The sequence below is a fragment of the Scyliorhinus torazame genome, chromosome 29, assembly GCF_047496885.1.
Source record: "Scyliorhinus torazame isolate Kashiwa2021f chromosome 29, sScyTor2.1, whole genome shotgun sequence".
NCBI lineage: Eukaryota > Metazoa > Chordata > Chondrichthyes > Carcharhiniformes > Scyliorhinidae > Scyliorhinus > Scyliorhinus torazame.
In genome coordinates this window covers 24,849,695-24,921,783 of record NC_092735.1, presented here as the reverse complement: position 1 = coordinate 24,921,783, position 72,089 = coordinate 24,849,695, and the positions used below count along the sequence as shown (strand labels likewise).

General features: G+C 50.7%; 1 long non-coding RNA gene across 1 annotated transcript; it reads right to left on the bottom strand.

Moving 5' to 3' along the window:
* Nucleotides 1-50,024: 50,024 nt before the first annotated feature.
* On the bottom strand, nt 50,025-58,152 carry LOC140403944 (uncharacterized). Its single transcript, XR_011938438.1, has 3 exons — nt 58,086-58,152; nt 55,989-56,113; nt 50,025-53,175 (listed from the first exon to the last, which is right to left on the bottom strand). It is a non-coding gene; the product is annotated as an uncharacterized lncRNA (long non-coding RNA).
* Nucleotides 58,153-72,089: the final 13,937 nt, after the last annotated feature.

The following is a 72,089-nucleotide window of genomic DNA, read 5'->3' as shown; positions in this document are numbered from 1 at the left end:
AATCCCCCTGTATCTGGTAGTGATAATAATCCCCCTGCATCTGTGAGTGACAATAATCCCCCTGTATCTGGGAGTGATGATAAACTCCCTGTATCTGGGAGTGACGATAATCCCCCTGTATCTGGGGGTGACGATAATCCCCCTGTATCTGTGGTGATTGATAATCCCCCTGTATCTGGGAGTGATTGATATTCCCCCCGTATCTGGGAGTGACGATAATCCCCCTGTATCTGGGAGTGACGATAATCCCCCTGTATCTGGGAGTGATAATAACCCCCCTGTATCTGGGAGTGACGATAATCCGCCTGTATCTGGGAGTGCCGATAATCCCCCTGTATCTGGGAGTGACGATAATCCGCCTGCATCTGGGAGTGACGATAATCCCCCTGTATCTGGCAGTGATAATAATCCCCCTGTATCTGGGAGTGACGATAATCCGCCTGTATCTGGGAGGGACGATAATCCCCCTGTATCTGGGAGTGACGATAATCCGCCTGCATCTGTGAGTGACGATAATCCCCCTGTATCTGGGAGGGATGATCATCCCCCTGTATCTGGGAGTGACGATAATCCTCCTGCATCTGGGAGTGATGATAATCCCCCTGTATCTGGTAGTGATAATAATCCCCCTGTATCTGGGAGTGACGATAATCCGCCTGCATCTTGGTGTGGCGATAATCCCCCTGTATCTGGTAGTGATAATAATCCCCCTGTATCTGGTAGTGATAATAATCCCCCTGCATCTGTGAGTGACAATAATCCCCCTGCATCTTGGAGTGACGATAATCCCCGTGTATCTGGTAGTGATAATAATCCCCCTGTTTCTGGTAGTGATAATAATCCCCCTGCATCTGTGAGTGACAATAATCCCCCTGTATCTGGGAGTGACGATAATCCCCCTGTACCTGGGAGTGATTGATATTCCCCCTGTATCTGGGAGTGACGATAATCCCCCTGTATCTGGGAGTGACGATAATCCCCCTGTATCTGGGAGTGATAATAATCCCCCGGTATCTGGGAGTGACGATAATCCGCCTGTATCTGGGAGTGCCTATAGTCCCCCTGTATCTGGGAGTGACGATAATCCGCCTGCATCTGGGAGTGACGATAATCCCCCTGTATCTGGTAGTGATAATAATCCCCCTGTATCTGGGAGTGACGATAATCCGCCTGTATCTGGGAGGGACGATAGTCCCCCTGTATCTGGGAGTGACAATAATCCGCCTGCATCTGGGAGTGACGATAATCCCCCTTTATCTGGTAGTGATAATAATCCCCTGTATCTGGGAGTGACGATAATCCGCCTGTATCTGGGAGTGACGATAATCCCCCTGTATCTTGTAGTGATAATAATCCCCCTGTATCTGATAGTGATAATAATCCCCCTGCACCTGTGAGTGATGATAATCCCCCTGTATCTGGGAGTGACGATAATCCCCCTGTATCTGGGAGTGACGATAATCCCCCTGTATCTGTGGTGATTGATTATCCCCCTGTATCTGGGAGTGATTGATATTCCCCCTGTATCTGGGAGTGACGATAATCCCCCTGTATCTGGGAGTGACGATAATCCCCCTGTATCTGGGAGTGATAATAATCCCCCTCTATCTGGGAGTGACGATAATCCGCCTGTATATGGGAGTGACGATAATCCCCCTGTATCTGGGAGTGACGATAATCCGCCTGCATCTGGGAGTGACGATAATCCCCCTGTATCTGGTAGTGATAATAATCCCCCTGTATCTGGGAGTGACGATAATCCGCCTGTATCTGGGAGGGCACGATAATCCCCCTGTGTCTGGGAGTGACGATAATCCGCCTGAATCTGTGAGTGACGATAATCCCCCTGTTTCTGGGAGTGACGATAATCCCCCGTTTCTGGGAGTGACGATAATCCGCCTGTATCTGATAGTGATAACAATCCCCCTGCATCTGTGAGTGATGATAATCCCCCTGTATCTGGAAGTGACGATAATACCCCTGTATCTGGGAGTGACGATAATCCCCCTGTATCTGTGGTGATTGATTATCCCCCTGTATCTGGGAGTGATTGATATTCCCCCTGTATCTGGGAGTGACGATAATCCCCCTGTATCTGGGAGTGACGATAATCCCCCTGTATCTGGGAGTGATAATAATCGCCCTCTATCAGGGAGTGACGATAATCCGCCTGTATATGGGAGTGACGATAATCCGCCTGCATCTGTGAGTGATGCTAATCCCCCTGTATCTGCTAGTGATAATAATCCCCCTGTATCTGGGAGTGACGATAATCTGCCTGCATCTGGGAGTGACGATAATCCCCCTGTATCGTGTAGTGATAATAATCCCCCTGTATCTGGTAGTGATAATAATCCCCCTGCATCTGTGAGTGACAATAATCCCCCTGTATCTGGGAGTGATGATAAACTCCCTGTATCTGGGAGTGACGATAATCCCCCTGTATCTGGGGGTGACGATAATCCCCCTGTATCTGTGGTGATTGATAATCCCCCTGTATCTGGGAGTGATTGATATTCCCCCCGTATCTGGGAGTGACGATAATCCCCCTGTATCTGGGAGTGACGATAATCCCCCTGTATCTGGGAGTGATAATAACCCCCCTGTATCTGGGAGTGACGATAATCCGCCTGTATCTGGGAGTGCCGATAATCCCCCTGTATCTGGGAGTGACGATAATCCGCCTGCATCTGGGAGTGACGATAATCCCCCTGTATCTGGCAGTGATAATAATCCCCCTGTATCTGGGAGTGACGATAATCCGCCTGTATCTGGGAGGGACGATAATCCCCCTGTATCTGGGAGTGACGATAATCCGCCTGCATCTGTGAGTGACGATAATCCCCCTGTATCTGGGAGGGATGATCATCCCCCTGTATCTGGGAGTGACGATAATCCGCCTGCATCTGGGAGTGATGATAATCCCCCTGTATCTGGTAGTGATAATAATCCCCCTGTATCTGGGAGTGACGATAATCCGCCTGCATCTTGGTGTGGCGATAATCCCCCTGTATCTGGTAGTGATAATAATCCCCCTGTATCTGGTAGTGATAATAATCCCCCTGCATCTGTGAGTGACAATAATCCCCCTGCATCTTGGAGTGACGATAATCCCCGTGTATCTGGTAGTGATAATAATCCCCCTGTTTCTGGTAGTGATAATAATCCCCCTGCATCTGTGAGTGACAATAATCCCCCTGTATCTGGGAGTGACGATAATCCCCCTGTGCCTGGGAGTGATTGATATTCCCCCTGTATCTGGGAGTGACGATAATCCCCCTGTATCTGGGAGTGACGATAATCCCCCTGTATCTGGGAGTGATAATAATCCCCCGGTATCTGGGAGTGACGATAATCCGCCTGTATCTGGGAGTGCCTATAGTCCCCCTGTATCTGGGAGTGACGATAATCCGCCTGCATCTGGGAGTGACGATAATCCCCCTGTATCTGGTAGTGATAATAATCCCCCTGTATCTGGGAGTGACGATAATCCGCCTGTATCTGGGAGGGACGATAGTCCCCCTGTATCTGGGAGTGACAATAATCCGCCTGCATCTGGGAGTGACGATAATCCCCCTTTATCTGGTAGTGATAATAATCCCCTGTATCTGGGAGTGACGATAATCCGCCTGTATCTGGGAGTGACGATAATCCCCCTGTATCTTGTAGTGATAATAATCCCCCTGTATCTGATAGTGATAATAATCCCCCTGCACCTGTGAGTGATGATAATCCCCCTGTATCTGGGAGTGACGATAATCCCCCTGTATCTGGGAGTGACGATAATCCCCCTGTATCTGTGGTGATTGATTATCCCCCTGTATCTGGGAGTGATTGATATTCCCCCTGTATCTGGGAGTGACGATAATCCCCCTGTATCTGGGAGTGACGATAATCCCCCTGTATCTGGGAGTGATAATAATCCCCCTCTATCTGGGAGTGACGATAATCCGCCTGTATATGGGAGTGACGATAATCCCCCTGTATCTGGGAGTGACGATAATCCGCCTGCATCTGGGAGTGACGATAATCCCCCTGTATCTGGTAGTGATAATAATCCCCCTGTATCTGGGAGTGACGATAATCCGCCTGTATCTGGGAGGGCACGATAATCCCCCTGTGTCTGGGAGTGACGATAATCCGCCTGAATCTGTGAGTGACGATAATCCCCCTGTTTCTGGGAGTGACGATAATCCCCCGTTTCTGGGAGTGACGATAATCCGCCTGTATCTGATAGTGATAATAATCCCCCTGCATCTGTGAGTGATGATAATCCCCCTGTATCTGGAAGTGACGATAATACCCCTGTATCTGGGAGTGACGATAATCCCCCTGTATCTGTGGTGATTGATTATCCCCCTGTATCTGGGAGTGATTGATATTCCCCCTGTATCTGGGAGTGACGATAATCCCCCTGTATCTGGGAGTGACGATAATCCCCCTGTATCTGGGAGTGATAATAATCGCCCTCTATCAGGGAGTGACGATAATCCGCCTGTATATGGGAGTGACGATAATCCCCCTGTATCTGGGAGTGACGATAATCCACCTGCATCTGGGAGTGATGATAATCCCCCTGTATCTGGTAGTGATAATAATCCCCCTGTATCTGGGAGTGACGATAATCCGCCCGTATCTGGGAGGGCACGATAATCCCCCTGTGTCTGGGAGTGACGATAATCCGCCTGAATCTGTGAGTGACGATAATCCCCCTGTATCTGGGAGTGACGATAATCCCCCATATCTGGGAGTGACGATAATCCACCTGCATCTGGGAGTGACGATAATCCCCCTGTATCTGGTAGTGATAATAATCCCCCTGTATCTGGGAGTGACGATAATCCGCCTGCATCTGGGAGTGACGATAATCCCCCTGTATCTGGTAGTGATAATAATCCCCCTGTATCTGGTAGTGATAATAATCCCCCTGCATCTGTGAGTGACAATAATCCCCCTGTATCTGGGAGTGACGATAATCCCCCTGTATCTGTGGTGATTGATTATCCCCCTGTATCTGGGAGTGATTGATATTCCCCCTGTATCTGGGAGTGACGATAATCCCCCTGTATCTGGGAGTGACGATAATCCCCCTGTATCTGGGAGTGACGATAATCCGCTTGCATCTGTGAGTGACGATAATCCCCCTGTATCTGGTAGTGATAATAATCCCCCTGTATCTGGGAGTGACGCTAATCCCCCTGTATCTGGGAGTGACAATAATCCCCTGTATCTGGGAGTGACGATACTCCCCCTGTATCAGGGAGTGACGATAATCCCCCAGTATCTGGGAGTGACGATAATCCCTCTGTATCTGCGAGTGATGATAATCCCCCTGTATCTTGGAGTGATTGATAATCCCTCTGTACCTGGGAGTGACTATAATCCACCTGTATCTTTTGTGGTGATGTGCATCAATGTAAATGCACGTATGCTAGCTAGACACTAGAGGGAGCACCAGAAACATCACACACACACACTCAACCAGTAGATCAGTTAGAAAGGACTCGACCAATGGACATTCACGATAAACACAGAGGTGACACCACCACAGGAGGGTATTGCACCAACCCATATATAAAGGATACCACACGCATGATCTGCCTCTTTTCAATGGAGATAGTCAGTGAGTACAGACACAGGGTTGATTCAATATCACTCCCACCACGTGGATTGCAGCAACTGGTTAGTCAGCCTGGGTAGCTATAGTAGGATTAGCAGTAGTGTCCAATACGAGTAATAGAAGTGTAAATAGTTTAATAAACGTGTTGAAGTTATCTCCACGTCTGAACCTTCCTTTGTCAAGTGCACCACAAGGAAGCTGCTTATCTTACACCTACAACATAACAAATCATCTGGGAGTGATTGATAATCCCCCTGTATCTGGGAGTGACGATAGTCCCCCTGTATCTGGGAGTGACGATAATCCCCCTGTATCTGGGAGTGATTGATAATCCCCCTGTATCTGCTAGTGACAATAATCCCCCTGTATCTGGGAGTGATGATAATCCCCCTGTATCTGGGAGCGACGATAATCCCCCTGTATCTGAGAGTGACGATAATCCCGCTGTATCTGGGAGTGATTGTTAATCCCCATGTATCTCGCAGTGACGACAATTTCCCTGTATCTGGGAGCGACGATAATCCCCCTGTATCTAAGAATGACGATAATCCCGCTGTATCTGGGAGTGACGATAAACCCCCTGTATCTGGGAGTGACGATAACACCCGTACCTGAGAGTGATGATAATCCCCCTGTATCTGGGAGTGATTGATAATCCCCCTATATCTGGGTGCGACGATAATCCCCCGTATCTGGGAGTGACGATAATCCCCCTGTATCTGGGAGTGATTGATAATCCCCGTGTATCTGGGAGCGACGATAATCCCCCTGTATCTGGGAGTGACGATAATTCACCTGTATCTGGGAGTGACGAAAGTCTCCCTGTATCTGGGAGTGGTTGATAATCCCCCTGTATCTGGGAGTGATTGATAATCCCCATGTATGTGCGAGTGACGATAATCGCCCTGTACATGGGAGTGATTGTTAATCCCCTGTATCTGCGAGTGATTAATAATCCCCCTGTATCTGGGAGTAACGATAATTCCCCTGTATCTGGGAGTGACGAAAGTCTCCCTGTATCTGGGAGTGGTTGATAATCCCCCTCTATCTGGGAGTGACGATAATCCCCGTGTATCTGGGAGCGACGATAATCCCCCTGTATCTGGGAGTGATTAATAATCCCCGTGTATCTGGGAGTGACGAAAATCCCCGTGTTTCTGGGAGCGACGATAATCCCCCTGTATCTGGGAGTGACAAAAGTCTCCCTGTATCTGGGAGTGATTGATAATCCCCCTGCATCTGTGAGTGACGATAATGGCCCTGTACCTGGGAGTGATTCTTCTGGAAGTGACGATAATCCCCCTGTATCTGTGATTGACGATAATCCCCCTGTCTCTGGGAGTGAAGGTAATCCCCCTGTATCTGGGAGCGACGATTATCCCCCTGTATCTGGGAGTGACGATAATTCCCCTGTATCTGGGAGTGACGAAAGTCTCCCTGTATCTGGGAGTGGTTGATAATCCCCCTGTATCTGGGAGTGATTGATAATCCCCCTGTATGTGCGAGTGACGATAATCGCCCTGTACCTGGGAGTGATTGTTAATCACCTGTATCTGGGAGTGATTGATAATCCCCCTGTATCTGGGAGTGACGATAATTCCCCTGTATCTGGGAGTGACGAAAGTCTCCCTGTATCTGGGAGTGATTGATAATCCCCCTGTATCTGGGAGTGACGATAATCCCCTGTATCTGTGAGTGACGATAATCCCGCTGTATCTGGGAGTGACGATAATCCCCCTCTATCTGGGAGTGACGATAATCCCCCTGTATCTGGGAGTGACGATAATCCCGCTGTATCTGGGAGTGACGATAATCCCCCTCTATCTGGGAGTGATTATAATCCCCCTGTATCTGGGAGTGACGATAATCCCCCTGTATCTGGGAGTGACAATAATCCCCCTGTATCTGGGAGTGACGATAATCCCCCTGTATCTGCAGGTGACGATAATCCCCCTTTGTCTGGGAGCGACGATAATCCGCCTGTATCTGGGAGTGACGATAATCCCGCTGTATCTGGGAGTGACGATAATCCCGCTCTATCTGGGAGTGACGATAATCCCCCTGTATCTGGGAGTGACGATAATCCCGCCGTATCTGGGAGTGACGATAATCCGCCTGCATCTGGGAGTGACGCTAATCCTCCTGTATCTGGTAGTGATAATAATCCCCCTGTATCTGGGAGTGACGATAATCCGCCTGCATCTGGGAGTGACGATAATCCCCCTGTATCTTGTAGTGATAATAATCCCCCTGTATCTGGTAGTGATAATAATCCTCCTGCATCTGTGAGTGACAATAATCCCCCTGTATCTGGGAGTGATGATAATCCCCCTGTATCTGGGAGTGACGATAATCCCCCTGTATCTGGGAGTGACGATAATCCCCCTGTATCTGTGGTGATTGATAATCCCCCTGTATCTGGGAGTGATTGATATTCCACCTGTATCTGGGAGTGACGATAATCCCCCTGTATCTGGGAGTGACGATAATCCCCCTGTATCTGGGAGTGACGATAATCCGCCTGTATCTGGGAGTGCCGATAATCCCCCTGTATCTGGGAGTGACGATAATCCGCCTGCATCTGGGAGTGATGATAATTCCCCTGTATCTGGTAGTGATAATAATCCCCCTGTATCTGGGAGTGACGATAATCCGCCTGTACCTGGGAGGGACTATAATCCCCCTGTATCTGGGAGTGACGATACTCCCCCTGTATCAGGGAGTGACGATAATCCCCCAGTATCTGGGAGTGACGATAATCCCTCTGTATCTGCGAGTGATGATAATCCCCCTGTATCTTGGAGTGATTGATAATCCCTCTGTACCTGGGAGTGACTATAATCCACCTGTATCTTTTGTGGTGATGTGCATCAATGTAAATGCACGTATGCTAGCTAGACACTAGAGGGAGCACCAGAAACATCACACACACACACTCAACCAGTAGATCAGTTAGAAAGGACTCGACCAATGGACATTCACGATAAACACAGAGGTGACACCACCACAGGAGGGTATTGCACCAACCCATATATAAAGGATACCACACGCATGATCTGCCTCTTTTCAATGGAGATAGTCAGTGAGTACAGACACAGGGTTGATTCAATATCACTCCCACCACGTGGATTGCAGCAACTGGTTAGTCAGCCTGGGTAGCTATAGTAGGATTAGCAGTAGTGTCCAATACGAGTAATAGAAGTGTAAATAGTTTAATAAACGTGTTGAAGTTATCTCCACGTCTGAACCTTCCTTTGTCAAGTGCACCACAAGGAAGCTGCTTATCTTACACCTACAACATAACAAATCATCTGGGAGTGATTGATAATCCCCCTGTATCTGGGAGTGACGATAGTCCCCCTGTATCTGGGAGTGACGATAATCCCCCTGTATCTGGGAGTGATTGATAATCCCCCTGTATCTGCTAGTGACAATAATCCCCCTGTATCTGGGAGTGATGATAATCCCCCTGTATCTGGGAGCGACGATAATCCCCCTGTATCTGAGAGTGACGATAATCCCGCTGTATCTGGGAGTGATTGTTAATCCCCATGTATCTCGCAGTGACGACAATTTCCCTGTATCTGGGAGCGACGATAATCCCCCTGTATCTAAGAATGACGATAATCCCGCTGTATCTGGGAGTGACGATAAACCCCCTGTATCTGGGAGTGACGATAACACCCGTACCTGAGAGTGATGATAATCCCCCTGTATCTGGGAGTGATTGATAATCCCCCTATATCTGGGTGCGACGATAATCCCCCGTATCTGGGAGTGACGATAATCCCCCTGTATCTGGGAGTGATTGATAATCCCCGTGTATCTGGGAGCGACGATAATCCCCCTGTATCTGGGAGTGACGATAATTCACCTGTATCTGGGAGTGACGAAAGTCTCCCTGTATCTGGGAGTGGTTGATAATCCCCCTGTATCTGGGAGTGATTGATAATCCCCATGTATGTGCGAGTGACGATAATCGCCCTGTACATGGGAGTGATTGTTAATCCCCTGTATCTGCGAGTGATTAATAATCCCCCTGTATCTGGGAGTAACGATAATTCCCCTGTATCTGGGAGTGACGAAAGTCTCCCTGTATCTGGGAGTGGTTGATAATCCCCCTCTATCTGGGAGTGACGATAATCCCCGTGTATCTGGGAGCGACGATAATCCCCCTGTATCTGGGAGTGATTAATAATCCCCGTGTATCTGGGAGTGACGAAAATCCCCGTGTTTCTGGGAGCGACGATAATCCCCCTGTATCTGGGAGTGACAAAAGTCTCCCTGTATCTGGGAGTGATTGATAATCCCCCTGCATCTGTGAGTGACGATAATGGCCCTGTACCTGGGAGTGATTCTTCTGGAAGTGACGATAATCCCCCTGTATCTGTGATTGACGATAATCCCCCTGTCTCTGGGAGTGAAGGTAATCCCCCTGTATCTGGGAGCGACGATTATCCCCCTGTATCTGGGAGTGACGATAATTCCCCTGTATCTGGGAGTGACGAAAGTCTCCCTGTATCTGGGAGTGGTTGATAATCCCCCTGTATCTGGGAGTGATTGATAATCCCCCTGTATGTGCGAGTGACGATAATCGCCCTGTACCTGGGAGTGATTGTTAATCACCTGTATCTGGGAGTGATTGATAATCCCCCTGTATCTGGGAGTGACGATAATTCCCCTGTATCTGGGAGTGACGAAAGTCTCCCTGTATCTGGGAGTGATTGATAATCCCCCTGTATCTGGGAGTGACGATAATCCCCCTGTATCTGTGAGTGACGATAATCCCGCTGTATCTGGGAGTGACGATAATCCCCCTCTATCTGGGAGTGACGATAATCCCCCTGTATCTGGGAGTGACGATAATCCCGCTGTATCTGGGAGTGACGATAATCCCCCTCTATCTGGGAGTGATTATAATCCCCCTGTATCTGGGAGTGACGATAATCCCCCTGTATCTGGGAGTGACAATAATCCCCCTGTATCTGGGAGTGACGATAATCCCCCTGTATCTGCAGGTGACGATAATCCCCCTTTGTCTGGGAGCGACGATAATCCGCCTGTATCTGGGAGTGACGATAATCCCGCTGTATCTGGGAGTGACGATAATCCCGCTCTATCTGGGAGTGACGATAATCCCCCTGTATCTGGGAGTGACGATAATCCCGCCGTATCTGGGAGTGACGATAATCCGCCTGCATCTGGGAGTGACGCTAATCCTCCTGTATCTGGTAGTGATAATAATCCCCCTGTATCTGGGAGTGACGATAATCCGCCTGCATCTGGGAGTGACGATAATCCCCCTGTATCTTGTAGTGATAATAATCCCCCTGTATCTGGTAGTGATAATAATCCTCCTGCATCTGTGAGTGACAATAATCCCCCTGTATCTGGGAGTGATGATAATCCCCCTGTATCTGGGAGTGACGATAATCCCCCTGTATCTGGGAGTGACGATAATCCCCCTGTATCTGTGGTGATTGATAATCCCCCTGTATCTGGGAGTGATTGATATTCCACCTGTATCTGGGAGTGACGATAATCCCCCTGTATCTGGGAGTGACGATAATCCCCCTGTATCTGGGAGTGACGATAATCCGCCTGTATCTGGGAGTGCCGATAATCCCCCTGTATCTGGGAGTGACGATAATCCGCCTGCATCTGGGAGTGATGATAATTCCCCTGTATCTGGTAGTGATAATAATCCCCCTGTATCTGGGAGTGACGATAATCCGCCTGTACCTGGGAGGGACTATAATCCCCCTGTATCTGGGAGTGACGATAATCCACCTGCATCTGTGAGTGACGATAATCCCCCTGTATCTGGGAGGGACGATAATCCCCCTGTATCTGGGAGTGACGATAATCCGCCTGCATCTGGGAGTGCCGATAATCCCCCTGTATCTGGTAGTGATAATAATCCCCCTGTATCTGGGAGTGACGATAATCCGCCTGCATCTGGGAGTGACGATAATCCCCCTGTATCTGGTAGTGATAATAATCCCCCTGTATCTGGTAGTGATAATAATCCCCCTGCATCTGTGAGTGACAATATTCCCCCTGTATCTGGGAGTGATGATAATCCCCCTGTATCTGGGAGTGACGATAATCCCCCAGTATCTGGGAGTGACGATAATCCCCCTGTACCTGTGGTGATTGATAATCCACCTGTATCTGGGAGTGACGATAATCCCCCTGTATCTGGGAGTGACGATAATCCGCCTGCATATGTGAGTGACGATAATCCCCCTGTATCTGGTAGTGATAATAATCCCCCTGTATCTGGGAGTGACGCTAATCCCCCTGTATCTGGGAGTGACAATAATCCCCTGTATCTGGGAGTGATGATAATCCCCCTGTATCAGGGAGTGACGATAATCCCCCTGTATCTGGGAGTGACGATAATCCCCCTGTATCTCGGAGTGATTGATAATCCCCCTGTATCTGCTAGTGACAATAATCCCCCTGTATCTGGGAGTGATGATAATCCCCCTGTATCTGGGAGCGACGATAATCCCCCTGTATCTGAGAGTGACGATAATCACGCTGTATCTGGGAGTGATTGATAATTCCCCTGTATCTGGCAGTGACGACAATTCCCCTGTATCTGGGAGCGACGATAAGCCCCCGTATCTGAGAGTGACGATAATCCCCCTGTATCTGGGAGTGACGATCATCCGCCTGTATCTGGGAGTGACGATAATCCCCCTGTATCTGGGAGAGACGATAATCCGCCTGCATCTGGGAGTGACGATAATCCCCCTGTATCTGGGAGTGACGATAATCCCCCTGTATCTGGGAGTGACGATAATCCGCCTGCATCTGTGAGTGACGATAATCCCCCTGTATCTGGGAGGGACGATAATCCCCCTGTATCAGGGAGTGACGATAATCCGCCTGCATCTGTGAGTGACGCTAATCCCCCTGTATCTGCTAGTGATAATAATCCCCCTGTATCTGGGAGTGACGATAATCCGCCTGCATCTGGGAGTGACGATAATCCCCCTGTATCGTGTAGTGATAATAATCCCCCTGTATCTGCGAGTGATAATAATCCCCCTGCATCTGTGAGTGACAATAATCCCCCTGTATCTGGGAGTGAAGATAATCCCCCTGTATCTGGGAGTGACGATAATCCCGCTGTATCTGGGAGTGACGATAATCCCCCTCTATCTGGGAGTGACGATAATCCCCCTGTATCTGGGAGTGACGATAATCCCGCTGTATCTGGGAGTGACGATAATCCCCCTCTATCTGGGAGTGATTATAATCCCCCTGTATCTGGGAGTGACGATAATCCCCCTGTATCTGGGAGTGACAATAATCCCCCTGTATCTGGGAGTGACGATAATCCCCCTGTATCTGCAGGTGACGATAATCCCCCTGTATCTGGGAGTGACGATAATCCGCCTGTATCTGGGAGTGACGATAATACCGCTGTATCTGGGAGTGATGATAATCCCGCTCTATCTGGGAGTGACGATAATCCCCCTGTATCTGGGAGTGACGATAATCCCGCCGTATCTGGGAGTGACGATAATCCGCCTGCATCTGGGAGTGACGCTAATCCTCCTGTATCTGGTAGTGATAATAATCCCCCTGTATCTGGGAGTGACGATAATCCGCCTGCATCTGGGAGTGACGATAATCCCCCTGTATCTTGTAGTGATAATAATCCCCCTGTATCTGGTAGTGATAATAATCCTCCTGCATCTGTGAGTGACAATAATCCCCCTGTATCTGGGAGTGAAGATAATCCCCCTGTATCTGGGAGTGACGATAATCTCCCTGTATCTGGGAGTGACGATAATCCCCCTGTATCTGTGGTGATTGGTAATCCCCCTGTATCTGGGAGTGATTGATATTCCACCTGTATCTGGGAGTGACGATAATCCCCCTGTATCTGGGAGTGACGATAATCCCCCTGTATCTGGGAGTGATAATAATCCCCCTGTATCTGGGAGTGACGATAATCCGCCTGTATCTGGGAGTGCCGATAATCCCCCTGTATCTGGGAGTGACGATAATCCCCCTGCATCTGGGAGTGACGATAATCCCCCTGTATCTGGTAGTGATAATAATCCCCCTGTATCTGGGAGTGACGATAATCCGCCTGTACCTGGGAGGGACTATAATCCCCCTGTATCTGGGAGTGACGATAATCCACCTGCATCTGTGAGTGACGATAATCCCCCTGTATCTGGGAGGGACGATAATCCCCCTGTATCTGGGAGTGACGATAATCCGCCTGCATCTGGGAGTGACGATAATCCCCCTGTATCTAGTAGTGATAATAATCCCCCTGTATCTGGGAGTGACGATAATCCACCTGCATCTGGGAGTGACGATAATCCCCCTGTATCTGGTAGTGATAATAATCCCCCTGTATCTGGTAGTGATAATAATCCACCTGCATCTGTGAGTGACAATATTCCGCCTGTATCTGGGAGTGATGATAATCCCCCTGTATCTGGGAGTGACGATAATCCCCCTGTATCTGGGAGTGACGATAATCCCCCTGTACCTGTGGTGATTGATAATCCCCCTGTATCTGGGAGTGACGATAATCCCCCTGTATCTGGGAGTGACGATAATCCGCCTGCATCTGTGAGTGACGATAATCCCCCTGTATCTGGTAGTGATAATAATCCCCCTGTATCTGGGAGTGACGCTAATCCCCCTGTATCTGGGAGTGACAATAATCCCCTGTATCTGGGAGTGACGATAATCCCCCTGTATCAGGGAGTGACGATAATCCCCCTGTATCTGGGAGTGACGATAATCCCCCTGTATCTCGGAGTGATTGATAATCCCCCTGCATCTGCTAGTGACAATAATCCCCCTGTATCTGGGAGTGATGATAATCCCCCTGTATCTGGGAGCGACGATAATCCCCCTGTATCTGAGAGTGACGATAATCCCGGTGTATCTGGGAGTGATTGATAATTCCCCTGTATCTGGCAGTGAAGACAATTCCCCTGTATCTGGGAGCGACGATAATCCCCCGTATCTGAGAGTGACGATAATCCCCCTGTATCTGGGAGTGACGATAATCCGCCTGTATCTGGGAGTGACGATAATCCCCCTGTATCTGGGAGTGACGATAATCCGCCTGCATCTGGGAGTGACGATAATCCCCCTGTATCTGGGAGTGACGATCATCCCCCTGTATCTGGGAGTGACGATAATCCGCCTGCATCTGTGAGTGACGATAATCCCCCTGTATCTGGGAGGGACGATAATCCCCCTGTATCAGGGAGTGACGATAATCCGCCTGCATCTGTGAGTGACGCTAATCCCCCTGTATCTGCTAGTGATAATAATCCCCGTGTATCTGGGAGTGACGATAATCCGCCTGTATCTTGTAGTGATAATAATCCCCCTGTATCTGGTAGTGATAATAATCCTCCTGCATCTGTGAGTGACAATAATCCCCCTGTATCTGGGAGTGATGATAATCCCCCTGTATCTGGGAGTGACGATAATCCCCCTGTATCTGGGAGTGACGATAATCCCCCTGTATCTGTGGTGATTGATAATCCCCCTGTATCTGGGAGTGATTGTTATTCCACCTGTATCTGGGAGTGACGATAATCCCCCTGTATCTGGGAGTGACGATAATCCCCCTGTATCTGGGAGTGATAATAATCCCCCTGTATCTGGGAGTGACGATAATCCGCCTGTATCTGGGAGTGCCGATAATCCCCCTGTATCTGGGAGTGACGATAATCCGCCTGCATCTGGGAGTGACGATAATCCCCCTGTATCTGGTAGTGATAATAATCCCCCTGTATCTGGGAGTGACGATAATCCGCCTGTACCTGGGAGGGACTATAATCCCCCTGTATCTGGGAGTGACGATAATCCCCCTGTATCTGGGAGTGACGATAATCCCCCTGTATCTGGGAGTGACGATAATCCCCCTGTACCTGTGGTGATTGATAATCCCCCTGTATCTGGGAGTGACGATAATCCCCCTGTATCTGGGAGTGACGATAATCCGCCTGCATCTGTGAGTGACGATAATCCCCCTGTATCTGGTAGTGATAATAATCCCACTGTATCTGGGAGTGACGCTAATCCCCCTGTATCTGGGAGTGACAATAATCCCCTGTATCTGGGAGTGACGATAATCCCCCTGTATCAGGGAGTGACGATAATCCCCCTGTATCTGGGAGTGACGATAATCCCCCTGTATCTTGGAGTGATTGATAATCCCCCTGTATCTGCTAGTGACAATAATCCCCCTGTATCTGGGAGTGATGATAATCCCCCTGTATCTGGGAGCGACGATAATCCCCCTGTATCTGAGAGTGACGATAATCCCGGTGTATCTGGGAGTGATTGATAATTCCCCTGTATCTGGCAGTGAAGACAATTCCCCTGTATCTGGGAGCGACGATAATCCCCCGTATCTGAGAGTGACGATAATCCCCCTGTATCTGGGAGTGACGATAATCCGCCTGTATCTGGGAGTGACGATAATCCCCCTGTATCTGGGAGTGACGATAATCCGCCTGCATCTGGGAGTGACGATAATCCCCCTGTATCTGGGAGTGACGATAATCCCCCTGTATCTGGGAGTGACGATAATCCGCCTGCATCTGTGAGTGACGATAATCCCCCTGTATCTGGGAGGGACGATAATCCCCCTGTATCAGGGAGTGACGATAACCCGCCTGCATCTGTGAGTGACGCTAATCCCCCTGTATCTGCTAGTGATAATAATCCCCCTGTATCTGGGAGTGACGATAATCCGCCTGTATCTTGCAGTGATAATAATCCCCCTGTATCTGGTAGTGATAATAATCCTCCTGCATCTGTGAGTGACAATAATCCCCCTGTATCTGGGAGTGATGATAATCCCCCTGTATCTGGGAGTGACGATAATCCCCCTGTATCTGGGAGTGACGATAATCCCCCTGTATCTGTGGTGATTGATAATCCCCCTGTATCTGGGAGTGATTGATATTCCACCTGTATCTGGGAGTGACGATAATCCCCCTGTATCTGGGAGTTACGATAATCCCCCTGTATCTGGGAGTGATAATAATCCCCCTGTATCTGGGAGTGACGATAATCCGCCTGTATCTGGGAGTGCCGATAATCCCCCTGTATCTGGGAGTGACGATAATCCGCCTGCATCTGGGAGTGACGATAATCCCCCTGTATTGGTAGTGATAATAATCCCCCTGTATCTGGGAGTGACGATAATCCGCCTGTACCTGGGAGGGACTATAATCCCCCTGTATCTGGGAGTGACGATAATCCCCCTGTATCTGGGAGTGACGATAATCCCCCTGTATCTGGGAGTGACGATAATCCCCCTGTACCTGTGGTGATTGATAATCCCCCTGTATCTGGGAGTGACGATAATCCCCCTGTATCTGGGAGTGACGATAATCCGCCTGCATCTGTGAGTGATGATAATCCCCCTGTATCTGGTAGTGATAATAATCCCCCTGTGTCTGGGAGTGACGCTAATCCCCCTGCATCTGGGAGTGACAATAATCCCCTGTATCTGGGAGTGACGATAATCCCCCTGTATCAGGGAGTGACGATAATCCCCCTGTATCTGGGAGTGACGATAATCCCCCTGTATCTCGGAGTGATTGATAATCCCCCTGTATCTGCTAGTGACAATAATCCCCCTGTATCTGGGAGTGATGATAACCCCCTGTATCTGGGAGCGACGATAATCCCCCTGTATCTGAGAGTGACGATAATCCCGGTGTATCTGGGAGTGATTGATAATTCCCCTGTATCTGGCAGTGAAGACAATTCCCCTGTATCTGGGAGCGACGATAATCCCCCGTATCTGAGAGTGACGATAATCCCCCTGTATCTGGGAGTGACGATAATCCGCCTGTATCTGGGAGTGACGATAATCCCCCTGTATCTGGGAGTGACGATAATCCGCCTGCATCTGTGAGTGACGATAATCCCCCTGTATCTGGGAGGGACGATAATCCCCCTGTATCAGGGAGTGACGATAATCCGCCTGCATCTGTGAGTGACGCTAATCCCCCTGTATCTGCTAGTGATAATAATCCCCCTGTATCTGGGAGTGACGATAATCCGCCTGCATCTGGGAGTGACGATAATCCCCCTGTATCGTGTAGTGATAATAATCCCCCTGTATCTGCTAGTGATAATAATCCCCCTGCATCTGTGAGTGACAATAATCCCCCTGTATCTGGGAGTGATGATAAACTCCCTGTATCTGGGAGTGACGATAATCCCCCTGTATCTGGGAGTGACGATAATCCCCCTGTGTCTGTGGTGATTGATAATCCCCCTGTATCTGGGAGTGATTGATATTCCCCCTGTATCTGGGAGTGACGATAATCCCCCTGTATCTGGGAGTGACGATAATCCCCTGCATCTGGGAGTGATAATAACCCCCCTGTATCTGGGAGTGACGATAATCCGCCTGTATCTGGGAGTGCCGATAATCCCCCTGTATCTGGGAGTGACGATAATCCGCCTGCATCTGGGAGTGACGATAATCCCCCTGTATCTGGTAGTGATAATAATCCCCCTGTATCTGGGAGTGACGATAATCCGCCTGTACCTGGGAGGGACTATAATCCCCCTGTATCTGGGAGTGACGATAATCCCCCTGTATCTGGGAGTGACGATAATCCCCCTGTATCTGGGAGTGACGATAATCCCCCTGTACCTGTGGTGATTGATAATCCCCCTGTATCTGGGAGTGACGATAATCCCCCTGTATCTGGGAGTGACGATAATCCGCCTGCATCTGTGAGTGACGATAATCCCCCTGTATCTGGTAGTGATAATAATCCCACTGTATCTGGGAGTGACGCTAATCCCCCTGTATCTGGGAGTGACAATAATCCCCTGTATCTGGGAGTGACGATAATCCCCCTGTATCAGGGAGTGACGATAATCCCCCTGTATCTGGGAGTGACGATAATCCCCCTGTATCTTGGAGTGATTGATAATCCCCCTGTATCTGCTAGTGACAATAATCCCCCTGTATCTGGGAGTGATGATAATCCCCCTGTATCTGGGAGCGACGATAATCCCCCTGTATCTGAGAGTGACGATAATCCCGGTGTATCTGGGAGTGATTGATAATTCCCCTGTATCTGGCAGTGAAGACAATTCCCCTGTATCTGGGAGCGACGATAATCCCCCGTATCTGAGAGTGACGATAATCCCCCTGTATCTGGGAGTGACGATAATCCGCCTGTATCTGGGAGTGACGATAATCCCCCTGTATCTGGGAGTGACGATAATCCGCCTGCATCTGGGAGTGACGATAATCCCCCTGTATCTGGGAGTGACGATAATCCCCCTGTATCTGGGAGTGACGATAATCCGCCTGCATCTGTGAGTGACGATAATCCCCCTGTATCTGGGAGGGACGATAATCCCCCTGTATCAGGGAGTGACGATAATCCGCCTGCATCTGTGAGTGACGCTAATCCCCCTGTATCTGCTAGTGATAATAATCCCCCTGTATCTGGGAGTGACGATAATCCGCCTGTATCTTGCAGTGATAATAATCCCCCTGTATCTGGTAGTGATAATAATCCTCCTGCATCTGTGAGTGACAATAATCCCCCTGTATCTGGGAGTGATGATAATCCCCCTGTATCTGGGAGTGACGATAATCCCCCTGTATCTGGGAGTGACGATAATCCCCCTGTATCTGTGGTGATTGATAATCCCCCTGTATCTGGGAGTGATTGATATTCCACCTGTATCTGGGAGTGACGATAATCCCCCTGTATCTGGGAGTTACGATAATCCCCCTGTATCTGGGAGTGATAATAATCCCCCTGTATCTGGGAGTGACGATAATCCGCCTGTATCTGGGAGTGCCGATAATCCCCCTGTATCTGGGAGTGACGATAATCCGCCTGCATCTGGGAGTGACGATAATCCCCCTGTATCTGGTAGTGATAATAATCCCCCTGTATCTGGGAGTGACGATAATCCGCCTGTACCTGGGAGGGACTATAATCCCCCTGTATCTGGGAGTGACGATAATCCCCCTGTATCTGGGAGTGACGATAATCCCCCTGTATCTGGGAGTGACGATAATCCCCCTGTACCTGTGGTGATTGATAATCCCCCTGTATCTGGGAGTGACGATAATCCCCCTGTATCTGGGAGTGACGATAATCCGCCTGCATCTGTGAGTGACGATAATCCCCCTGTATCTGGTAGTGATAATAATCCCCCTGTGTCTGGGAGTGACGCTAATCCCCCTGTATCTGGGAGTGACAATAATCCCCTGTATCTGGGAGTGACGATAATCCCCCTGTATCAGGGAGTGACGATAATCCCCCTGTATCTGGGAGTGACGATAATCCCCCTGTATCTCGGAGTGATTGATAATCCCCCTGTATCTGCTAGTGACAATAATCCCCCTGTATCTGGGAGTGATGATAATCCCCCTGTATCTGGGAGCGACGATAATCCCCCTGTATCTGAGAGTGACGATAATCCCGGTGTATCTGGGAGTGATTGATAATTCCCCTGTATCTGGCAGTGAAGACAATTCCCCTGTATCTGGGAGCGACGATAATCCCCCGTATCTGAGAGTGACGATAATCCCCCTGTATCTGGGAGTGACGATAATCCGCCTGTATCTGGGAGTGACGATAATCCCCCTGTATCTGGGAGTGACGATAATCCGCCTGCATCTGGGTGTGACGATAATCCCCCTGTATCTGGGAGTGATGATAATCCCCCTGTATCTGGGAGTGACGATAATCCGCCTGCATCTGTGAGTGACGATAATCCCCCTGTATCTGGGAGGGACGATAATCCCCCTGTATCAGGGAGTGACGATAATCCGCCTGCATCTGTGAGTGACGCTAATCCCCCTGTATCTGCTAGTGATAATAATCCCCCTGTATCTGGGAGTGACGATAATCCGCCTGCATCTGGGAGTGACGATAATCCCCCTGTATCGTGTAGTGATAATAATCCCCCTGTATCTGCTAGTGATAATAATCCCCCTGCATCTGTGAGTGACAATAATCCCCCTGTATCTGGGAGTGATGATAAACTCCCTGTATCTGGGAGTGACGATAATCCCCCTGTATCTGGGAGTGACGATAATCCCCCTGTGTCTGTGGTGATTGATAATCCCCCTGTATCTGGGAGTGATTGATATTCCCCCTGTATCTGGGAGTGACGATAATCCCCCTGTATCTGGGAGTGACGATAATCCCCTGCATCTGGGAGTGATAATAACGCCCCTGTATCTGGGAGTGCCGATAATCCGCCTGTATCTGGGAGTGCCGATAATCCCCCTGTATCTGGGAGTAACGATAATCCGCCTGCATCTGGGAGTGACGATAATCCCCCTGTATCTGGCAGTGTTAATAATCCCCCTGTATCTGGGAGTGACGATAATCCGCCTGTATCTGGGAGGGACGATAATCCCCCTGTATCTGGGAGTGACGATAATCCGCCTGCATCTGTGAGTGACGATAATCCCCCTGTATCTGGGAGGGACGATAATCCCCCTGTATCTGGGAGTGACGATAATCCGCCTGCATCTTGGTGTGGCGATAATCCCCCTGTATCTGGTAGTGATAATAATCCCCCTGTATCTGGTAGTGATAATAAATCCCCTGCAACTGTGAGTGACAATAATCCCCCTGCATCTTGGAGTGACGATAATCCCCCTGTATCTGGTAGTGATAATAATCCCCCTGTATCTGGTAGTGATAATAATCCCCCTGCATCTGTGAGTGACAATTATCCCCCTGTATCTGGGAGTGACGATAATCCCCCTGTATCTGGGAGTGATTGATATTCCCCCTGTATCTGGGAGTGACGATAATCCCCCTGTATCTGGGAGTGACGATAATCCCTCTGTATCTGGGAGTGATAATAATCCCCCGGTACCTGGGAGTGACGATAATCCGCCTGTATCTGGGAGTGCCTATAGTCCCCCTGTATCTGGGAGTGACGATAATCCGCCTGCATCTGGGAGTGACGATAATCCCCCTGTATCTGGTAGTGATAATAATCCCCCTGTATCTGGGAGTGACGATAATCCGCCTGTATCTGGGAGGGACGATAATCCCCCTGTATCTGGGAGTGACGATAATCCGCCTGCATCTGGGAGGGCACAATAATCCCCCTGTATCTGGGAGGGACGATAATCCCCCTGTATCTGGGAGTGACGATAATCCGCCTGCATCTGCGAGTGACGATAATCCCCCTGTATCTCGTAGTGATAATAATCCCCCTGTATCTGGGAGTGACGATAATCCGCCTGCATCTTGGAGTGACGATAATCCCCCTGTATCTGGTAGTGATAATAATCCCCCTGTATCTGGGAGTGACGATAATCCCCCTGTATCTGTGGTGATTGATAATCCCCCTGTATCTGGGAATGATTGATATTCCACCTGTATCTGGGAGTGACGATAATCCCCCTGTATCTGGGAGTGACGATAATCCCCCTGTATCTGGGAGTGATAATAATCCCCCTGTATCTGGGAGTGACGATAATCCGCCTGTATCTGGGAGTGCCGATAATCCCCCTGTATCTGGGAGTGACGATAATCCGCCTGCATCTGGGAGTGACGATAATCCCCCTGTATCTGGTAGTGATAATAATCCCCCTGTATCTGCGAGTGACGATAATCCGCCTGTACCTGGGAGGGACTATAATCCCCCTGTATCTGGGAGTGACGATAATCCACCTGCATCTGTGAGTGACGATAATCCCCCTGTATCTGGGAGGGACGATAATCCCCCTGTATCTGGGAGCGACGATAATCCGCCTGCATCTGGGAGTGACGATAATCCCCCTGTATCTGGTAGTGATAATAATCCCCCTGTATCTGGGAGTGACGATAATCCGCCTGCAGCTGGGAGTGACGATAATCTCCCTGTATCTGGTAGTGATAATAATCCCCCTGTATCTGGTAGTGATAATAATCCCCCTGCATCTGTGAGTGACAATATTCCCCCTGTATCTGGGAGTGATGATAATCCCCCTGTATCTGGGAGTGACGATAATCCCCCTGTATCTGGGAGTGACGATAATCCCCCTGTACCTGTGGTGATTGATAATCCCCCTGTATCTGTGTGTGACGATAATCCCCCTGTATCTGGTAGTGATAATAATCCCCCTGTATCTGCGAGTGACGATAATCCGCCTGTACCTGGGAGGGACTATAATCCCCCTGTATCTGGGAGTGACGATAATCCCCCTGTATCTGCTAGTGACAATAATCCCCCTGTATCTGGGAGTGATGATAATCCCCCTGTATCTGGGAGCGACGATAATCCCCCTGTATCTGAGAGTGATGATAATCCCGCTGTATCTGGGAGTGATTGATAATTCCCCTGTATCTGGCAGTGACGACAATTCCCCTGTATCTGGGAGCGACGATAATCCCCCGTATCTGAGAGTGACGATAATCCCCCTGTATCTGGGAGTGACGATAATCCGCCTGTATCTGGGAGTGACGATAATCCCCCTGTATCTGGGAGTGACGATAATCCGCCTGCATCTGGGAGTGACGATAATCCCCCTGTATCTGGGAGTGGCGATAATCCCCCTGTATCTGGGAGTGACGATAATCCGCCTGCATCTGTGAGTGACGATAATCCCCCTGTATCTGGGAGGGACGATAATCCCCCTGTATCAGGGAGTGACGATAATCCGCCTGCATCTGTGAGTGACGCTAATCCCCCTGTATCTGCTAGTGATAATAATCCCCCTGTATCTGGGAGTGACGATAATCCGCCTGCATCTGGGAGGGACGATAATCCCCCTGTATCGTGTAGTGATAATAATCCCCCTGTATCTGGTAGTGATAATAATCCCCCTGCATCTGTGAGTGACAATAATCCCCCTGTATCTGGGAGTGATGATAAACTCCCTGTATCTGGGAGTGATTGATATTCCCCCTGTATCTGGGAGTGACGATAATCCCCCTGTATCTGGGAGTGACGATAATCCCCTGTATCTGGGAGTGATAATAACCCCCCTGTATCTGGGAGTGACGATAATCCGCCTGTATCTGGGAGTGCCGATAATCCCCCTGTATCTGGGAGTGACGATAATCCGCCTGCATCTGGGAGTGACGATAATCCCCCTGTATCTGGCAGTGATAATAATACCCCTGTATCTGGGAGTGACGATAATCCGCCTGTATCTGGGAGGGACGATAGTCCCCCTGTATCTGGGAGTGACGATAATCCGCCTGCATCTGTGAGTGACGATAATCCCCCTGTATCTGGGAGGGACGATAATCCCCCTGTATCTGGGAGTGACGATAATCCGCCTGCATCTGGGAGTGATGATAATCCCCCTGTATCTGGTAGTGATAATAATCCCCCTGTATCTGGGAGTGACGATAATCCGCCTGCATCTTGGTGTGGCGATAATCCCCCTGTATCTGGTAGTGATAATAATCCCCCTGTATCTGGTAGTGATAATAATCCCCCTGCATCTGTGAGTGACAATAATCCCCCTGCATCTTGGAGTGACGATAATCCCCGTGTATCTGGTAGTGATAATAATCCCCCTGTATCTGGTAGTGATAATAATCCCCCTGCGTCTGTGAGTGACAATTATCCCCCTGTATCTGGGAGTGACGATAATCCCCCTGTATCTGGGAGTGATTGATATTCCCCCTGTATCTGGGAGTGACGATAATCCCCCTGTATCTAGGAGTGACGATAATCCCCCTGTATCTGGGAGTGACGATAATCCGCCTGTATCTGGGAGTGATTGATATTCCCCCTGTATCTGGGAGTGATAATAATCCCCCGGTATCTGGGAATGACGATAATCCGCCTGTATCTGGGAGTGCCTATAGTCCCCCTGTATCTGGGAGTGACGATAATCCGCCTGCATCTGGGAGCGACGATAATCCCCCTGTATCTGGTAGTGATAATAATCCCCCTGTATCTGGGAGTGACGATAATCCGCCTGTATCTGGGAGGGACGATAATCCCCCTGTATCTGGGAGTGGCGATAATCCGCCTGCATCTGGGAGGGACGATAATCCCCCTGTATCTGGGAGTGACGATAATCCCCCTGTATCTGGGAGTGATTGATATTCCCCCTGTATCTGGGAGTGATAATAATCCCCCGGTATCTGGGAGTGACGATAATCCGCCTGTATCTGGGAGTGACGATAATCCGCCTGCATCTGGGAGCGACGATAATCCCCCTGTATCTGGGAGTGGCGATAATCCCCCTGTATCTGGGAGGGACGATAATCCCCCTGTATCTGGGAGTGACGATAATCCCCCTGCATCTGGGAGCGACGATAATCTCCCTGTATCTGGTAGTGATGATAATCCCCCTGTATCTGGGAGTGGCGATAATCCGCCTGCATCTGGGAGGGACGATAATCCCCCTGTATCTGGGAGTGGCGATAATCCCCCTGTATCTGGGAGGGACGATAATCCCCCTGTATCTGGGAGTGACGATAATCCGCCTGCATCTGCGAGTGACGATAATCCCCCTGTATCTGGTAGTGATAATAATCCCCCTGTATCTGGGAGTGACAATAATCCGCCTGCATCTTGGAGTGACGATAATCCCCCTGTATCTGGTAGTGATAATAATCCCCCTGTATCTGGGAGTGACGATAATCCCCCTGTATCTGGTCGTGATAATAATCCCCCTGTATCTGGGAGTGACGATAATCCCACTGTATCTGGGAGTGATGATAATCCCCCTGTATCTGGGAGTGACGATAATTCCCCTGTATCTGGGAGTGACGATAATCCCCCTGTATCTGTGGTGATTGATAATCCCCTTGTATCTGGGAGTGATGATAATCCCCCTGTATCTGGGAGTGACGATAATCCGCCTGCATCTGTGAGTGACGATAATCCCCCTGTATCTGGTAGTGATAATAATCCCCCTGTATCTGAGAGTGGCGCTAATCCCCCTGTATCTGGGAGTGACAATAATCCCCTGTATCTTGGAGTGACGATAATCCCCCTGTATCAGGGAGTGACGATAATCCCCCTGTATCAGGGAGTGACGATAATCCCTCTGTATCTGCGAGTGATGATAATCCCCCTGTATCTCGGAGTGATTGATAATCCGTCTGTATCTGGGAGTGACTATAATCCTCCTGTATCTTTTGTGGTGATGTGCATCAATGTAAATGCACGTATGCTAGCTAGACACTAGAGGGAGCACCAGAAACATCACACACACACACTCAACCAGTAGATCAGTCAGAAAGGACTCGACCAATGGACATTCACGATAAACACAGAGGTGACACCACCACAGGAGGGCATTGCACCAACCCATATATAAAGGACACCACACGCATGATCTGCCTCTTTCCAGTGGAGATAGTCAGTGAGTACAGACACAGGGTTGATTCAATATCACTCCCACCACGTGGATTGCAGCAACTGGTTAGTCAGCCTGGGTAGCTATAGTAGGATTAGCAGTAGTGTCGAATACGAGTAATAGAAGTGTAAATAGTTCAATAAACGTGTTGAAGTTATCTCCACGTCTGAACCTTCCTTTGTCAAGTGCACCACAAGGAAGCTGCTTATGTTACACCTACAACATAACAAATCATCTGGGAGTGATTGATAATCCCCCTGTATCTGGGAGTGACGATAATCCCCCTGTATCTGGGAGTGATTGATAATCCCCCTGTATCTGGGAGCGACGATGATCCCCCTGTATCTGAGAGTGACGATAATCCGGCTGTATCTGGGAGTGATTGATAATCCCCCTGTATCTGGCAGTGACGACAATTCCCCTGTATCTGGGAGTGACGATAAACCCCCTGTATCTGAGAGTGACGATAATCCCGCTGTATCTGGGAGTGACGATAAACCCCCTGTATCTGGGAGTGACGATAATACCCGTACCTGAGAGTGATGATAATCCCCCTGTATCTGGGAGTGATTGATAATCCCCCTGTATCTGGGAGTGACGATAATCCCCCTGTATCTGGGAGCGACGATAATCCCCCTGTATCTGTGCGTGATTGATAACCCCCTGTATCTGGGAGTGACGATAATCCCCCTGTATCTGGGAGTGACGATAATCCCCCTGTATCTGGGAGTGACGATAATCCCCCTGTATCTGGGAGTGACGATAATCCCCCTGTACCTGGGAGTGACGATAATCCTCCTGTATCTGGGAGTGATTGATAATCCCCCTGTACCTGGGATTGACGATAATCCTCCTGTATCTGGGGGCGATTGATAATCCTCCTGTATCTGGGAGTGAGGATAATCCCCTGTATCTGGGAGTAATTGATAATCCCTGTATCTGGGAGTGACGATAATCCGCCTGTATCTGGGAGGGACGATAATTCCCCTGTACCTGGGAGTGACGATAATCCGCCTGCATTTGTGAGTGACGATAATCCCCCTGTATCTGGGAGGGACGATAATCCCCCTGCATCTGGGAGTGACGATAGTCCCCCTGTATCTGGTAGTGATAATAATCCCCCTGTATCTGGGAGTGACGATAATCCGCCTGCATCTTGGAGTGACGATAATCCCCCTATATCTGGTAGTGATAATAATCCCCCTGTATCTGGTAGTGATAATAATCCCCCTGCATCTGTGAGTGACAATAATCCCCCTGTATCTGGGAGTGATGATAATTCCCCTGTATCTGTGAGTGATAATAATCCCCCTGTATCTGGGAGTGACGCTAATCCCCCTGTATCTGGGAGTGACAATAATCCCCTGTATCTGGGAGTGACGATAATCCCCCTGTATCAGGGAGTGACGATAATCCCCCTGTATCAGGGAGTGACGATAACCCCTCTGCATCTGCGAGTGATGATAATCCTCCTGTATCTGGGAGTGATTGATAATCCCCCTGTACCTGGGAGTGACGATAATCCTCCTGTATCTGGGGGCGATTGATAATCCTCCTGTATCTGGGAGTGAGGATAATCCCCTGTATCTGGGAGTAATTGATAATCCCTGTTTCTGGGAGTGACAATAATCCCCCTGTATCTGGGAGTGATTGATAATCCCCCTGTATCTAGGAGTGACGATAATCCCCCTGTATCTGGGAGTGACGAAAATCCCCGTGTATCTGGGAGCGACGATAATCCCCCTGTATCTGGGAGTGTCGATAATCCCCTCTATCTGGGAGTGACTATAATCCCGCTGTATCTGGGAGTGACGATAACCCCCCTGTATCTGGGAGTGACGATAATCCCTCTGTATCTGGGAGTGACGAAAGTCGCCCTGTATCTGGGAGTGGTTGATAATCCCCCTCTATCTGGGATTGATTGATAATCCCCCTGTATCTGGGAGTGACGATAATCCCCTTGTATCTGGGAGTGATGATTATCCCCCTGTATCTGGGAGTGACGATAATACCCCTGTATCTGGGAGTGACGAAAATCCCCGTGTATCTTGGAGCGACGCTAATCCCCCTGTATCTGGGAGTGACGATAATTCCCCTGTATCTGGGAGTGACGAAAGTCTCCCTGTATCTGGGAGTGGTTGATAATCCCCCTGTATCTGGGAGTGATTGATAATCCCCCTGTATGTGCGAGTGACGATAATCGCCCTGTACCTGGGAGTGATTGTTAATCCCCTGTATCTGGGAGTGATTGATAATCCCCCTGTATCTGGGGGTGATGAAAATCCCCGTGTATCTGGGAGCGACGATAATCCCCCTGTATCTGGGTGTGACGATAATTTGTCCGTATCTGGGAGTGACGAAAGTCTCCCTGTATCTGGGAATGGTTGATAATCCCCCTGTATCTGGGAGTGATTGATAATCCCCCGTGTATCTGGGAGCGACGATAATCCCCCTGTACCTGGGATTGACGATAATCCTCCTGTATCTGGGGGCGATTGATAATCCTCCTGTATCTGGGAGTGAGGATAATCCCCTGTATCTGGGAGTAATTGATAATCCCTGTATCTGGGAGTGACGATAATCCGCCTGTATCTGGGAGGGACGATAATTCCCCTGTACCTGGGAGTGACGATAATCCGCCTGCATTTGTGAGTGACGATAATCCCCCTGTATCTGGGAGGGACGATAATCCCCCTGCATCTGGGAGTGACGATAGTCCCCCTGTATCTGGTAGTGATAATAATCCCCCTGTATCTGGGAGTGACGATAATCCGCCTGCATCTTGGAGTGACGATAATCCCCCTATATCTGGTAGTGATAATAATCCCCCTGTATCTGGTAGTGATAATAATCCCCCTGCATCTGTGAGTGACAATAATCCCCCTGTATCTGGGAGTGATGATAATTCCCCTGTATCTGTGAGTGATAATAATCCCCCTGTATCTGGGAGTGACGCTAATCCCCCTGTATCTGGGAGTGACAATAATCCCCTGTATCTGGGAGTGACGATAATCCCCCTGTATCAGGGAGTGACGATAATCCCCCTGTATCAGGGAGTGACGATAACCCCTCTGCATCTGCGAGTGATGATAATCCTCCTGTATCTGGGAGTGATTGATAATCCCCCTGTACCTGGGAGTGACGATAATCCTCCTGTATCTGGGGGCGATTGATAATCCTCCTGTATCTGGGAGTGAGGATAATCCCCTGTATCTGGGAGTAATTGATAATCCCTGTTTCTGGGAGTGACAATAATCCCCCTGTATCTGGGAGTGATTGATAATCCCCCTGTATCTAGGAGTGACGATAATCCCCCTGTATCTGGGAGTGACGAAAATCCCCGTGTATCTGGGAGCGACGATAATCCCCCTGTATCTGGGAGTGTCGATAATCCCCTCTATCTGGGAGTGACTATAATCCCGCTGTATCTGGGAGTGACGATAACCCCCCTGTATCTGGGAGTGACGATAATCCCTCTGTATCTGGGAGTGACGAAAGTCGCCCTGTATCTGGGAGTGGTTGATAATCCCCCTCTATCTGGGATTGATTGATAATCCCCCTGTATCTGGGAGTGACGATAATCCCCTTGTATCTGGGAGTGATGATTATCCCCCTGTATCTGGGAGTGACGATAATACCCCTGTATCTGGGAGTGACGAAAATCCCCGTGTATCTTGGAGCGACGCTAATCCCCCTGTATCTGGGAGTGACGATAATTCCCCTGTATCTGGGAGTGACGAAAGTCTCCCTGTATCTGGGAGTGGTTGATAATCCCCCTGTATCTGGGAGTGATTGATAATCCCCCTGTATGTGCGAGTGACGATAATCGCCCTGTACCTGGGAGTGATTGTTAATCCCCTGTATCTGGGAGTGATTGATAATCCCCCTGTATCTGGGGGTGATGAAAATCCCCGTGTATCTGGGAGCGACGATAATCCCCCTGTATCTGGGTGTGACGATAATTTGTCCGTATCTGGGAGTGACGAAAGTCTCCCTGTATCTGGGAATGGTTGATAATCCCCCTGTATCTGGGAGTGATTGATAATCCCCCGTGTATCTGGGAGCGACGATAATCCCCCTGTATCTGTGGTGATTGATAATCCCCCTGTATCTGGGAGTGATTGATAACCCCTGTGTATCTGCGAGTGACGATAATCCCCCTGTATCTTCGAGTGACGATAATCCCCCTGTATCTGCGAGTGATTGATATTCCCCCTGTATTTAGAAGTGACAATAATCCCCCTGTATTTGCGACTGCGGACAATCCCCTGTATCTGCGAGTGATGTAAGGTAAGTCGGACACAAGAATTATAGACACCATTAAACTCTCTCCAGATTTAGGAAATACTTGACTGTCCCACGTGATTGGCACCCCATCCGCAACCTTCAACGTCCACCCACTCCATCACCGCCGCACAGTGGCAGCCGTGTGTACCATTTTCAAGATGCATTGCAGTAATTCACCAAGGCCCCTTTTGCAGCACCTTCCACACCCGCTCCCTCTACCAACATAAGGAGAAGGTCAGCAGACACATGGGAACCCTACCTGGGAGTTCCACTCCAGGCCGCACGCCACCCGCACTTGGAACCAATTGTCGGAAGTCTCACAACGGCAGGTTAAACTGCTCCTTCCGCAGCCGCACTCCGACAGCTTGTGATTTCAAATAAACCTGTTGGAGTTTAACCTGATGTTGTGAGACTTCCTTCTGTCCCCACCCCTGTCCAGCGCCGGCATCTCCGCATCATGGAAATATATCGGCCATTCAAGGAAAATGGGGAAATAAGAATACCGGTCCGGACTGTTTGTCCCTCCTGGTCTTCAAGTCGCTGGGTCAAAATCCTGTCCCAAGAGCACTGTTGGTGAAACTACATCAGATGGACTGCCGCAGTTCAGGAAGGTGGCTCACCACCACCTTCTCAAGGGGCAATAAGGGATGGGCAATAATCACTGACAAAGCTTGTGACATCCTGTGAAAGATTCTTTTTTTAAAAAGGTTTGATTAGTTCCTTGAATGTGTGAACAATAATCATCCCGAGTCAAACCACACTATCGTGTCTGATTGGGCCTAGCGATCGGCAGCAGATGCCCCATGGAATTCTTTCAATCACTGCCCATCTGCTCGCTTAAATTAGATTAAGGGAAGGCGGGCTGTCCGGGAGCATCCAGCGAGGCTCCTTGCATGAGGCCTGGTATTGACTGGGGCCTGATCGGAATTGGAGGGGCAGTAACTCTACTCCCGCCACTGTGTACACATTCAGCCGAGGCCCCATGGAACAATTCCAAATGTGCACATGCATTTTAATGAGCGGACTGGGAGAATGCAGTGGTTCCTTCCTTTGTGCCTGACATTGTGAGTGCCATAGAATCCTGTCCGTACACCTCAGAGGGTGGCTGAGGTCTCGAATTTACATTTAAAACCTTTATATCTCCCCCACTCTCTCTCTCTCTCTCTCGCTCGCATTGAGATTGCCTCCGTCCTCCACACCCAGCATCTCAGGTAACAGCTGCGGCGATTCCCCTCCCCCGGCGATCCGACTTGTCCGGAGGGAGACAGGAAGATCCGCTTGTACTTCGCAGCCTCGATTGCTAGCCGGTTAGGTACTTCTGAAGTGTAGTAACACAGGGAACGTGGCAATCAAAGACATCAAGCCTCAAGCTCAAAACCTAGGCCGACATTCCAACGCCATATCAAATGAGTGCTGCCCCTTCCCTAAACCGAGGCCCGTCTGCCCTCTGAGGTATACGGACAGGATTCTCTGGCACTACACTTTGAAAAGGTGTGGGCATCCTGGCCGCTAAGTATTCCTCAGTTGGCATCACTAAAACATTATCGCATTGCCGTTTGTGGAATCTTGCTGTGTCCAGATTGACTGCCACGTTTCCGACGTTACAACGGCGGCTACACTGCGAAGCAAAGTCCTGAGGTTGGGGAAAGCACTCTGTCAATGGCGGCCTTCTTCTAATTGTCCAGACTATAATCCAATTGGCAATATTAATATTGAACAGTCGGCCTGCACGGTGGCGCAGTGGGTTAGCATCGAACCTGGGACCCTGACGCTGTGAAGTAACAGTGCTAACCACTGTGCTACCGTGCTGCCCTTCTCAAGGGAAATTCGGGATGGGCAACAAATGGTGGCCTAGCCGACAAGGCCCACAATCTCTGAATTAATAAAATCGGGGACGTGTCAGAGGGGAGCCGAGACCTCAGAGGGTTATGGGGGTCAGAGGAAGTTACAGAGATCAGTGCACATGCGATGGGTGAATGGCGTCCTTCTGCACTGTAGGAATTCTATGGCGTTAAGAGAAGGTGGGTAGGGCGAGGCCTTGAAAGGAGATTTGAAAACAAGGATCAGTTTTAAAACTTTTTTTTTAATAGATATAGAGTACACAATTCATTTTTTCCCAATTAAGGGTCAATTTAGCGTGGCCAATCCACCTAGCCTGCGCATCTTTGGGTTGTGGGGGCGAAACCCACGCAGACACGGGGAGAATGTGCAAACTCCACACGGACAGTGATCCAGAGCCGGGATCGAACCTGGGACCTCGGCGCCGTGAGGCTGCAGGGAGAGTTTTAAAACTTGAGGTGTTTGCCAGGCAAATTAGTGAGGACAGCGGGTAGCGGGTGAACATGACCGGGGTGCGAGTCAGTGTCCGGAAGCATGAGTGCCCGGTCGGGCTGGAGTCTGTCCTCAGAAGCAAAGCAGAGGATGAATATTGGAGGGAATCATGTTTTTTTTGCGCGTAGCAGAAAGGGAGGGAAAATGCGCGAGAGGCTTCGGAAGTTACCTAGTCATCTGTGCAACAAAGAGCGAATGCTAACACGCAGCGCTGAACATCTTATGGTGTCTAGAGGAATGACAGTGGAAATGTTTGAAGGGAGGAGAACGTGGCACTTTGTTGTTTCAATCCCTTCTGCTTGAGCAGAGCCCATTCTGTGACCCCATTGTCACTAATGCGTGCTTGGCCACTCGAAGGAATCCGTGCGAAATAGATACAGCTCCAAAATCATTATTGCTGAACCGTGTGCCTTTGTCCTGAGGGAGTTTGCCCTGCTGTATAAATTGTCTCCGTCTCCCTTTCTTTATCTCGGCTCCAAGGGCAGGCTTTCAAGTGATTGATGGACACTTTCCTGAGGGACAGGTCTGTCTCGGTGGGGGGAGCGGCCATGGTGCTGTTTGGCAGACAGATTGCTTTGGAGTATTCTGGTCACCTGGAAATGTGCGTGAGGTGGCGCCAATGTGCGTTGTGCGGTGCTGTCCCTCTTCCCCCTTTTTTGGGGATGTTGGCCCCCAGAAGGAAAAAGGCGTTTAAAATGTTCAAAACCCATTAAAGAGGTCGGTAATGCCGCCACCAGTAACACTGGAGTTATATTTTATGGTTATACAGGACAATCTTACTGGCACTCTTCATAGAATTCCTTCAGAGCAGAAGGAGGCCATTCGGCCCATCGCTTCTGCGCCGACCCTCTGAAAGAGCACCCTGTCTAGGCCCACTCCCCCGCCCTATCCCCGTAACCTAACCTGTACGTCCCTGGACACTAAGGGGCAATTTTAATCGTGGCCAATCCACCTAACCTGCACATCTTTGGACTGCCGGAGGAAACCCACACAGACTCGGGAGACATGGTGCAAACTCCGCACAGACAGTCACCCGAGGCCGGAATCGAACCCGGGTCCCAGGCGCGGTGAGGTAGCAGTGCTAACCACTGTGCTACCCACGTTCTTCCAGGTTTTACTGGTTCATGTTTATTTGCAACAGGGGTTGGGGTTAAACGTGGAAAAGCAAGTGATTCCCCATCCATTTCTTTCTCACACTCTTTCCTGTTCCTGTTCTTTTCCTGCTTTTCTTTTCACCCTCTCTTGCTTTCGCTGCCTCCCTCCCTCTCTCCCATATCCACTCATTCTCAATTTTCTGTTCCCTCGTTCGTTTTCTCTCCCTCCCTTTTGCTTCCTGTTTTTTCCTGTCACACTCATTCTCCCTTCTTTTTGCACCGCGTTTTCCTCTCTGTCCGTTTCCTCGCTCCTTCCTCGTGTCTCTTCGTTCTGTATATATTTTGCTTATCTTTGCTCTGGCTCTCAAACTTTCCCTCTCTTTTTCTCATTCTCTCTCTCTGAGATTTGCTTTCTCCCTCTCTCTCTTGCTCTCTCACTCTGTCCTCCTGAGCCCTTGGGGGGGGGGGGTGCCATGTCTGATTGATCACCATCTCAAGTGGAACACTCCTGAATCTCCTTGCTTTTCTTTCGGGATATCTGGAAAAGACAGGCTGGGAGTTGCTTTGTGATCGGGCCTTTCCGACTGACCGAGTTGGTCAAAGAGACATGAAAAAACACAAAGAAGATGCGGGAGGTGAGGCAGCATCTGGACCAACCACACGCACAAGGTAGACTGCCTCGTGTCAAAGAGCATCGCTCCAATGGAACACGCTCCGTCAGGACTTTCAGTTGATAGAGGAAACTAAACGAAGGGTAGTTCAGAAAGGGAATCAAAGGTTTACTAATTGTCATCCAGGGAAGGTATCTAATAATAATAATCTTTATTGTCACAAGTAGGCTTCAATGAAGCTACTGTGAAAAGCCCCTAGTCGCCACATTCCGGCACCTGTTCGGTGTGGTGTTGGGTGTTCTAACACACAGAAGAGCCAACACAGTTGCATATGGTACAACACTTGTTTATTTAAACTCACTATTTACAACTTGGTCTTTGCACTCTGCACGTGGGGGGCTCCCTGCTTGTGGTGTTTCAACAGCTCTTTCATGCTTCCTTCTCCCCAGACCTACTGACCTCCAGGTGTCGTGCTCGTGCTTTTTATGTGGTTGGTGTTCTTGTCTGTGATTGGTTGTGGTGTTGTGTACTCTGATTTGCCTGTTAGTGTGTCCATCATGATGTGTGTGTTTGAATATCATGACATCCCCCCTTTTTACAAAGATATGTGCCTACGTGGTAATAAATATGATCGTGACGTGAGTGCATCTAAGAGTGTGTGTGTGTCGTGTGCAGCATGTGTCTATGACGGAACTATGTACATGGGGCGACGTCGAGTGCGTCACATGAATCCAGTTGTACCATAACATAACAGAAATGCGAACGAGAGAAGAAGAAAAAAAATTTTGAACAGTTGTCCAGTCAGACGACATCTGGAACGATAAACAACAACAGGTTATCATGTAAAATTGTCCAACTTATTAAACATATGAACTGTATTATAAGTCCATTCTAATGGGTTTGCGACGAATTCGGGTTGACCGCCTTAAGGGTGGATCAAGAACCACCGGCTGCTGTGCAGGCATGGCCATGGGTGGCGATGGAAAGGGCGTGATGTGCGGCAGCTCCACAAAGTCATCCTCGGAAGCCTGTTGAGGATCTGGCGTGTTGTGTGGCTGTGAACGTGGAAGTCGGCGAAGGGCGCGCCGATTGCGGCGACGCACGGAACCATCCGGCATGCGAACCAGGAACGAGCGGGGAGCCACTTGTCGGAGGACTTCGGCCGGTGCTGACCAGCCACCATACGGTTGATGGACGCGTACTTTGTCTCCGGAGGACAGGGGGGGCAGGTCCGTCGCTCGTGTGTCGTACCGACCTTTCTGGCGATCACGCTGCAGTTGCATGTCCCGAAGAACCGCCTCATGGTCTGTTGTCGGTGCCAGGACGGAAGGTACCGTCGTCCTGAGGGAGCGACCCATTAGTAGCTGCGCTGGCGAGAGGCCCGTGGATAACGGGGCCGATCGATAGGCCAGCAAGGCAAGGTTAAAGTCCGATCCGGCATCAGCCGCCTTGCACAGGAGCCGCTTTGCGATGTGGACACCCTTTTCAGCCTTCCCGTTCGATTGTGGATGCAGAGGGCTGGATGTCACATGAGTGAAACCATATGCTGCGGCAAAGGACGACCATTCACGGCTGGCAAAACAAGGTCCATTGTCTGACATGACAGTCCTTGGAATGCCATGGCGAGCAAACGTTTCCTTGCAGGCCCCAATGACTGCGGACGACGTCAGATCATGGAGAGGCATGACTTCCGGGTAGTTTGAGAAGTAGTCTATAATAACAATGTAATCTCTGCCGAGCGCGTGAAATAGGTCAACACCCACCTTCGCCCAGGGGGACGTCACCATCTCGTGTGGTAGAAGTGTTTCCGGAGGTTGCGCCGGCTGAAACCTCTGACAGGTTGTGCAGTTGAGCACCATGTTGGCTATGTCTTCATTAATACCCGGCCAATATACCGCCGCCCGGGCCCTTCGTCTGCATTTTTCGACACCCAAGTGGCCTTCGTGTAGTTGACGAAGAATCATCTGGCGCACACTGTGTGGAATGACGATCCTATGCGATTTCATAAGGACCCCGTCTATATTGGTGAGATCATCTCGCACATTGTAAAACTGGGGGCACTGCCCTTTTAGCCACCCTTCCGTCATGTGGCGCATCACTCGCTGCAGCAGAGGGTCAGTCGCCGTCTCTGCGCGTATGTGGGCCAGACAAGGATCATCAGCTGGCATATTTGCTGCTGTCAGAGTCACGTGTGCCTCAATTTGACGCACGAACCCCTCCGCATCTGGTGGTGTGCTCACTGCTCGGGAAAGAGTGTCCGCCACTATGAGTTCCTTCCCCGGAGTGTAGATCAGTTCAAAATCGTACCTCCTGAGTTTGAGTAAGATGCGCTGGAGGCGAGGAGTCATGTCGTTCAGGTCTTTGTTAATGATGTTGACCAGGGGGCGGTGGTCAGTTTCGACCGTGAATCGTGGCAGGCCATACACATAGTCGTGGAACTTGTCCAGTCCAGTTAACAAGCCCAGGCATTCTTTTTCGATTTGCGCGTAGCGCTGTTCGGTAGGGGTCATGGCTCGTGAGGCATACGCAACCGGGGCCCATGATGACGTGCTGTCTTTTTGCAGGAGTACCGCTCCAATACCAGATTGGCTGGCGTCTGTTGAGATCTTTGTAGGGCGAGTCGCGTCAAAGAAGGCCAGCACTGGTGCCGTGACCAGTTTGTGCTTGAGCTCCTCCCATTCCTGCTGATGCGACTGGTGCCAGTTGAATTCCGTCGATTTTTTTACGAGATGGCGCATGTTTGTTGTATGAGAAGCCAGGTTGGGAATGAACTTCCCAAGGAAGTTGACCATGCCCAGGAATCTTAAGACAGCCTTCTTGTCAGCCGGTCGTGGCATGGCTGTGATGGCGCTAACCTTGTCTGCATCGGGACGGACCCCGGACCTTGAGATGTGGTCCCCGAGGAATTTCAGCTCCGTCTGGCCGAAAGCACACTTCGCACGGTTGAGACGCAGGCCATTTTGCCGTATGCGGGTGAAGACACGTCGAAGACGATGCATGTGTTCCTGCGGAGTGGTGGACCAAATGATGATATCGTCCACATATACACGTACCCCTTCGATGCCTTCCATCATCTGCTCCATAATGCGGTGGAATACTTCAGATGCCGAAATGATGCCGAATGGCATCCGGTTGTAGCAGAATCTGCCAAAAGGGGTGTTGAATGTGCATAGTCTTCGGCTGGCCGGGTCCAGTTGGATCTGCCAGAATCCTTTGGACGCATCCAATTTAGTGAATATGTTGGCTCGCGCCATCTCGCTGGTGAGGTCTTCTCGTTTTGGGATGGGATAGTGTTCCCGCATGATGTTGTTGTTCAGATCTTTTGGATCTATACATATACGGAGCTCGCCAGAGGGCTTCTTTACACAGACCATGGAGCTGACCCATGGCGTGGGCTCCGTGACCTTGGATAGGACCCCTTGGTCCTGAAGAATCTGCAGTTGTGCCTTGAGGCGGTCTTTGAGAGGCGCAGGAACCCTGCGAGGTGCGTGAACGACAGGGATGGCGTCCGGTCTGAGTCGAATCTTGTACGTGTGTGGCAATGTCCCCATGCCTTCAAAAACCTCCTGGTTGTGAGCGAGGAGGGAATGGAGATTCGCGTGGAACTCAGCATCCGGGAAGTCGGATATCTCATCTGGAGAGAGAGACATGATGCGCTGTACCAGGTGAAGGACCTTACACGCTTGTGCGCCCAGTAACGAGTCCTTTGATGAGCCCACAACTTCGAAGGGGAGTGTGGCCGTGTACCTCTTGTGAGTCACCTGTAGCTGGCAAGATCCTACGGACGGGATAACGTTCCCGTTATAGTCAACCATCTTAAGCCGGGATGGTGTGATGAGTGGTTTGACCTTCATGGCCTGGACTGCAGAGTAAGCAATCAGGTTGGCGGATGCGCCGGTGTCCAGACGGAAGGCGACGCGCGATCGGTTGACCGTCAGGGTGGCACACCACTCATCGTCTGGATTGATGGCATTGACCTTGTTGACATCAATGACGGCAACTCTGAAGTCATCCTGGTCATCTGCATCACTTAACTGGAAGTCTTGATGCGTGGGCTGGACGGTCCTGACTCGTGTGCGAGGTTGTCGAGGATGCGCCGGATCCATGGGTTGAGCCGCACGACAGCGGGCTGCGTAGTGGCCTATCATGGCACATCTGTTGCACTGTTGGTATTTTGCAGGACATTGCCCTTTTAAGTGTAGACCTCCACACTTGCTGCACGTCATGACGTCACGGCGTTCGTTGCGCCACTGCGCATGCGCAGTGCGATCTTGCGGTGGGCGCGCCTGCGCAGTGCGTCCCTCGTTGTGGCCGTTATTCTTGGCGCGCACCTGCGCGGGAGACCGCGAAAAGCGCGGGAAGCGGCCGCTGTCGTCCGGGCCGTGGGGCGGGAAGAAATCGACGGCCTGGATGCGTTCAACGTCGTGGGCGGCCTGGCTTGCCGATTCGACGGCTGGGGACCCCCTCCGTGCCAACTCGGACGCCTGAAATCGGGCAAAACGGCAGGTCGCATTTTCATGGAGGACACAGGCTTCCACAGCAGACGCTAAGGTGAGGCTCTTTATTTTAAGAAGCTGCTGGCGTAGGCCACTGGAGGCAACGCCAAAAACAATCTGGTCCCTGATCATGGACTCTGTGGTGGTGCCGTAACCGCAGGACTGCGCTAGAATCCGGAGGTGCGTCAAAAAGGGTTGAAAAAGCTCCTCCTTACCTTGCAGGCGTTGCTGAAAGATGTATCTTTCGAAAGTTTCGTTTACTTCAGTTTGAAAGTGCTGGTCCATTTTGAGGATGACCGTGTCATATTTGGCCTGGTTTTCGCCTTCCTCGAACACCAGTGAATTAAAGACATCATTTGGGTGGGGGCCTGCGTAGAAGAGGAGCATTGCAATCTTCGAATCATCCGAGACATTCTGTTTTTCGGTGGCACGGATGTACAGGTCAAATCGCTGCCTGTAGAGCTTCCAGTTGGTGCCTAGGTTCCCCGTGACTTGCATCGGCTGCGGTTTGCCGGTGTGGTCCATGTCCAGAATGGCAGGTTGGTAGGCAGGTATCGATCCACTCCTGTACCATGTGGTGTTGGGTGTTCTAACACACAGAAGAGCCAACACAGTTGCATATGGTACAACACTTGTTTATTTAAACTCACTATTTACAACTTGGTCTTTGCACTCTGCACGTGGGGGGCTCCCTGCTTGTGGTGTTTCAACAGCTCTTTCATGCTTCCTTCTCCCCAGACCTACTGACCTCCAGGTGTCGTGCTCGTGCTTTTTATGTGGTTGGTGTTCTTGTCTGTGATTGGTTGTGGTGTTGTGTACTCTGATTTGCCTGTTAGTGTGTCCATCATGATGTGTGTGTTTGAATATCATGACATTCGGGGAGGCCGGTACGGGAATTGAACCCGCGCTGCTGGCATTGTTCTGTATTACACGTCAGCTGTTTCGCCCACTGTGCTAAACCAGCCCCTGGTTTAACACTGCCATGCAGTTACTGTGAAAGTCCCCTAGTGGCCACACTCCGGCGCCTGTTCGGGGACACGGAGGTAGAATTCCAAATGTCCAATTCACCTAACAAGCACGTCTGCCGGGACTTGTGGGAGGAAACCGGAGCACCCGGAGGAAACCCGCGCAGACACGGGGAGAACGGGCAGACTCCGCACAGACAGTGACCCAAGCCGGGAATCGAACCTGGGATCCTGGCGCTGAGAAGCTTCAGTGCTAACCACTGTGCTACCGTGCCGCCCCATCTATCATCCTATCCGATTGGAGGGATTGAGGTTAACAGGGGGGGGAAGGAGATGGCCAGGTAGGTAGGGAGGACAATTGACATAGAGATAGACAGACAGACAGATAGACAGGCAGAGAGACAGAGAGAGAGAGACAGAGAGAGAGATAGACAGACAGAGATAGGCAGACAGATAAAATGATCATACGGATAGATAAATAGACAGACAGGCAGATAGAATAGATGGGGCAGCATGGTGGTGCAGTGGTTAGCACTGCTGCCTCACGGTGCCGAGGATTCGGGTTCGATCCCGGCCCCAGGTCACTGTCCGTGTGGAATTTGCACATTCTCCCCGTGTCTGCGTGGGTCTCACTCCCACAACATAAAGATGTGCAGGGTAGGTGGATTGGCCACGCTAAATTGCCCCCTTAATTGGGCAAAAAATTGGGTAGTTTAATTTCTTTAAAAATTACATTAAAAAAGATAGGAGGATTGATAGACAGACAGACAATATGATCAGATGGATAGACAAACAGACAGAGAGATGGAGGTTAATGTCTGGATATTTAGATAATTATTGATAAAGGCTTTTGCATAATGGAAGATAAAAAAAAGATTGATACAAACTTCCAGAAAAAAATTGAGATTTAAGGATTGTGATGATATATAAATAAACTAATCTGTAGTGATTAGAGCATCAGTGGCAAATGATTGTTACTCTCTTTCTCCCATTCTCGACAAGCAGTGAAATCGACCATTATCCTTTGCCTCCTTTATTGCCCTCCTCTCCTCTCCTGTCGCTTTGTGTTCTCTCTAACCCTAACCCCCCCACCACCCCCTCCCCTCCGCCACCACATGGGCCCTGCTATTAGGGGCTGTGTCAGTGATCAGGGCTAATCTCAGGCAGACTAATTCATTTACAAACCCCCTCATTTCCAAATGAAAGGACCCGGCACACTCTCTGCCACTAACCCTCGCTCGGCTATTGTCCTGCCTGAAAAGAGTGAGGCCGCTTCAAAAAGGAAAACTTCTCCAGCCAGCTGCGGCCTCTCGGAATTGCTAAACCCCCTCCTCTCGTCCGGGCCACCCCCCGCCCTCTAACCTCCATGACCGCCAAATTCCCGCTCATTTTTTCTTTGACTGGGAGCAGGTGGAAGGAGAATGTCCCTACCCCCTCACCACCTCCCCCCCCCCCCCCCCCCCCCCCGAACCCACTCACCCCAATACACCTCCCACATCAACAATTTCTTCACGGTGGTTAATGGGATGGAAATAAAGCGTCCAGCTGTGTGCATTCTTTAGACACACTTCTCCTTTTTACTCTCATTCTGAAGAGGTAAAAGGGCTGAAATCTGAATCGTCTTTTGTCATCATTAAGCTGGCTTCAGGCATCTGGGGCGACATCCCTTTCAAAACCGTTGTTGCAATTGTCTCCTCTCTTCAGGCCTTGGGGCGAGGTTGAGAAGGCGGGGCCTTTGTGAATAACCATCAGCCGGTACGGGGAATTGAACCCGCGCTGCTGACCTCGCTCGGCATCGCGAACCAGTCGTCCGGCCAATTGAGCTAAACCGGCCCCCATGTGCCGCACAGTCGGGGGTACCGAATCGGAGAAAGATTCCATAGCACTGTCCAGAAGAAGGACAAGGGGGGGGGTGGGTAGCAGGGTGGCGCAGTGGTTAGCCCTGCTGCCTCACGGCGCCGAGGTCCCAGGTTCGATTCCGGCCCTGGGTCACTGTCCGTGTGGAGTTTGCACATTCTCCCCGTGTCTGCGTGGGTCTCACCCCCACAACCCACAGATGTGCAGGGTGGGTGGGTTGGCCACGCTAAATTGCCCCTTAATTGGAAAAAAAATGAATTGAGTCCTCTAAATTTATTTTTTAAGAAGGACAAGGGAGGGGGAGGGGTTGCAATTCTGCCCCAGGTCCCAGTTGACTCCGAAAATGCCCTCTGAACTGTTCCCAGCAAGTTGCAGACAGCTGACCTCAAGGCACTTAGGAATGGACAATCCGGTGTTCCTATAAGGATTGTTTGTCCGTGGAATTCCCGCTCAAGGAGAGCAGTGGTGTCTGGGTGAGTGAATATATTCAAGGCAGGGTTAGGCAGAGTTTTTTTTTAAAAATCGATTTTATTGAGGTATTTTAGGCAGATAGAAAAAGTGACATTGTACAGTCCAAAAAAAAAGACACAAATTACAAATTAAACATAGTGCAAACCACGGCTCTGTTCAGCACGGACCTGCCTCAATATCCCCCTACTCTACTCTACTCTACCCTATGCCCCCCCCCCCGACGTTTACTCCTCTGTGAAGAAGTCAATAAATGGCTGCCACCTTCGGGCGAACCCTAGTAGCGAACCTCTCAAGGCAAACTTGACTTTCTCTAGGCCAAGAAAGCTCGCCATGTCGGATAGCCATACCCCAGCCCTCGGGGGCTTTGAGTCCCTCCATGCTAACAGTATTCCTCCATGCTAACAGTATTCGTCACCAGGCTACCAGGGAAGCAAAGGCCAGAACGTTGGCCTCTCTCTCTTCCTGGACTCCCGGGACCTCCGAAACCCCAAATATTGCCACCTCCGGGCTCATTACCACCCCCAGTTTTCAATACGCGGGACATGACATCCGCGACTCCCTGCCAATACCCCCTGAGTTTAGGGCACGACCAGAACATGTGTACATGGTTAGCCGGCCCTCCGGCGCATCTAGCACACTTGTCCTCCAGCCCGAAGAATCTGCTCATCCGGGTGGGCCCGGTGCACGACTTTAAACTGGATCAGGCTGAGCCTGGCGCATGTTGCGGTCGTGTTTACTCTGCTCGGGGCTTCTGCCCAGATACCGTCCTCCATCTCCCCCCGAGCTCCTCTTCCCACTTAAGCTTCAGGTCCTCGGTCTGCGTATCCTCAGCTCCCATTAGTTCCTTGTAGACGTCTGAAACTCTACCCTCTCCCACCTCTCCCCTAGAAACTAGGGGGGCCTCCCCTTCTGCGGGAGACGTGGGAAGGACGGCACCAGTTTGCGTACAAAATCCCGCACCTGTAAGTATCTAAAGTCGTTCCCTCTCGCCAAACTTCTCCTCCAGCGCCCTCATGCAAATCGGTGGTTGCCGCAGATTGGGGTCCACACCGATGCTCTTACCTCCCCTACATGCCTCCTCCACTGGCCCCAGATCCGAAGAGCCGCCACCACTATCGGGCTGGTGGAGTACCGTGCCGGCGGAAGCGGCTGAGGCGCCGTGACCAGGGCTGCTAAGCTAGTGCCCCTGCACGAAGCAGCCTCCATCCGCTCCCAATCTGACCCCCGCACCCACCATCCATTTCCTCATCATCGCTATGTTGGCCGCCCAGTAATAGTTGCTGAAGTTTGGCAACGCCAGCCCCCCTTCCCCTCTGTTCCTTTCATGCATCACCCTCTTCACCCGCGGGGACTTCCCTGACCATACAAATCCCAGAATAATTTTATTCAGCCTCTTAAAGAAGGACCGTGGGATAAAGATGGGGAGACACTGAAAAACAAACAAGAACCGCGGGAGAATCGCCATCTTAACAGTCTGCACCCCTCCCCGCCAATGACGGCGGGAGGCAGAGTTTTAAAAATAAATTTAGAGGACCCAATTTATTGTTCCAATTAAGGGGCAATTTAATGTGGCCAATCCACCTACCCTACACATCTTTGGGTTGTGGGGGTGAGACCCACGCAGACACAGGGAGAATGTGACCCAGAGCCGGGATCGAACCTGGGACCTGGCCGTGAGGCTGCAGGGCTAACCCACTGCGCCACCGTGCTGGGGTTAGGCAGAGATTTGATCAACAAGGGAGTCGGGGGTTTTAAGGAGCCAGGCCGGAAAGTGGGGTTGAGACCACACCCGGATGAGCCGTGATCTTATTGGATGGTGTGGCAGGCTCGAAGGGGCGAATGGCCAATTCCTGCTCAGGTGGACAAATCCACCCCGAAGGTTAAACATCTGGGGCGGGATTCCCAGGGCCCCTTCGGGCATGTTTCCCAGCGGCGCACCATTCGACTGTGTGTGTGTGTTACTCAGTCTCTGCTCGGGCGGACGCAGGAGTGGGGGGAGGTGAATAACATGGGAAGAGAGCTTAGGTGCAAGAAGATTCATGGACATGTAAAGGGACAAAACCCCCGAAAGCAGCAGCTTGCTTTTTGAGCCCCGCGCTGACCTCACGTATTGAATGTTTGTCAACAAGTATTTCATGCTTGCAAGCAGACTAATATCCGACAACACAAGAGGTATTAAAGGTATTATGAATTGGGTGCCCCTGCTCTTTCAGGCGTGGAGCTGGAGTAGTACAATCACGGCTGACTCAAACCATCTGTCCATTTGCTTTTCTAAATTAGCTCTATAGATTGAGGCACACTTGAGCGATCCCTTTCTCAATCTAAAAGGTTTCTATGCCATTCAGGAGATGACAAGCCAGCAATAGTTGATAATGAAAGACTTTACCCATCTGCCCTGGCTTCCCGGGGTTGACGAGGGGGTGGGGGAAGGGGGGGAGGGGGGGTAATGAAGGTCAGGGTGGTGTGGGGGAGGGGAGGGGGGGTGGTGGAGCAGGAGAGCAGCCGTCACCTGACTTGGCTTTTCTCAAAGTTGTATAGCCGTTCAAACCCTCAGCCCCGACCATGCACCGTTGCCAGGGTTACCATGAATCCCAGCTCGGGGTGAGCACTCAAAAGCCTTCGGAGACCCTTAAATTTCGAAAACAGGCCAGCTGCGAATCTTCAAGACGGGGCTTTTTTTTACAGAGCCCCCTTCTTCTGTTTCAGACACCTCAAAGTGCACTGCGAGCAGTGTGGAGTGGGGCGGTGTGTGTGCCCTTATGTGTGCAAAGGGGCAGCACGGTGGCGCAGTGGGTTAACCCTGCTGCCTCACGGCGCCGAGGTCCCAGGTTCGATCCCGGCTCTGGGTCACTGTCCGTGTGGAGTTTGCACATTCTCCCCGTGTTTGCGTGGGTTTCACCCCCACAACCTAAAGATGTGCAGGGTAGGTGGATTGGCCATGATAAATCGCCCCTTAATTGGGAAAAAAATGAATTGGGTCCCCCAAATTTAAAAAAAAATGTGGGCAAAAAAGGCAACCGTTTTGTACACAGCAAGCTCCCGCTCACAGCAACACTCTTGTCCGTATTTGTGCTCAACCATGATAACTTCATCAGTTACTTTCCCTCCATTATTGGGTCAGAGTGCAGAATGTTAATTGCAGTGTTCAGCACCATTCGCAACCCTTCAGACACTGAATGAATCTCTGTCTGCAAACAGCAAAACATGCACAACATTCAGTTGATAAGTGTTAAGTGGCAAGTAACATTCGCACCACACGAGCACCAGGCAATGACCGTCTCCAACAAGGTTGACATTAAATGGTATTGCCATTGTAGATTCCCCCCCACCATCAAAAACCCAGCTGGATAAATACTGTGGCTACAACAGCAGGTCAGAGGCAGCGAGAGACTTGCCTCCTGACTCCCCTAAGCCTGTACATCATCTACAAGGCACAAGTCAGGAATGTGATGGAATATTCTCCACTTGCCTGGATGAGTGCGGCTCCACTGACATTCAAGAAGCTCGACGCCATCCAAGGCATTACACCAACTTAAACATCCACTCACTCCAGCACCGACGCACAGTGGCAGCCGAGTGCGCCATCTACAAGATGCACTGCAGCAACTCACCAAGGCTCCTTACACAGCAACTTCTAAACCCCCGACACGACCATCTAGAAGGCAAGAGCAGCAGATACACGTGAACACCACCACCTGGAAGTTCCCTTCCAATTCATGCACATCCTGATTTGGAAACATATCAGCCTTTCCTTCATCATCACTGGGTCAAAATCCAGTAACTCGGGCAGCACGGTGGCACAGTGGTTAGCACTGCTGCCTCATGGCGCCGAGGTCCCAGGTTCGATCCCGGCCCCGGCTCACTGTCCGTGTCGAGTTTGCACATTCTCCCAGTGTCTGCGTGGGTCTCACCCTCAACAACCCAAAGATGTGCAGGATAGGTGGATTGGCCACGCTAAATTGAACCCTAATTGGGAAAAAAATAATTGGGAGCTTGAAGAATGGGGCTGGTGCTCCAGTGCAACACTGAGGGCGTGCTGGACTGTTGCCGATGGTTTTCAGGAGAGACATTCAAACAAGGCCCTGTTTGCTCTCTAAGCTGGAAATGAAAGATCCCATGAAGGAAAGCAGCAGAGTTTGTCCTGGTCAACATTCATCCCTCAGCCACCCAAATCAGATGCTTTGGTCATGTACTTTCTAAAAAATAAATTTAAAGTGCCCAATTCCCCCCCCCCCCCCACAATTTAAGGGGCAATTTAGCGTGGCCAATCCACCTACCCTGCATATCTTTGGGTTGTGGGGGCGAAACCCACGCAAACACGGGGAGAATGTGCAAACTCCACACGGACAGTGACCCAGAGCCGGGATCGAACCTGGGACCTTCAAATCATTGACATTATGACTGCTTGCGGAACCTTGCTGTGCATGTTGTCTGGCCCCATTCTTCTTTTAAAATTAGAATACCCAATTCATTTTTCCAATTAAGGGGCAATTCGGCGTGGCCAATCCACCTACCCTGCACATCTTTGGGGTTGTGGGGGTGAAACCCACGCAGACACGGGAGAATGTGCAAAACTCCACATGGACAGTGACCCGGGGCCGGGATCAAACCTGGGACCTCGGCGCCGTGAGGCAGCAGTGCTAACCACTGCGCCACCGTGCTGTCCTTCTGACCGCATTTTATACCTTATGACAGCGCGGCATTGGATATAGAATGCCGTGAGACTTCCTGAGGATAGGAAAAAGTCGCTATATAAATGCGAATCTTCCTTTCCAGTCCTGTGCTGTCCTTCCTCACGTCACTGCATTGTAAATCAAAGCACCGACACCAGAAACAGCACCGCTACCGTGCCATCCAACCAGAATGGGCCAATTGTGCTCATGACTGTAGACACAGTTCAGAACCATTGTCTGGGCTGGCATGACGATGCAGCGCTGAGGGAGGCGCTACGTTTTTGATGGAACCATCCTTTGGGTGTGTTTCCCTCCGGCGAATGACCTCAATCCACTTTTCAAAGCAGAGTGTGGAGTTCCCATGGTGCCTTCTGCCAGTCGGCACTCAACCAATCACACCAGAGATGGACTACCTAGCCATTTTCCTCTGTGGCATTTATTTCCAACCAACCTGTGAACGAGTTGAGTACTGTTCTTCCAAGCAGCTCCTTAAAAAAGGGGTGAAGTGACTGACCAGAGCACGGAGGAGCTGTATAAATCGGGAGGGTTTTAGGAATATAGGAAATAGCAGCAGGAGTAGGCCATTCGGCCCCTCTAGCATGCTCCGCCCTAAATAACAGCTTCTTCCAACTCAATGACACTTTCCCGCATTATCTCCAAATCCCTCGATGGCACTCGTCCTCAGAAATTTATCAGCCTCGGTCTCGAGGGATGCACGGTGGCGCAGTGGTTAGCACTACTGCCTCACGGCACCGAGGACCGGGGTTCGATCCAGCCCCGGGTCACTGTCCGTGTGGAGTTGGCCCATTCTCCCCGTGTCTGCGTGGGTCTCACCCCCACAAACCCAAACAAAATGCGCAGGTTAGGTGAATTGGCCACGTTAAATTGCCCCTTAATTGGGAAAAAAAAAAGAATTGGTCACTCTTTAAATTTATTTTTTCAAAATCAGTCTTGAACCTACGCAGCAATCGAGTCTCCGCAGCCCTCAGGGGTGCAGGATTCTAAATTTCCCATCTTCTCAGTCCAAAATGGCCTATCCCTTATCTGAGTCTGTACCCCTTGTTCTAGACCCTCACCCGCACAGCCAGGGGTAACATCCTCCTTACATCTGGTCTGTGATAATTTTGTATGTCTCAATAAGACCCCGTCTCCCCAATATTCCCACTTAGGACACTCCCACCATGGATTCTTCACCTATGCTGAGCTGGGTTCGATATTAAGCAAAGTACCTCACCGTCTGGTTCTTGACTGATCTCTGGGGCGATTAGGGATGGGAAATAAATGCTTTTCTCGTCAGTGACGGTCACATCGCATGAAAGAAAAAATGTAAATACACCACCCAGTGTGGTTCTGAGTCATGCAGGACGAGACGCCCAGTTTGATCCAGAGTGGAAACCAGGGGATGGGACGGGTTCAATTCCGGCCTTGGGCGGACTGTGTGGAGTCTGCACGTTCTCCCAGTATCTGCTTGGATTTCCTCCGGGTGCTCGTTTCCTCCCGCAGCCAAAAGATGTGCTTGTTAGGTGGATTGGCCACGTCAAATTGTCCCTTAGTATCCAGGGATGTGCAGGTTGGATTAATAATCTTTATTAGTGTCACAAGTAGGCTTATATTAATTGGATTGGATTTGTTTATTGTCACGTGTACCGAGATACAGTGAAAAGTATTTTTCTGCGAGCAGCTCAACAGATCATTAAGTACATGAGAAGAAAAGGGAATAAAAGAAAATATATAATAGGGCAACACAACATATACAATGTAACTACATAAGCACTGGCATCGGATGAAGCATACAGGGTGTAGTGTTAATGAGGTCAGTCCATAAGAGGGTCATTTAGGAGTCTGGTAACAGCGGGGAAGAAGCTGTTTTTGAGTCTGTTCGTGCGTGTTCTCAGACTTCTGTATCTCCTGCCCGATGGAAGAAGTTGGAAGAGTGAGTAAGACGGGTGGGAGGGGTCTTTGATTATGCTGCCCGCTTTCCCCAGGCAGCGGGAGGTGTAGATGGAGTCAATGGATGGGAGGCAGGTTTGTGTGATGGACTGGGCGATGTTCACGACTCTCTGAAGTTTCTTGCGGTCCTGGGCTGAGCAGTTGCCATACCAGGCTGTGATGCAGCCCGATAGGATGCTTTCTAACACTGCAATGAAGTTACTGTGAAAAGCCCCTAGTCGCCACATTCCGGCGCATGTTCGGGTACACAGGGGGAGAATTCAGATTGTCCAATTCACCTAACAGCACGTCTTTTGGGACTTGTGGGAGGAAACCGGAGCACCCGGAGGAAACCCGCGCAGATACAGGGAGAACGTGCAGACTCCGCACGGAGTGACCCAAGCCGGGAATCGAACCTGGAACCCTGGCGCTGTGAAGCAACAGTGCTAACCACTGTGCTACCGTGGTTTCTCCACGATCAATGTGCGGTTTTATGGGTAGAGTGCTCTTTCGGAGGGCTGGTGCAGACCAGATTAGGACGAATGGCCTCTTTCTGAACTGTAGGGATTCTTTGAAGATCAACCATTGTGGCCTACTTGGTGCAGAGCCCCTGAGCTGAGGAATGATTGGGTGAGTAGGCGGACAACAGAAATAGCGGATTACTCAAGTCAGCTGAACCGCCGGCATTGCACCCATGCCCACGGGTTTCCCGACAGCACGGGGGTGGCCACAATGGTAAATCCAATTGCCCGGCTACTGGGACAGAGAATCCCGCTGCTGCTGGTGTGGGGGGGGGGGGGGGGGGGGGGGGGGGGGGGGGGCACGGCGCGGCGCACCACGCCGGAACGGGGAATCCCGCCAGACTTTCTGTAAAAAAGAAATATGCTGTTTCTCTGCAATTCACCGAGTTCCCACCTTTGCCTCATCAAATGCCTTCCCACCAGATAATCATCCCATTCCCTTCTGAAAGCCACAATTGAATCTCACTGCGCACGGGCCGAGGGGTCCAGACTCTTAACAACTCGTGGCGCAGGAAGATTTCTCCTCACGTCGCCGTCGACCCTTAATGCCACTCATCTTAAAACTGCTGCTCTCTAGTTCTCAAACCTTCCGTCACGGAGAGCAGATCTCCCCATCTAATGGTTCAGAGCACCTCAGCTAAACCGCCTCTCAACCTTTTCCTCTTTCAAGGGCAACAGCCCTATTTTCTCCAGCCTGTCCACCTAACCCAAGTATCTAATCCCTGGAACCAATCTTTTCTCCAATGTCTACAGAGCTTATTATTGCAGGAAGGTTGGACAGGGGTAGATTTTACAGAATGAAGGGTGCAGTCACAGACATCTTGCACCAAGTTTAAAAAGAGAATTTGTTTTATTTAATTGCAATCCCACAGAGCTCACTGTACGCGATCGTTTGAGCAGTTATCAGTGTTATCCTATAAACTTGCATGCAAACAAAAAATAATCTAAATCACACACAACCTCTTCAAGCAGTCGGCATCTTCAGGTACAATAATTTTTTAATGAAATGAATGCAACTTTACACATAATATATAACTTAGAACATTTCTTTCCCTATTTTACAGAGGTTTGTACAAAGATCCCTGTCGCTGGGTTTGGCTTTTACTCAATTCTGGCAATCTGGGGGCTTTCGAAGGGTCCTTCGGGAATGAGCGGGTTGTCTTAGGAGGTAAGGCTGGACAGGTTGGGTTGTATCTGCTGGGAATTTATCAGAGTAAGAGGCGATTTGATTGAAACGTACAAGATCCTGAGGGGTATTGACACGGTGGATGTGGAGAGGATGTTTCCTCTTGTGGGAGAATCTAGAACAAGGGGTCACTTTTTAAAAATAAAGGGTCGGCCATTTAAGACAGAGTTGAGCAGAAATGTTTCTCTCTGCGAGTCCTGGATAGAGTGGACGTGGAGGGGATGTTGCCACTCGTAGGAAAAACTAGAAGCAGAGGACACCATCTCAGACTAAAAGGACAATCCTTTAAAACAGAAATAAGGAGGAATTTCTTCAGCCAGAGGGCGGTGAATCTGTGGAACTCTTTGCCACAGAAGGCTGTGGAGGCCAAATCACTGAGTGTCTTTAAGACAGAGATAGATAGGTTCTCGATTAATGAGGGGATCAGGGGTTTATGGGGAGAAGGCAGGAGAATGGGGATGGGAAAAATATCAGCCAAGATTGAATGGCTGAGCAGACTCGACGGGCCGAGTGGCCTAATTCTGCTCCTATGTCTCATGGTCTCGGAGGGTCCTGGGAAGTCTCTACCTCAAAAGGGCAATGGTAGCCGAGTCTTTGAATATTTTGTTTCAGGCAGAGCTGGATAGATTCTTGATTAACAACGGGGTTGAAAGGTTATCGGGGGATGGGCAGGAATTTGTGGTAGAGGTTAGAATCAGATCAGCCACGATCTTATTGAATGGCGGAACAGGCTCGAGGGGCCTGCCTCCTGTTGCTGCTACCTCATATACCATAGGATTTATTATTTTTGGACACACACAGTTTACGAGAGCATTTTCCCTGGTTATTTACAAGCCATGCCCCGTGTGGAACCTTAATGGGCTTTTTTGTTTTGGTTGCAGCAGTTCCCAAGGTACTCCGCCTAATTTTGAGACCCACTAAAATCTTAGGACTGTCCCAATGCTGAACCTCAAAACTTTATTCTATTGGTGAATCCACGCTCCAAGATGGCGGCCGCCAGTGCCCATATTGGGCACCCAGTGTCCTTACCAAAGGCTCAAGGGCTGATGAGATGTAGCTTTCCACCCAGGTTGATTGGGTTGTTAAGAAGGCGTATGGCGTGTTGGCTTTCATTAACAGGGGGATTGAAGGGCAGCACGGTGGCACAGTGGTTAGCACAGCTGCCTCACGGCGCGGAGGTCCCAGGTTCGATCCCGGTTCTGGGTCACTGTCTGTGTGGAGTTTGCACATTCTCCCCGTGTCTGCATGGGTTTCACCCCCACAACCAAAAAATGTGCAGAGTAGGTGGATTGGCCACGCTAAATTGCCCCTTAATTGGAAAAAATAATTGGGTAATCTAAATTTATTTTTTAAAAAACAGGGGGATTGAGTTTGAGAGCCGTGAGGTTTTGCTGCAGCTTTATAAAACTCTAGTTAGACCACGCTTGGAATATTGTGTCCAGTTCTGGTCGCCTCATTATAGGAAGGATGTGGATGCTTTGGAAAGGGGACAGAGGAGATTTACCAGGATGCTGCCTGGACTGGAGGGCATGTCTTATGAAGAAAGGCTGAGGGAGCTAGGGCTTTTCTCACTGGAGCGAAGAAGGCAGAGAGGTGACTTGATAGAGGTGTACAAGGTGATGAGAGGCATGGATAGAGTGGATAGCCAGAGACATTTCCCCAGGACGGAAATGGCTGTCACGAGGGGACATAATTTTAAGGTGATTGGAGGAAGGTATAGGGGAGATGTCAGAGGTTCTTTACACAGAGAGTGGTGTGTGTGTGGAATGCACTGCCAGCAGAGGTGGTGGAGTCAGTCATTAGGGACATTTAAGCGACTCTTAGACAGGCACATGGACAGCAGTAAATTGAAGGGGTGTAGGTTAGGTTGATCTTAGATTAGGATAAATGGTCGGCACAACATAGTGGGCTGAAGGGCCTGTACTGTTCTATATCGGAGTGGACTAAGGGGTTGTTGAGCAAGGAATGCTAGACAACCCCTCATCGTCCCACCCCCTCCCCCGCACTTGAAGCTCATCATAACTGCAGTATAACTGCAGTCCAATGCAAAGCTCCACCTCTCAGGTACTCCCAGTGAGTATTTATCCACTGTGCCACAGATCCTAACGCTCAGTTACAGCCTGGAGAGTGGTTAGAGTGTTTGAGAGGATGTGGCCATCCACAGCACTGCAACGCACACTCGGATTGGTCTGCTGATACATAGTGTGAAGATCACGAACTGCTGTACAACCTCAGCTCAGGACTCCCAGGTCAGGTCCAGCACCAGGTTAGATACAGAGTGGTGCTGCCTCGATGATAGTTCTGTGGGGTGTATGCCGTGCTCTGGTACCTGTCGTCCCCCCACCTCTCCACCACCCCGGCCCCAACACACCAGCCACCTCACAGCATAAATATTCACAATAGTTTCCCCCTGACTCAAGGCTGGACAACCAACCCATTTCCTTAATTCCCGAAGGAGTCAGTCGCAAAGACAGCAGATTGTCGTTAACGACCCTGAGCGTGTTCACTGTGCGTGGGGGGAGGGTGTCTCTCTGTGCCCACTCCTGTGGAATGCCCAGAGTATGTTCTGGAAGGTCCTGCATACGTGGAAGGTACAGACGGAATGACAGTGCTTCAGCGTTCCAGAATCCAGGAGTCATATCGACTCCCGAGGCCCCGTCCGTGGGTCTGAAGCTTCCCGTTGCTCTTGGGAGACTCCATTCAGGCTTCAGCACGTTCAGGATCCGATTAACTTCAATCTGGGTAGAAGGTGTCTCACGGCCTGGAGTTTGTTGAAATGCTGAATATGCAAAGCACCTGAAATAGAGAAAATGGAGCGACGTTATTTACGAACCTGAGCATCGATTGTCCTAGTGTCTCGTGAGCAACGGGAAAATCGTGTGAGCCAACGTGCTTCTGACGTTCTGGGAGAGACTTCTTTTGTAATGTTCATCCTCATTTTCAAACCTCAATTCACCCGTGACCTCCTCCAGCCTGACAACATTCTGACACCACGTTGCTCCACTAATTCTGTCCACCAGCTCATCTCCAATTCCACCCTCCAACGCTCCCCTCAGCAACGACACCGGCAGCCTTCTTGGCCCTGGGAGTCCCTCCCTAAACTTGCCCCCACCTCCTTTAAGACGCTGATTAAAACCCGGCTCTTTGACCACCGTTTTCAGTCACCTGTCCTATTGTTTCCCTCACTGGGGCTGGATGACATTCCCATGAAGCGCCTTGGTATAGTTTATTGCTGAAGTATCACCCCGGAATGAATCTCGCAGCTGCCGGTGCTCTGCAACCAGAGGTTACACAGCTCTCTCCCAGCGCGGCCCACCTTCAGAGGGACACAGCGAAATTACAATGTTGGGCCCAGAGCAAGTATTCGCACAAGCTGCCATGCGCGCCATCCCCTGGTTAGCACCAGAAGTGACAACAGAATTAAAAAACCAAAAATTCCCGTCGCTATCTTCAAGTTGCAGTTTGGAGACCCTCGGCCCAAATCTTCTATACCCTGGGAGGGGATCTGGTCGCTCGACCATGGTCAGTTCTGGAGGTGTATGGGAGACCTCACTACCGAACGTCAATGTTTTGTTTAAAATTTAGAGCACCCAATTATTTTTTTTCCCAATTAAGGGGCAATTTAGCGTGGCCAATCCACCTAACCTGCACATCTTTGGGTTGTGGGGGTGAGACCCACGCAGAGACGGGGGAGAATGTGCAAACTCCACAAAGACAGTGACCCGGGACCGGGATCAAACCCTGGTCCTCAGCTCCGTAGGCAGCAATGCTAACCACTGCGCCACCCGTCAATATATTCGCCCCACCCCCACCCTCCAGAACAGAGAGTTGCAGATCACAATTTCATTAGTGACTTCCTCACCAATGAGCAGGAGGGCAACAGACAATGATCTGGGCAGAAAACAGTGAGGGACATATACATTATATTATATTATATATGTTGTACACACCCTTGCAAAACCAATTCTTCCTCACGAATATCTGTTTTGAATTTAAGACGCTCGGTGTATAGCCAATCTCTAGACGTGGGGGCAGGGTGCGGATCACACCCCACTTAAAAAATATACAGGTGATCGGTGGAAACATTCTGTTCTCATTTCCCCTCAGCGCAAGTGGTTTACAGGGGGAGATCGGGGGGGGGGCAGGAACATCAGCTGACTCCTACTGATGGTGGCCCACCCTCCCTCGTGCCAGGAACTATTGGCAGATCGATCACCGCAATCGAAGGGTTCGCCCCCAGACACCCGGGAGTCCTCACGGAAACCTTTCGACTCAAGAACAGTTCTCGGGTGAGAGACGCTTTTGAACAAATTTGCCGAGGCAAGATTTCTGAATAATATAAAACGCCGCTTTGAGTTACCAATCACTTTAAAACAGGCAGACAAGAGCCAATAGGAAATATTGGGCAGACCCCCCCCCCCCCCCCCCCCCACCCCAAATGAGCTATAAAATTCTACCCGCTGTATTTGACCAAGCTTTACACCATAATGGGACGCGGCAAAACCAACACTTGTTATCCATCACCAAGTGCCCTTTTAAGGTTAGCACTGCTGCCTCAAGGCACCAAGGACCCGGGTTCGGTCCTGGCCTATGTGGGGTTTGCACATTCTCCCCGTGTCTGTGTGGGTCTAACCCCCACAACCCAACCCCTCCATCGCATAGGGGCTGTTTAGCACAGGGCTAAATCGCTGGCTTTGAAAGCAGACCAAGGCAGGCCAGCAGCACGGGTTCAATTCCCGTAACAGCCTCCCCGAACAGGCGCCGGAATGTGGCAACTAGGGGCTTTTCACAGTAACTTCATTTGAAGCCTACTTGTGACAATAAGCGATTTTCATTTTCATAAGGGAATCCCCCCCCCTCCCCCCCATACATAAATTGGTGCACGATAGCACAGTGGTTAGCACTGCTGCCTCACAGCGCCAGGGACACGGGTTCAATTCCAGCCTCACGTGACTGTCTCTGTGGAGTCTGCACTTTCTCCCCGTATCTGCGTGGGTTTCCTCCGGGTGCTCCGGTTTGCTCCCACAGTCCAAAGATGTGCAGGTCAGGTGGGGTTATAGGGATAGGGTGGGGGCGTGGGCCTAGTTAGGGTGCTCTTTCAAAGTGTTGGTGCAGACTCGATGGGCCGTATGGCCTCCTTCTGCTCTGTAGGGATTCTTACAACACAGGCCAAAAACACATTTAACAGAAAGAGACATTTCAGGCGAGACAGGAAGAATTCAGTGAGTTACTCTTATCCAGACAATGATCTGTGCTGTAAAATTATTATTCAAGGAGATAACTGAACTTTGCAAAAGTGCTTATTTTAGTGAATAAAGTCAAATTAAAACAGTTTCCCCCCCTGGGGAATTGTATGTTTTAAGAAAAAGGGAAGTAAGATTGAGTCTGGAAGGGAGGAATTCACTGCAGAACTTTTGTCTGAAATATTTCACTGCTAACCGTGGCCTGGTGCAATCTGATCATTAATCGATAGGGTTCAGCGCGTATCCCCCAATCCAAACATCCCCCAATCCAAACATCCCCCAATCCAAACATCCCCCAATCCAAACATCCCCCAATCCAAACACTTTTTGCATTTCCGGATTTTTCTTTTTAAATTTCAGACCAACCTCTTCTCTCTCCTCACTTCCCAGCTCATCCCTTGGTGTTTTTCACCGAATCCTTTTCCTCGGGGTCCTCATCCTGGGAATCAAAGGCTTAGAATCAACTGTCCTCTTGCGCTTTGGGAAGAAATCTGCAGCAGAGAACAGGGAGAGAGGTTAAAGACATGTCTGTGCGTCCCCCCCCCCCACACACACACACACACCTCCACACACACAACACCCCACCACACACACACACACACACACACCCCCACACACACACACACCCCCACACACACACACACCCCCACACACACACACACCCCCACACACACACACCCCCACACACACACCCCCCCACACACACACCCCCCCACACACACACCCCCCCACACACACACCCCCCCACACACACACCCCCCCACACACACACCCCCCCACACACACACCCCCCCACACACACACCCCCCCCACACACACCCCCCCCCCACACACACCCCCCCCACACACACCCCCCCCCACACACACCCCCCCCCACACACACCCCCCCCCACACACACACCCCCCCACACACACACCCCCCCACACACACACCCCCCCACACACACACCCCCCCACACACACACCCCCCCACACACACACCCCCCCACACACACACCCCCCCACACACACACCCCCCCACACACACCCCCCCCACACACACACCCCCCCACACACACACCCCCCCACACACACACCCCCCCCCACACACACCCCCCCACACACACACCCCCCCACACACACACCCCCCCACACACACACCCCCACACACACACACCCCCACACCCCCACACCCCCACACACACACACCCCCACACACAGTCCCACACACACCCACATAAACACCCCCCCACACACACAGCCCCCCCCCCACACACACACACAGCGCCCCCCCACACACGCAGCCCCCCCCCCACACACACACACGCAGCCCCCCCCACACACACACACGCAGCGCCCCCCCCGCACACGCAGCGCCCCCCCCCCCGCGCGCACACACACAGCCCACCCCACCCACACAGCCGCCCACCCCACCCCCCACCCCCCACCCCCCACACACAGCCCCCCCCACCCCATACACACACCCCCACCCCCCCACACACACCCCCCACCCACCCCCCCACACACACCCCCCACCCACCCCCCCACACACAACCCCCCCACACACACCCCCACCCTCACACACCCCCATCCCCCCCACCACACACACCACCCCCCCACACACACCCCCACCCTCACACACCCCCATCACCACCCCCCCACCACACACACCACCACCACCCCCACACACACACACACACCCCACCACACCCCCCCCACCCCTCCCACCACACACACACACACACACACACACACACTCCCCCCCTCCACACACACACACACACCCACCACACACACACCCCCCACCCCCCCACCACACACACACACACACTCTCCCCCCCCACACACACACATCCCACCCCCCCACACACACACATCCCACCCCCCCACACACACACATCCCACCCCCCCACACACACACATCCCACCCCCCCACACACACACATCCCACCCCCCCACACACACACATCCCACCCCCCCACACACACACATCCCACCCCCCCACACACACACACCCCACCCCCCCACACACACACACCCCACACACACACACCCCACCCCCACACACCCCACCCCCACACTCCCCACCCCCCCACACACACACACCCCACCCCCACACCCCCACACACACCCCACCTCTCCCCCCCATCCATCTCCCCCCCCCCATCCATCTCCTCCCCCCCCCATCATCTCCTCCCCCCCCCCATCATCTCCTCCCCCCCCCCATCATCTCCTCCCCCCCCCATCATCTCCTCCCCCCCCCCATCATCTCCTCCCCCCCCCCATCATCTCCTCCCCCCCCCCATCATCTCCTCTCCCCCCCCTCATCATCTCCTCCCCCCCCTCATCATCTCCTCCCCCCCCCCATCATCTCCTCCCCCCCCCCCCCATCATCTCCTCCCCCCCCCATATACCCACCCACTGGCACAACCTCCACAAACCCCTCCACCAAACAGACGCTTGGCCATATACACACCAACCCACCCACATGTCGTCGCCCCCCCCCCCCCCAACAATAGCAGCAGTTGTCAGCTTTAAGGGGAGTTTGGGGGGGGGGGTCTTTGAGAAAGGGGAGGTATTTGGACGTTGAGATTTTAAAGGCAGCGTCAGCCCAGCTCAGTAGCAGGAGTCACACCCACAGCCCCCACCCACAGCCCAGACACCAAAACAAAACTCCTGCTGAAGTTTGCAGCCCGGGGTGGGGGGGTGCAGGAACACAACAAAAGAGGAAAAGTTCCCCCACAACCATTGAGCCAAATAAATAAAAAAGTTAATTTTGTGGAGACAAAAAGAAAGTTTGAAAAACAATTTTAAAAAACTTTGCTGAGAGCAAAACCCCCACCCCCACCCACTGGGACAACAAACACTTTTATACACCCAAGTTATGTAACTGTCCCAATATTTATTTGACAGTGCTTTGGAAACTTTTTAAAATTGTAATCAAACCCCACTCCTGTTGAATAAACTTCTGCATTTAAACAATAAATACTAAGAAGGAGGATTTCACAAGCTACCTGTTATGGGGGTTGGGATTTGTCGCTTTCTGCTGCCTTGGGCTCCCTTTTTCCTGCTCTTTTTGCTTTTCCCCTCTGGCTTGCTCTCCCTGGGTGCCTCCTGGTTGCACCTCGTGTCGGTGGCTGGGAGGGGGGCAGAGGGGTCCCTGTAGAAACTGGGGACGTCCCGAGTGTCGAATGCTTCCCAGATGTAGTTGCCAGCCAGGGGGCTGTGGTTCTGGAAGTCGAAGTTCCACCTCTGGCAGTGGGAGTTCTTCATCTCCTTGAGCTGGTCTTTGAGATCCCTCCTGAGCTCCTCGTGATCCACTGCCCCAAACAGGCTCCTGCACGCCGCCTTGCTCAGGTACCTGGGCTGCATTCTGCGTGCACACCCTTCCCCAGACAGACTGGGCAAATGTGACATTGCAACAAGGACCAGCAAAGACGACAGCACCAAAAAATAAACAAATCCCACCCCTTTCCCCCAAAATAAATGTTCCCCCAATATTAGCCAGAGTCAAAACAAGAGTGGAAAGTGACCCCAGAGGATTGGAAATTCCTTCACTCTCCCATTGCAGGAATCTGACACAGCACGGAGTTAAAGGAGTCAGTCTCTCTCTCTCTCTCTCTCTCTCCCCCCCACCCTGTGCACTTGTGCAAATTGAGCGCTGTCTTATTTATTCAGCAGTGAGTGAAAAACACAGCGGGCTTCCAATCACACAGCACAGACGGACGTTAGCACTGACGAGAGAGGGCTGTGTTTGTGTGTGAATGCTGCAGGGCGGGAGAGACACAGAGAGGGAGACAGAGAGAGAGAGTCACAGAGGGAAGCACAGAGGGAGAGAAACTCAGACACAGGGAGAAAGATAGAGACACAGAGAGGGAGAGACATAGAGAGACACAGGAGAGGGAGAGACAGAGAGACACGCAGAGGGAGAGACAGACAGAAAGGGAGAGACAGAGGGAGACAGACAGAGAGACATAGAGGGAGAGAAACACCCAGAGGGAGACAGAAAAAGAGAGAGACACACACACAGAGACAAAGGGAGAGACAGAGGGAGACACAGAGAGAAACACAGACACAGAGGGAGACACACACTCACAGACAGAGAGAGACACAGAGGAGAGACACAGGGACACACAGATGGAAAGAGACACACATAGAGGGAGAGACACAGAGACGGGGCGGGATTCTCTGATCCCGCGCAGAGTGTCCATGCCGTTGTAAGCGGCGTCGCGTTTTACGACGGCGTGAACGGGCCGCTCCGACATCTAATTCTGGCCCCCACAGGGGGCGAGCACGGCGCTGGAGCGGTTCACGCCGCTGGAGCGGTTCACGCCGCTGGAGCGGATCACGCCGCTGGAGTGGATCACGCCGCTCCAGCTGCAGATCCTGATGCGAACTGGGCACCGCGGGATCCGCGCATGCGCAGTTGCGTCGGCGTCGATGAGGACATGCGTAGTGGCCTCCTTCAATGCGCCAGCCCCGACGAAACATGGCGCAGCACTACAGGGGCCGGCGCGTAGGAAAGGAGGCCCCCAGCCAGAGAGGCCGGCCCGCCGATCGGTGGGACCCCCCCCCACACACTGACCACCACCCGACCCTTCCACGCCGAGGTCCCGCCGGCCCTGAGCAGGTTCGAACGCCGCCGGCGGGACTCGGCTCCTTTCCTACGGCTGCTCGGCCCATCTGCGTAGAGCGGCCCGCGACCGGCGCCGTGCCAGCTGCGCCGAATGGCGCCGATTCTCCGCAATGTGGGGAATCGCGTGCTGGCGTCCGGGGCGGTGTGGCCCGTTCGCAGGGATTCTCCAGCCTGGCGCGGGGCTGGGAGAATCCCATCCATAGAGAGGGCAAGGTGCAGAGTGAGAGGCACAGACACAGAGGGAGAGATACAGAGACACACAAAAGGCCAGACGCAGAGGGAGACGCACACACAGAAGGGAGAGACAGAGAGAGAGAGACACACACACACACAGAGAAACAGAGGGAGAGACGCAGAGAGACACAGAGGGAGAGACAGACACACACTGACACAGAGAGGGGGAGACAGACATAGTGACGCAGAGAGGGGGAGACCACTGACACAGAGAACAGAGGCACACAGTGTCAAAGAGATGGGGAGACAAACACATTGACACAGAGAGGGGGAGACACACAGACTGACACAGATAACGGGAGACACACACCGGCACAGAAAGAGGGAGACACACTCAGTGACGCACATATAGAAGGAGGGACGCACACATACACAGACAGAGACTCCTACAGACACACAGGCAGAGAGAGACACAAAGAGAAATACAGGATAGGCAGAGGGATACAGACAGATATAGATGAAGAGAGGGGGACAGAAACAGAGGGAGTGAGACAGTGACAACAGACTAAGGCACAGAGGATGACACATAGAAACACAGATAGAGAGAGACATAAAGAGAAACACAGAGACTGGAAGAACACACACAAGGAACAGGAGGAGGGCATGGTCCCATAAACTCAAGCCCTGCCACTCAATACGATCTTCGTCTTCAACTCCATTTCCCTGCTCCCTCCTCAAATCCCTGAATTCCCTGAGAAATCAAAAATCTGTCTTTCCCTGATTGAATATAATCAACGAGGGATCACCCATAACCCTCTGGGGCCGGGATTTGCAAATATTCACAACCCTTTGAGTGAAGAAATTTCTCCTCATCTCTGTCCTAAATAATCAGCTTGTGGAGTTCCTCCCCAAGGAGCAGAAACAAGGTCCCAATGTCCACCCTGCCGGGCTCCTTCACAATCTCGTATGTTGCAATGGAATCTCCTCCCATTCTTCCAAATGCCAGAGAATATAAGACCATAAGACCATAAGACAGGAGCGGAAGTAAGGCCATTCGGCCCATCGAGTCCTCTCCACCATTCAATCATGGCTGATTTCAACTCCATTTACCCGCTCTCTCTCCATAGCCCTTAATTCCTCGAGAAATCAAGGATTTATCAACTTCTGTCTTAAAGACACTCAACGTCCTGGCCTCCACCGCCCTCTGTGGCAATGAATTCCACAGACCCACCACTCTCTGGCTGAAGAAATTTCTCCTCATCTGTTCTATTGTGACTCCCTTTTATTCTAAGGCTGTGCCCCCAGGTCCTAGTCTCCCCTGCTAATGGAAACAACTTCCCTACATCCACCCTATCTAAGCCATTCATTATCTTGTAAGTTTCTATTAGATCTCCCCTCAACCTCCTAAACTCCACTGAATATAATCCCAGGATCCTCAGACGTTCATCGTATGTTAGGCCTACCATTCCTGGGATCATCTGTGTGAATCTCCGCTGGGCCGCTCCAGTGCCAGTATGTCCTTCCTGAGGTGTGGGGCCCAAAATTGCTCACAGTATTCAAAATGGGGCCTAACTAGTGCTTTATAAAGCTTCAGAAGTCCATCCCTGCTTTTATATTCCAAGCCTCTTGAGATAAATGGCAACATTGCATTTGCTTTCTTAATTATGGACTCAACCTGCAAGTTTACCTTTAGAGAATCCTGGACTAGGACTCCCAAGTCCCTTTGCACTTCAGCATTATGAATTTTGTCACCGTTTAGAAAATAAAAGAGCTGCGATGCATTGGCCGGGAATCGAACCTGGGTCTCGGGCGTGGCAGGCAAGGATTCTGCCACTGAACCACCAATGCAAACCACTATAGGTCCAATTCGCACAACCTCTCATCACAGGATAATCCCCAATCCCAAAGACAAATGTAATGTCCTTTCGCTGTCTTTTAACCTGAGGATCACCACACCTCAGGCAAGGGGCAAGTTTGAGAAGGTGGGGCCTTCGTGAATAATCTAAGCCGATGCGGGCCTCACTCTGCATTCAGGGATCAGCCAACTGAGCTAAACCGGCCCCCTTTCCTCATACACAGAGTCCAAAACTGCACACAGTGCTCCAGGTGCAGTCTCACTGTGGCCCTGCACAATTACAGCAAGGATTCTTTTTTAAAAATAAATTTAGAGTACCCAATTATTTTTTCCTATTGAGGGGCAATTTAGCACGGCCAATCCACCTATCCTGTACATCTTTTGGGCTGTGGGGACAAAACCCATGCAGACACGGGAAGAATGTGCAAACTCCACACGGACAGTGACCCAGGGGCAGGATTCGAACCCAGGTCCTCAGCGCCGTAGGCAACAATGCTAACCACTGCGCCACCATGTTGCCTGACAGCAAGGATTCTTTATTTCTTATCCCCTTCCTTGCATTGACTTCCTTTAAAAAAAATTTTTTTAGAGTGCCCAATTCATTTTTTCCAATTAAGGGGCAATTTAGGGTGGCCAATCCACCCGCCCTGCACATCTTTGGGTTGTGGGGGTGAGACCCACACAGACACGGGAAGTCCATGCTCAGAGTTGTGTGTAAAGGCAGCTCTGGGCTGACCAATCTTAACTCCTCACCAGGCTATTGAACCATGGGATGATTCACTGAAGTAACTTCTACTTCACTTCCAGACAAATTAGCTTTCACATTTCAGCAAGAATCTGAATTAGATAAGGTTAACCGAAACAGTGGTTATCTAGTCAAGCATTGACACAATTCTGCTTCCTTGCCTGGGCTGATGTCAGCTCAGAATAACGATTCCACTGGTTTGTTTGTTGAGAAAGGAAACTTCAGCAGTTTCCAATAAAACAAAGTTGACAGCACAGACCTGATCCTCTACCAATTCCATTTATACTATTATATGATTATAAATATACTCGGCATAGTGTTAATTTCTAACAATAAAGATATGGCACACACACACACACAGACACACACAGACGCATACGCACACACACAAAGAGAGACACAGAGGGAGATGCACACACAGCCACACACACACACAGCCACGCAAACAGACACAGCCGCACACACACACACAGACACACACACACACACACACACACACAAAGAGAGACACAGAGGGAGATGCACACACAGCCACACACACACACAGCCACACAAACAGACACAGCCGCACACACACACACATAGACGCATACGCACACACACAAAGAGAGACACAGAGGGAGATGCACACAGCCACACACACACACACACAAACAGACACAGCCGCACACACAGACACACACACATAGACACACACACACACACAGAGACGCATACGCACACACACAAAGAGAGACACAGAGGGAGATGCACACAGCCACACACACACACACACACAAACAGACACAGCCGCACACACAGACACACACACATAGACACACACACACACACACACACAGACGCATACGCACACACAAAGAGAGACACAGAGGGAGATGCACACACAGCCACAAACAGACACAGCCGCACACACAGACACACACACATAGACACACACACACACACACAGACGCACATGCACACACACACACACACACAAACAGACACAGCCGCACACACACACACACACACACACACACAGACGCACATGCACACACACAAAGAGAGACACAGAGGGAGATGCACACAACAGACACACACAGACACACAAACAGATACAGCCGCACACACACGCACACAGACACACACACATAGACACACACACACAGACGCATACCCACACACACAAAGAGAGACACAGAGGGAGATGCACACACACACACACGCAGATTTGTTCATTTTCCAAATGCCACCAGATATTCACCCTCCCCACACACAGAGACACACATTGACGCACAGACAAATGCAGGCAAATGCACACGTGGACGCAAACACATACACACAGCTGACACACACACTCGCACACACAGCCACATGTACTTAGACATGCACACACACAGACGCACACATACAGATACACGCACACACACAGACACGTGCACACATATAAACACACACACAGACCCCCGCACACACAGTTTTGGTTATTTTCCAAATGTCACAGGGGTGGCACGGTGGCACAGTGGTTAGCACTGCTGCTTCACGGCGCCGATAACCCGGGTTCGATCCCGGCCCCGGGTCACTGTCCGTGTGGCGTTTGCACATTCTCCCCGCGCCTGCGTGGATCTCACCCCCACAACCCAAAGATGTGCGGGCTAGGTGGATTGGCCAGGCTAAATTGCCCCTTAATTGGAAAAAATGAATTGGGTACTCTAAATTTATTTTTCAAAAGTGCGTTTAAAGAGAAGAGGTGAGAGATCTAGGGAGGGAATGCTCAAGTTTAGAGCAGGCATCTGAAGGTGCGGCTGTCACCAATGGGGCGATTAAAATCAGGGATCCACAGGAAACCAGAATAGGAGGAGCACAGTATTTGAGTGGGTTGCGGAGAGGATTACACAGATAGCAAAGGGCCAGGCCATGGGGAGATTTGAAAATAAAGATGAGAATTTAAAAATTGAGGCGTTGTTCTACCAGAAGCCAAGGTATTTCAGTGAGCATAGGAGCAACGGGTGAACGGTAAGCGAGTGACACAGGCAGCAGAGGTTTGGACGAGCTCAAGTTTACCAGGTTGGAAGATGGGACAACCTGCCAAGAATGCATTGGAATAGCCAAGTCTAGAAGCAACACAGAGGGGATGATGGGGGGAACTGACGTCCTGTGAGACAGAAGGCTGCCACCAGAGGTGACAAAGTCATTGGCGATCTCTACCATCTAGAAGGACAAGGGCAGCAGATACATGGGGAACGCCACCAACTGCAAGTTCCCCATCAAGGGCGGCACGGTAGCACAGTGCTTAGCACTGTTGCTTCACAGCTCCAGGGTCCCAGGTTCGATTCCCCGCTGAGTCACTGCCTGCGTGGAGCCTGCACATTCTCCCCGTGTCTGCATGGGATTCCTCCGGGTGCTCCGGTTTCCTCCCACAGTCCAAAGTAGTGCCAGTTAAGTGGATTGGCCGTTATCAATTGCCCCTTAGTGTCCAAAAAGGTCAGGTGGGGTTACTGGGTTACGGGGACAGGGTGGAGGTGTGGGCTTAAGTAGGGTGCTCTTTCCATGGGCCGGTGCAGACCTGATGGGCCAAACGGCCTCCTTCTGCACTGTAAATTCTATAAGTCGCTCGCCATCCTGACCCTAGTATATCGGCCGTTCCTTCACTGTCGCTGGATCAAGGTCCGGGAACTCCCTCCCTAACAGCACAGTGGGTGTACCTACACCACACGGACTGCAGCGGTTCAAGGAGGCAGCTGACCACCACTTTCTGAAGCGCAATTATGGATGGGCAACAAATGCTGACCCAACCCAAGCGAAGCTGAAATCCCGACAAAAGAAAAGGGTGACAGCAACAGGTGGGCAGAGGCAGGGGCAGAGGTGGGTGATGCGATAGTGGAAATAGGGGGTCTCAGTGGTGGCACAGGTGTGTGGTTGGAAGCTCATATTTGCGCCGAGGTTGCAAGCGGACTGGTCCTGCCTCAGACGGTTACCAGGGAGAGGGATGGATGCGTTATGTTAAAGGCACTATACAAATATCAAGTTATTGTTGCCGGAATATTACAGGGATAAGGGGAGCTGAGACCACAGAGAAAGATTTGAACAAAAGGCTGAGAATTTTAAAATCAAACCGTAACTAAAGTGGGAGCCAGGGGATGAGTGGTGAATTTTAATGTCCGTTAGAGTATGAAAGAGGGGCAGCAAGCTGGCACAGTGGTTAGCACTGCGGCCCCACGGCGCCGCGGTCCCGGGTTCGATCCCGGCTCTGGGTCACTGACCGTGTGGAGTTTGCACATTCTCCCCGTGTTTGCGTGGGTTTCGCCCCCACAACCCAAAGATGTGCAGGCTAGGTGGATTGGCCACGCTAAATTGCCCCTTAATTAGAAAAATGAATTGGGTACTTCTAAATCTCTTTAAAAAAAAGAGGAGAAAAGAGGTTTGGATGAGTTGAAATTTGTGGAAGCAAGTCAGGAAAGCAGTGGGATAGTCAAGTTGCTGAGGTAAGGATGCCTGGTGGGGTTTTCAGCAGGAGAGGAGTGTGGAAGGGCAATGTTATGGAGCTGGAAGTGGATGATCTTGGCGACGAGGAGGATGTTGGGTTGGGAGCTCACCTCAAGGCCAAACAGGGCACCGCGCGTAGTCGGATTCAGCCATTGGACAACAACCATACCACAATTATGCTACATTTAAATTAAGCTCATCCAGCAATTATATCTATTATGCCGCATTTTATTAAGGGTGGCACAGTGGTTGGCACTGCTGCCTCACAGCGTCAGGGGACCCGGGTTCGATTCCCCGCTGAGTCACTGTCTGTGTGGAGTTTGCACGTTCTCCCCGTGTCTGCGTGGGTTTCCTCCGGGTGCTCCGGTTTCCTCCCACAGTCCAAAGATGCACAGGTTAATAATAATAATAATAATAATCTTTATTGTCCCAAGTAGGCTTATATTAACGCCGCAAAGAAGTTACTGTGAAAAGCCCCTAGTCGCCACATTCCGCCGCCTGCTCGGGGACACTGAGGGAGAATTCAGAATGTCCAATTCGTCTAACAAGCACGTCTTTGGATTTGTGGGAGGAAACCGGAGCACCCGGAGGAAACCCAACGCAGACACGGGGAGAACGTGCAGACTCCGCACAGACAGTGACTCAAGCCGGGAATCGAACCCAGGACCCTGGCGCTGTGAAGCAACAGTGCCAACCACTGTGCTAGGATTGGCCATGATAAAAGTGGCCCTTAGTGTCCAGGGATGGGCAGGTGAGGTGGATTGGCCATGATCGATGTGTGGGGTTAAGGGAGTGGGACTAGGAGGGATGCTCTTTCGGAGGGTCAGTGCAGACTCGATTGGATGAATGGCCTGCTTCTGTACGGTAGGGATTTTATGGATATTGTTAGCACGTGGGGATTTGGAATTGGGTCCTAAGATTTATGCGATGATCTGGTAGTAAGGAAAGAGTCCAGGGTGCTCCGGTTTCCTCCCACAATCCAAAGACGCGTAGGTTAGGTGGATTGGCCGTGACATATTTGCCCCTTAGTGTCCACGGATGTGGGACTGGAGCGACGGGTTAAGCCTGGGTTGGATGGTCTTTCCAAGGGTCGGCGCAGACTTAATGGGCCGAATGGCCTCCTTCTGCACTGTAGTGATTCTGTGTCAAGCTGGAATAAGTCGATAGGTTTGTGTATTCAGGATGAATGAGAGCAGAAAGGGGCAGATGTGATGCCCAAGTCGGATAGAGACGGGCAGATGCAATTTTGGTGAGGATGAAGGTGTTCACCGCGAGAATACTCAAGCTTGTCACAAGGGAAAACATTTCCTAAGATTCTCCATTCAATCCACTTTGCAGAATCACAGAACTGTTATGGTGCAGGAGGTGGCCATTGGGCCCACTGGGTCTGCACCAGCTCTCCGATTGGAACTCACCTCGTTCCATTTCCTCGCCTCCATCCCGTCCCACCCTGCACGCTCTTCCTCTTTGGGTCACATAAACACTTCCTGCCCACCTCAGAACCCTGGACGAGCTACAGTGGGTGTGTGAGAATGGCTCCAGGCAGTAAGTGTGACGTACCATCACAGCAGATCTCCTATCTCCCTCCCTAACAGCACAGTGGGTGCATCTACACCTCAAAGACTGCACCGGTTCAGGAAGGCAGCTCACCACCACCATCTGAAGGGCATCTAGGGATGGGCAATAAATGCTGGACCTATCCAGCGACGCCCACATCCCGTAAATGAATCAAAACGAAACCTCTCGACCCTCAAACCAGGGAAAACAGCCTTTTGGCACCTGACCAGTCAAGTTAAGAATTTTATATAATTCACTGTTGCTTCACAGCTCCAGGGTCCAAGGTTCGATTCCCGGCTTGGGTCACTGTCTGTGCAGAGTCTGCACGTTCTCCTCGTGTCTGCGTGGGTTTCCTCCGGGTGCTCCGGTATTCTCCCACCGTAAAGATGTGCAGGTTAATTGAATTGGCCATTCTAAATTGCCCTTAGTGTTCAAAAAGGTTAGGTGGGGTTGCGGGGAGAAAGGGGATAGGGTGGAAGCGTGGGGCTTAAGTAGGGTGTTCTTTCCAAGGGCTGGTGCAGACTTGATGGACTGAATGGCCTCCTTCTGCACTGTAAATTCCATGATTCTACAATGTTAGATCACCTCTAAACCCCAGAGAGTAGATAGGTGAATACTCTTAGGGTGTCCCAATGTTCTGTGCAGCCAATGTAGCAAGCCCAGCCACCAATTTGCATACAGGAAGCTCCCACAAACAGCAAACACGCTCGTGGGAAGATCACCTTTTTAGTGACAAAAGCAAATCACTGCGGATGCTGGAATCTGAAACAAGATCAGAAAATGCCGGACAATCTCAGCGGGTCTGACAGCCTCTGTGGAGAGAGAGAGAGAGAGAGAGCGGAGCTAACGTTTTGAGGCTGGATGACGCTTTGACCTCCAGACTCGAAACGCAAGCTCCCTTCTCTCTCCACAGCAGCTTTTTTGTGACGTTTTTGCTGAGAGATTAAATGAAATATTGGTCCCAGGACACGGGAGACAAATCTCTGCTCGTCTTCAAACATGACGACATTTTGGATGTGTACGGGAACATTCTTCTGCACCCTTATGACAGGAGAAAGAGGACACATGAACCCGGTGCCTTCAATTTGATACCGACCACAACAGCAATTGATAATCCAGCCTTGGGAAATGTACATTAAAAGGCATCTAGATAAATCATAGGGAGTCACAGCATGGAAAGAGGCTCTTTGACCCATCCTGTCCATTCCGACTATCAAGGACTTCACTACTTGAATCCCATTTTCCAGCACTTAGTCCGCAGCCTGGGATGCTGTGACATTACCACGGCTGATCACCCTTTCAGGCAGCAAGTTCCAGACTCCCACCCCCCTCTGGGTGAAATGGATTTTCCTCAAATCCCCCCTAAACCTCCTGCCGCTTGCCTTAAACCTATGTCCTGTGGTCAATGACCCCTCTACTAAGGGGAACACTACCTTCCTGTCCACATTCTCTATGTCCCTTAGATACACCTCAATCAGGTCCCCTCTCAGCCTTCTCTGCTCCAGGGAAAACAGCCCCAGCCTATCCAGGCCCCTCTCCATAGCTGAAACGCTCCAGCCCAGGCAACATCCTGGTGAATCTCCTCTGCACCCTCTCTCGTGTGTAAGGCCTTTTAGCTACAGTACAACCGGGGGCTGCATGGAAGCCATATAAAACTCCTTGGTCTGTCTGTACTGGAGAGTGTTTGAAATGAGTTGTTAAAGTATTGATGTGCAATCAATTACTCTCAAGACAAGGTGAGTCATAACTAATAGGCTTTAATCTGCTAGAACTGTACCCAGCAGCTTCAAAACCGAAAGTGAAGGCTGCTGGGATGGCATTGGTTCTTATACTCCGCCTCTCAGGGCGGAGCTATGTACATCAGCCAATGGTAGACTCCTGGGTCTAGCCAATGGTCATCCACCTCTCAGGTACTGCAATACCTGGTATCACCACAAGTATATTTGTTTTTAAAAAAATTTTGGAGCACCCAATTATTTTTTCTCCAATTAAGGGGCAATTTAGCGTGGCCAATCCACCTACCCTGTACATCTTTGGGTTGTGGGGGTGAAACCCACGCAGACACGGGGAGAATTTGCAAACTCCACACGGACAGTGACCCATGGCCGGGATTCGAACCCGGGTCCTCAGCGCCATAGTCCCAGTGCTAACCACTGGGCCACGTGCCGCCCCCCCCACACACACACACAAGCACATACACACACACGTGCACTTATTAGCCTTTGGGGAATAGTGGGGGGAGATGGTGGCAGGATTCCCGAGTTGATTATCAGCCCGTTGAACTGGTTATATGAATAACGCCCCTTCCGTGACGAACAAGTCCTGGCGTGGACACGAACCTGGACCGTCTGATGCAGTGGGAGGGATGCTACCCAATGAGCCACAAGGTCTCTTATAGCGTATACTGTAAATGCAAACTATAATTGGTTAGCACTGTTGCTTCACAGCTCCAGGGTCCCAGGTTCGATACCCGGCTTGGGTCACTATCTGGGCGGAGTCTGCACGTTCTCTCCGTGTCTGTGTGAGTTTCCTCCGGGCGCTCCGGTTTCCTCCCACAAGTCCCGAAAGACGTGCTTGTTAGGTGAATTGGACATTCTGAATTCTCCCTCAGTGTCCCCGAACAGGCGCCGGAGTGTGGCGACTAGGGGCTTTTCACAATAACATCATTGCAGTGTTAATGTAAGCCTACTTGTGACAATAAAGCTTATTATTCCCATTAAGTGCAGTGAAAGGCCTCAGGATGCAGGGAACTGGGTTGAAGATACTAAACTTTATGTGGCATCAAAATTGAACTGCTTTGGAACGCACTTTGAGAAATCCTGTGAATAAAGTTTCCCATGTGACAGGGAAGTGGAACCAGTTATTGAGAGGGCCACGCACCTGCTGCCTGACGCACTACTTTAATATAAAAGCACATTTAATTGTAGTCTCTGTGTTGCAAGACAATTTGTTTGCAATTAATGAAAAAGCACCAAACTCTTTTCTGAAGAGGAGGTGCAGAGCCAACAGTGATGGGATGGTGCCCTCTTCTGGTGAAGGGAGATTGCTACGCTGCGCCGTGCTGTTAGAGCGACATCTTCTGGCTGACCAGAGAGTTGCGGCAGGAGAGTTGTGAAAAGGGTTAAAAGAGCTCACAGGTTCGGCCTGAGTCTCACCCAGTCAAATAAATAAAGGCCCTCCCTGGACAAGTGAGAAATGGTTTGCAAGGATTTGCCTCAGAAATCCTAAGTTATGGAAAAATCGGCTGATGCTTCTAACTGTTGACCAGAAATGCCTCCCAGTAACTCTATGCATGTGGACAATGGATAGGGGCAAATTCAGCATCGACCCTCTGAAAGAGCACGTTATCTAGGCCCACTCGCCTGCCCTATCTCCGTAACCCCACCTAAGCTGCACACCTTTGGTCACTAAGGGCAATTGATCATGGCCAGTCCACCTAACCTGCAAATCTTTGGACTGTGGGAGGAAACCGGAGCCCCTGGAGGAAACCCTCGCAGACACGGGGGAAATGTGCACACTCCACACAGACAGTCACCAGAGGTCGGAATTGAACCCTCTCTCCTAAGGTGCGCCTGATAGACATCAATTCAGACGAAACGCTGAGAAGCAGTGAACCGATGCTTTTAATTTTCTTTTCAAAAAAATATACTTTATTCATAAAATCTATCATACACATTACAGAACATTTCGAATTGTCTTGACTGTACATTTCCATCAGAGTTACACATTTCCTTGACTTTCTTCCATTCAATTTTGATAACATTACGCACATATCGCTCTTTACGTTACAATTCCTTCTTATACATTTACATTGTCATGTCGATGCTTTAATAAGCTAAATATGTATCGACCTGTAGATCCTCCCGCACTGCAGGGCTGACCCAGGTCAACAGGCTTTATACCTCCACCGCTAGGCCACTGGCGGAGCCAACAGCAGCACCAATAATAACATTCCAACAGTACAACAGCAACAACCAATAACAGAACAGCAATAACAATAAGCATGTACAACAGTGGAGATAACAATACTAATCGAACAGTAGAACATATGTACAA